Below are 72,089 nucleotides of genomic sequence, written 5' to 3' on the forward strand. Positions count from 1 at the left end.
CCTAAGGAACCTTTGAGTCCTTAAGTACACATCTTTGTGAGAATTCTTCAGGTATATGCTTGATGTGTCATCAATACAAATGGGGCATGCTTTTTTCCCTTTAACCTTGTACCCACACAGGTTGCCATATGCAGGAAAGTCATTCATGGTCCACATAAGGGCTGCACGCAATGTAAACATCTCGTTCTTATGAGCATCAAAACAAGAAACCCCTTCGTCCCACATTTTCCTCAAATCGTCAATTAGTGGCGCAAGGTAAACATCTATGTCATTTCCAGGTTGCCTAGGCCCCGTTATTAGCAATGAAAGCATTATATACTTCCGTTTCATACATAACCAAGGAGGCAAATTGTAGATCACCAAAAGAACAGGCCAAGTGCTGTGCTGGGTACTAAGAGTGCCAAATGGATTCATCCCGTCTGTGCACAACCCAAGTCTTAAATTTCTGACTTCATTACCAAACTCCGAAAACTTCAAATCAATGTTCTTCCATTGCGGGGAGTCAGCCGGATGCTTCAGCATTCTGTTTTTCTGTCTTCCCTCGGCATGCCACCTCAAGTTTGTAGCGTCTTTTGGAGTTGAGAATAGACGCTTAAACCTTGGAATAATAGGAAGATACCACAACACCTTAGCAGGAGGTCCCGTCGTACCAGGATTGCAACTCATGCGCTTGTAGCGCGACTGCTTGCATCGTGGACACTCCTCCAATTGTTCATACTCATTACGATACAAAATACAGTCATTAGGACATGCATGTATCTTCTTATACTCCAAACCAAATGGACACATCAGCTTCTTTGCATAATAGTAAGACTTAGGAATTTCATTCCCATCAGGCAAGATATCACTTAATGCGGTCAAAAAAGAAGTGAAACTGACGTCCGTCCACCCATGCTTCGACTTAATGTTAAAAAGTGTTAGCACGGCAGAAAGTTTGGAGTATTTTTTGCACCCAGGGTACAAAGGCTTTTTGGAAGCCTCCGAAAGTAATTCAAACACATCACCTTCGACATTATGCAACATCTCATCCACATCCTCATCCTCGACCTCATCTACTGGATCATCCTCAGCTCCATCCTCACCATCCTCAAAAACATATTCATCATTCTCACATTCTAACCCCACATGAATCTCATTATTGCTTCTGTCATGCACATCATTCCCATCAAGATCCCCACTATACTCTCCACTTTCACCATGCCAAATCCACACATCGTATTTAAGTCTAAACCCACGACAAAGTACATGATCTCTAATGATCTCTACACTATTGACCACCTTCACATTTTTACAATCAACACAAGGACAGTATAGGTATTCCGCACCCATTTTGCGCTGATAAGATAAAGCCGTCCTGCAAAACTCTTGAACCCCATTCCAAAATTCCAATGTATCACGTCTACCATACATCCAACCACGAGCCTTCTCCATTTAGTAAAGTGTCTCTAAACATATATAGCAACATATTATGAATAATGTACAATTGCTACATATTTTACGTAAATCAACTTCAAGTACACACCGTGAATAAACCATTCATATAGTGAAAAAATGCATGTTTCCAAAGTGTCCTTATCACTCCAACCTAACCCATCCTTGAATGTCTACTCTCACTAGTGAATGTATGTCAACTTTCCAATTTTAAGGAAAATCCGGCAGCACTTCCCCCCAGTTCTCCAAGTACACGATGTAGATAATTACTTACCCACATATGTACCCAGAGAACATGGTGAAGAAATGAAAAGCCAAGATGTTCCTTAAAATCGAAAAAAAGACATACATTCACCACCTAAGTGAGAGTAAACATTCAAGAACAGTCCCAACCGGGGACTATTCAAGACTTTCTCCTAATGAGAAAGCCTTGAACGGGTATCTAGGCATATGATGATGCAAACATTCAACATATTATGGCAATTATTTATAATTAAAATAGACACAATTTGTAATATCATGAACAAACTTTTATCAAATGGATAAACAAATAGAAAGAAATATAGCTCCATAAAGTTTCTAGTTCATACCAATATAGCAATTATAATGGATGTAATGTCTCGAACTTCCCACTTTAATAGCTAACAAACTTGTGCTTCTCTACATATCAATCTACAAAAATAAAAAATAAAACAACAACATATAAAAGTTAGTAATTTTGTCAAGAACTATATATAAAACAACCTAAAATTACACATTAACACATACCAATTAATAATTACAAATTAAAACTTACTACCAAAATTCAACTAATTAAGTAACAAGGTTACTAATAAGCTCTAATTTAATAAAAATTACCATTAAAACTAATGAAAATTCAAATAAGTTTTCTCCTAATCTCTACCTAATAATAATAAAACAACCTAAATTCTTCAAAATATCTTAATAAAATAACCTAAAATTCAGAAAAATTAGGGGCAATTATATTCAAAACTTAATTTTAATTTTGCCTAAGCATTGTTGAAAATGCAAAATAAATTAAAACTAACCCTAGGTGGAGATGAAAGGGAGGAGAGATGCACGGTGGTCGGTGGTGGAGGACCCCACAAGTGGCGGCGGCTGGGCACAGTAATGCGGCGGCGAGGGCCGCGTTGCTGCTGGAGGAGGGCCGCGAACAGGTGGTGGATTTCCTCAGTGAGGGCGACGCGATGGGTCAGTTGCAGCTAGGAGGAACGCCGCGAACAGGTGGTGGAGGGGGTGCTCGACGGTGGTGGAGGGTGCAGCGGCGGCTGGGCGTCAGAGGTGGAGTTCTTGGTGGTAGCTAGGGTTGGAGTGTCGTGAAGAGAGAGTTAGAGCTCGAAATTTTTGGTGGTCGAATGAAACAGGAACTAATTACCTGATGAATAAGGACGCGCGAATTTTTTTTTTTTTTTTTTTTAAAATACTCAGTTATTGCCACCGGTTCAAAACCGGTGGCCTTTAGATTATTGCCACGGGTTTTGAGTGAACCGGTGGCAATGTGTGTTTGGTTTGAACCGCGCATTTTTTAAGCCACCGGTTTTTGAAAACCGGTGGCCTTGAACCGGTGTTTTTTTGAATTTTTCTACTAGTGTAGGTTCCTATCTATTGGTCTTTGGACTATTTGACTAGCCCAAATATCATTGATCACGTCTAGCAACAGATAATGACGACCTAAAAGAACAAACTTAATTATCTCCATAATTTGATCCTTTATATATCCAGTAATTGCACTTGACGAAGATATAAATCCTTCAATCTCCCACTTGTCTGAGACAAGTGTGCACAATATTCAAATTCCTTAAGTAAATGTGTGTCGATTTGATAATATGAATGCATCACATGTCGATATCATATTAATCTACAAATCATTTCTTGAAATCTGAGTTAGAATTACAAAACAAATGATTACTGAGTAATACATTTGAGCGCGGCCACGCATTCTCTAAAGTCTCCCTCTTCAAGATGCCATGACACATTCCTAATTAAATAGGTAGACTCAATCCAATCTTGTGCTCAATTCTTGAAGTAACCAGGAAGCATCCCTTATAATCTCCACTTACGGGCAGACGTTTGAATGTATTAATCATTGAATGGAATCAGTTTTCCACTCATGTCAAAGGAATCCACTAATATATCCGGAAGCTTATGAAACCGCGCTATCCAATCAATCTTGTGGGGTTTATGAAACCGCGCTATCCAATCAATCTTACATGTCAGTCCATTTATTGAAATCATTTATGTCCAATTTAATGATTTCGAACTAGGAACTTAAATAATGTATGAATTTAGTTCACTTGTGGGGTTTCATTCATCAGGTCATCAACCTGATGAATCCATCAATTCATAATTATTTTGGACATTTTATTTAACATCAAAAACCATAATTAAATAAGATTGAAACTTTGTTTCAATTTATAAACGTAATTCTGCAAGTTGATGTATTACTTATGAAATATGTTTTTCTCAAAACATACACAACTTAAATTACATAACTTGCTTCAATCCAAGAACCTTCGTATGACTCTCATACCTTGGTTATGGAAGGGGTTTAGTAAGTATAATTCACGAGACGTTCTCATAAATATGAATTTACGACTTCTAAATTTTAATAATAATATTCATCTCCATACACTAAGAACTTTCCTTCATCCTTCTACTAGGAATTAGAAATTTCTAATTGTATTCCAATGTTACATTGAATTTCGATTGAAATCAATCATCACTTGTTCTTAAAACACGTGAATCAAATAGACGAGTATAGTCCATGACATGTATGATGCAACCTTTGCAAACTGCATAACGAGAATCACTCAAAACCTTGATTACATCAACCTTTCTCAAAGCATTGAATCTTTAAGCAACATGCCATGTTATATGGGATTGAAACTCTTTAATATAATGCTGAATCTCATAAGAATCTTATCAATATAAGCTTCTTAACCAAACTCAAACATCCTTCGAGACCTATCTCAATATATCTTGATTCCCAACTATATTCATCTTCCTCGATCTTCTAGGTTTTTCATACAAAATGCATTAGCCATCACTTGACCCTTCAACCAATGAATAATTTCTCTTTGTACTAGACCAAGAACACTTTATAGCTCCCCCCAAACATTTTGTATACTCAAGACCTTTTCTTTATTTTATGAGAACACCAAACGATTTGATTAACTCACAAAATTAAGAACATTAATTGTAGGGAATATTTCAAGCATCCCACACTTGAGCCCCACTGTGATCATACACTTAAGCATGGTGGCGTCCAAAGGGAAGGAAGCTAGAGTAAAAGAGTCGCCAACAAGTTTTAGGAACTTGTAAACCGTTCACAGGGTGAAGGTTACACCCCTTCATGATCCATGAGATCGCTAACTCCATAGGTCTGGAGCCATGACTGGATATTCGGGGATGAAGTTACAAATCCAACCTAAAAGAGATTGAACCTGCCCTAATAATAGGCCTCTACTTTATTCTTCTCGTATTCATGTGCGCTTTTTGACTAACATACAATTAATAGGTTAACCCTGAACCTGTTTAATCTATGATGGTTGAATATTAATGCACAAACAAAACTATTATTGGCGATCACTTGAATTATAACATATTAACCTAAACAAGATTATTAATTATCTTATTAAGCGTGATTGCAAGTACAAATTCCTTTTAAACCTGCAAGAGAGGGCATGATCAAGCAATAACAATAATATCAAGCAACATATACCAATCATCATCATAATAATATTCTCAATCTCATCAAAGCATGATAATATTATTAGCAAGATCCTAGGTATGATACTAACAAGATTAATAACAAACCCTAAAGATCAAATCTTTATCCCTAGCATGATACTAACATGATATTAGAAAGAATAGGAAGCATCATACATGATATTAGAAATATTAATTATTACCCTAAACATGATACTAGGAAGCAATAAAACATTCTAACATGATACTAGGAATTAAAACAATTAAAGCATAATTTCTATATCAAAATAACAATTAAAATACTTACTTGGATGCCTCGTATCTCTTTCGAATAACAAAATACACGCATTAGTAACTTCAAGGAAAATATAAAACAAACAATTAAATTAAATAATTGAAATAGAGATTTGAGACCAAACCCTCAGAAATTATCAACCTTTCACGTCTAGGGCGAAGGCAACTTCGAACTTGACTAGGTGTGTCTACGACTTGTGAATGTGGAATTTTGTATGAGGGAAGGTTTAGAAAAAGAATAGAGAGAGAAAGCTTCTAGCTTTAGAGAGAGAATAGAGAGAGATGATGGTTGTGAATGAATGAAAACGGGGAGATACGACCCCTATTTATAGAAAAATAGTCCGGAAACGATAGAAAATACTTCAAGTTCTATACGGAATAAAACTGGCATCTGTCGCCAGGCGACAGACATCAGCGCCAGGCGACAGGATTAGCGCCAGGCGACAGACATTAGCGCCCGGCGACAAACATTAGCGCCAGGCGACAGACTCTATCGTCTGGCGACAAACTCTGTCGTTTGGCGCTAATTAAAAGATAAGACGCGCTTTGTACGCGGAATCCACTTCTTAATATGATTAAGCAGCTAATTCCGCATTGATCAGATTAAAATAAGGTTTATGACAAATCACATATTTTATCCAAAATAAAACTCTTTAAAATAATAATTATCAATCCTAATTCCATTAGAATTAAAAAGAACCTTCTAAATATTCCAGAAGATTAAAATCAATCCTAACAACTTTAGAAATAATAAATAATAGGCCCTCCTCTAGATCATTGGGCCGCATATAAAATTCATTTCGAGCCCAATTTAATATTTTGACCATAACTTCCTCATTACTCATCGAAATTGGGCTTATAATATATCGCTGGAAAACTCTTTTCGAGCCCAATCCAACTACACTATTATTGGACCCTTATTATGGACCAAACTAAATTGGACATGCTATTTTCATAAATAGAGTAAGAAAAGAAATGTTTTAAAAAATAGAAAGAAGGATATTTTAATAAAAACAACCACATCACTAGACTTTTCACACTTTCACTTCGTTCGATAATCAAGTGACGTGAAAGGTATTCATCATTGGGTTTGGTTTTGGGGAGACATATTTGGGTGTCTACACTTATTAACTCCATGATGCTAACTTCAATCTATTAAAGGATCTTTTATGCATCCCTAGGATTATTGGCTTTTCAAAATAATTTTGATTGTATCATATACAAAACTTCTTTCATGAACAATTTCAAGAAAGCGTTTTGAAATCCATCTACCAAATCACATAAGGTAGAAATCACTAAAATATCTTTAATAGATCTTTACAACATGACAAATGTAAATGTTTCATCGTAGTCATAGTCATACTATGAATTAGTTGAATCCCTTAACAAGTCTTTGCTTTATTTAGAAAACATTTTTTTTCTTGTCTGTTTTTCTTATAATGGGTCTTACCCAGTTAGGCAAACTAATCAAGTGTCATACACTTTCTTACAAACATAGAATCTATTTAAGACTTTCATGGTTTTTAAACCACTTGGAGTTATAACTTGTCAAATCATCTTTATTACTTGCATAATCATCATGTTCCAAAGTAAATACTTTAGAACTCTTAATCAATATGAAATCATATTTCTTTAGCTAAGTTTTACACATGCTAGTCATCATAGTGGGTTTTGATGCAACAATTGAAACTTATACAACAACTTTGTTTAGTTTTCAATGAGAAACGACAATAAAGGATGTGCACTTGGAATGTACTACCTTCGACACATGGTTATTATTCCCATTACACTTAATGAGACCATGCGCTGTCATTTGTAACATGAGGTGAATCATGCTCATATTGTTGCTTTTATTCAATTATTTCTCGAATTTCTTCAAGATTTTCAAAATTACTTTTCTTAAACTATTTCAAGACTCTCGAACTCTTTCGAGATTCATATACTCCAACTTGCCTTTTGAAGAGGCACATTTAGCATAGGATGAACCAACCATGGTTTGAACCATGTTTGTTTGTTGCTTTCTCAAACTCTTTCGAGATTTACACTACTCCCACTTGACCTTTTGGAATTGTCGTGTTTTCCATAAGGGCACCTATTTAAACAACAAACATTTTGTGCTAAGTATGATTTGTGTAATCGTATCCCGTGCTCTGTATAGGAATCGAACGTGTATCAAACGATTTAATACAACTCTTATTCCTTACTTTGTAGAAAGACTTTATAAGAACTTTTCTTATCCATATAACATATGAAGCCTTTGCTACATTTTGATTTGACGGATTTAGTTTTGTTTATTTTTGTAGCTTATCTTAAAAGTATATCCCCTGAATAAAGGTTGGAAAATAGGGTATTTTCATCCATTATCAAAATATATCTTATATAGATTGATAGCTCCTTTATAAACACTTCATAAGGTTTTATATCGGTGTTTGTTGTAAAACGATTTCACAACTCTTGGATCTATCAAGGTTTTGGCTTAAATTCTCATTGTCACGATCATATCGCAATAAGTGAATATATATTACCAAGTAAATGTCTTGACTCAAAATTTAACAATTACAATCATATTGTAATGTAATCATTATCTTGTCAAGTTGATACTGAACTTCATATTGGACTTTTGAACTTTTCAAAACTTTTCACACTTATGCTGCAACTAAGCCCTGGTGATCATATCACAAATGAAGTTTCATTGTCCGTCTCTAGCCTGTGGACCTTAGGTTTTCTTACATCGATATGTATTAGACCTTGATTTCATATCATCATTTCTCTAAACAATGACTTCGTCAAAATTTTCAAATTAGAATGATGTTTACATATATCAATAATCTAATGATATTGAAAGTCCATCCCTTTGGATCTTTCGCATGCAATGTTCATTTTGCATTCGAATCAATTGACATTTTAGAGACAATTTATATATATACAGAATTGGTTTATCTATATCTACCATATAGAACTTTTAAATCTATTTAGCTATTCAAAATACATCGTGACTCAATAAAGCATAGAATAACATTTACTCCATGATATTGAATCTTCAATGGTTAGTTATTAAAACATTGAATTTTGTATGTTTTGATAATGGCAAGAATAAATAACATTTATTCAATTCCAGCCATAACTATGTAAGGTGAAAAACACGCTTTTACTTGTAAAATTGCAACTTTTGCTTCTAAACTTGTAGAATTTATTTGTGAAGTAGCAACATTTGCTTCTAAACTTGTAGATTTTCTCCCTTATCCAAACTTCTTCATTTAGTCTAACCACATTCTCATTGAAAGAGAACTAAACATGACATCACATATCCAAGAAGTAGTAATATGCTAAATCAATTTCTATAATATACTTCTTTAATTAGAACATTTCCATTCTTTTACTTTCCAACTGTTATGAGGTTGTTTCTAATCAATTGAAATTGGTCCATTTAATTGGAAACATGTGTTGTTCATAACAACTTTTAACATGTAAGTAGTTCTAGGTTTGAGAAGTAGCAACTTGTTTGCATTTCTTGGCCTATAACTTCTTAATGCAATCCTCATATATTCTTAACCCTTCCCATTTGAGCCACTTAGAACAATTCTCTTAGGTTAAAAATGATACTTTGCTTAACTACTTTAAGCACATTTCATGATTTTGCTAAATATATTCAATCATTATTAAATTAGAGTTTAATAAACTATTTAACTCCATATGAAATGGATGAAGAATAATGTCATTTGATCAACTTTTGATCATAGAGATTTCCAATCACTTTCTTACATTCAATCATGTTGAAGATAAGAGATTTTATTGGACTTCTATGCTTGTTCTTTTAGAGGGTTTGTACCTCCCATCCCATTATAACCTTTGAAACAATTTTCAAAATGAAGATAGTGTTGGCATTTTACTCAAACATTTTGAATTAAAGTAAACCAACTTAAGACATATGACATAGGTTTCTCAAACTTTTCTTTTAGAACCATCTTAGCAAAATTGGAATATGGGTTTATGGATTATCTTTTAAACTTTTGAAAACGTTTCTCATATTTTCAATCGATGAGATTATGTATAATAATAAAATTAGAACGAAATATTACTTATAAATAAACGCAAAATTCAATTATGTTTGTCTTTGAAGTACCTAAATTGAAATTGTAGGTTACTTCAACACTTTATTCATAATATGTGTCCCAATTGAATTAAGTGTTTCCAAGATCCTTTATTCGTGTAATAGTTGACCGAACTGAGGCCCTACCATTAAGCATTACATTTTCAAAGTGAGTAAACTCTTTACTGATTACATTTCCTGCAACTCTTGGTTGAATAATTAACCATCTCATGTTTAATTATTACCCTTTGGTTCAAGGTTCTAAACTCTTTAGATAACCTTGTTGAGCACAACCAATTAAATGTGTAGAACGTGATCTATCTCAAATTACCCAAGATAACAAGTGACACTCTGCTGAGGCTGACCCATCACTTACGATCGAAGGATTGTTAGGTATCTAATTGGAAAAGCAATCTCAATATTACCGAGACTTAGATTTATTATGTTATGATTAATTTAGTGAACAAGCGCATCATCATTAACATTAATAAAATCTAACATGCATAAAATATTGAATGCATAAACAAGACATAGCATGGCCCCTAATCCTAAAAAAATTAATAAAGTAAATGCTCCCACTTGAACCTTTAAAAACAAATTTTAAAATTTGAAATTATCTTTAACCCTTTAAAGATATCTAAAATAAAAATAAAATAAATAATTTTAATAAAATATTTTTTTTTTAAATCTGGGAAAAAACCGTGACTTGGCTTGCGAGCCACATCCCAACCACCGCAGCAGCCAAACCGAAGTTCGACCACCGCAGCTCTGCTGCAGCAACTAGGAATAAGCCCAACCACCACAGCGACCAGTTGACGCAGCAGCTAACCACCGCAGCTAGGCCGAAGCCTGACTACAGCAATCAGCAAAGCGACAACCAACATCATCTGACATGCTCTCCCGTGACTGAGCACCCTGCCAGCCACACGCAGCTACTGCCGCAGCCAGGCGGAGTGCCCAGCCACGCCAGCTTGCTTGGGCAGCTGTACAACAATTGTACGCTCCTCCCACTACTCTCCCTTATCGCCCTCCGCTCGTCTGACCACCAGAGTAGCCACCATGGCCCACCAGCAAGTGGTTCTGCCACCCAGTCGTGGCTGCTCCCACTCAACTCTTGATTTATTTATTTTTTTTTGTTTTAGTTAAATCAATTTCACAACTTTTGCAAAATTAATTTAGTGATCTAATTAATTAAATATAAACACTTTTATGCCTGATTTAAAAATTAATCCAAAATCTCTATTTCAATTAATTTGGGGTTTTTTTTATATAAATTAATCCATAATTCACATAAAATCCTTTTACATGAATTAATTAATCACACACAAATATTTTATGCATGAATAATTAAATTAGATCAAATTATATAAATTAAATACTTAAAATTCGAAAATCATTTGCATTCATAATACATCAAATTTTCGAAAATAATTAGGACTTAGGGTTTAATTCAGATTTTGCTAGGAAAAATAGAGCAATTTGAATCACATTTAAAACAATTCCAAACCTTACTTTAAATCTCTATTTAAAATAAAAATTGAACCATAATTAAAATAATCTCCCACTTAATTGAATTAAATTTGTGGACATCAAAGATATAGGATCAATATGAGTAAATGCAAGAGGCTAATTGATGCCCCTGTAGGGTTTTAGGTACTATAGTGCGGAATTTCACGAATCATGTACGTTCGCACCTAAACAGGATCTACAAGCATAACACAAAGAATCACATAATACATACCTTTGATGCGTGATTTCCACAAGTGATTGACTGTCAATTATGGAGATAATAGAGCCCCAAGCGTTGCTCCTCTAGTTTGTCCACGGGATAGGATTGAACCTCCACTACTACTAGGTAGTTGAGCACGAACACTTCGCCACCTTCTACGGAAAAAGAGAGGAGAAATCCAACCACGAACACCACCACACCACCACAATGCACCACCTTGCACCGGGTGGCCGTACGGTTGTATGGATGTGAGGAGAGAAATTGCGTGAGACTAGGGTTTGGTTGCTCACTTGTCAATTCTCAATTGACTGGTTAAGTGTGTTTTTACAAACCCTAGGCAAGGCCTCTATTTGACTAGCCCAAAGATCATTGTTCACGTCTAGTAACAGATAATAACGACCCAAAAGAACAAACTTAATTATCTCCATAATTTGATCTTTTATATATTTAGTAATTGCATTTGACGAAGACATAAATCCTTCATATTTGACTTCTCCCTTTTCTCTAAAAAAATCCTAGCCTCTATTGTTGATTTTGAATGTGCTTTCATCGGTTTTAACCGGTGAAAAGCCCCGACCTTTGTTTTTTTAGACTTTTTTGTTTGTTATATTGTAGTTTATAATTATTTCTCCCTCGTAATAAAGGGTTTCGACCTTATTCAAAAGACAAGGTTTTTTCAATCTTATTTGACAGACAATGTTATCAATCTTCTTTGACAGACAAGGTTTATCAACTTTCGTAGAAAGACCTAGGTTTTCTCTCTTTTTGAGGGGGGAATTTCTTTAGCTTTTAATCCAAGATAATAGATCTGATGGATTGTCGTGAAATTGTTTCGTTTCATTAGTAAAACTTATGTGGGGTCGCAAAGGTTATCAATTTTTCAAATACAATCAGATGAATTCGATGGAAATCATCCTCACGACTACAAGGAATCGTTAAATTGTCTCTCCAACAAGGCTATATTTTTCATCGATATAAGCGGGAGATGTTCCACATTGCAAGATTTACTCAATGATCGTAGTTTTTATGAAGGAACTTTTATTTGATTCAAATTATGTATTTGTTAAATTTGATTATCGTTATGATATCGTATGACTTTTATTAATGAATTGTTTTTACTATTTAAAATAAAATTAAAAAAAAAATTAAATGTGTCGTATAGTATTGATCCATTTATTTAAGCGTGTCATAAACCCTTGAAACTAATTTAATTTTTCGTGCCCAATCAGTATTGTGTCAGCTTTTTTCATCTTGTTGGATAAAAATAAAAGTTATGTCCTACCCCACAAAATTGAGATGGGCTTTTCAAGCTTAAGCAAAATTTTACGAGTCGATTTGCGATTTAAAACCTATTGACAACCTATACCATTTTCAAGTTGGGTCAGCCATTAATGATTAGCTCTAAAATTAAGAATTACTTTGTCTAGTTTATTAAGTGTTACAGTTTGATTAACCACGCTTCAAGACATGATTTTGACTATTGAGTTTTTTAAGTCTCTACTAATAAAAGACAAAATTGACCGCAATAACACCAACAATATGCAAAGGTGCCTAACAACATAAAACTGATGCAGGTGCATCCAACATTACAAACTATAGACAAGGTGCTTATGACATCATAAGTGCCCCCGAAGACCAGGGATTACCCCAGAAGAATAAATTTTAGTCATTTAATGTGTATTTTCCTTTTTTTTTTTTTAAAGAAAGCATCCTCTTTTTAATCTCTCACAAGAGAATATAATAAAAGGAGTAAATTAAAAATGAAAGTAAACCGAATATTTGGAGACAAAGAAATAGTGAAAAAAAGCCAATAACACTTAAAAAATGGAATGTCAACCCTTATCTATAAATAATACTAAAATAATTACCGCTGATATCATTATTATCCACGTGTCAACCACTCATAAAAAATTTTCTCGCCAAAACTATTTTTTTTCATCATAAATAGAAGTTTAAAAATGGTAAATTAATTATACATTTTCCTAACAAATTTTATATTTAATTTGACTAATTAATTACACAATTTTCATTGGATAAAGGAAGGTCAGATTATTTCATTTTCTTATAAACATTATTTTTTTCTCATACTCCGTACATTTTATACAGATTATATGAATTGGGATTTCCACTCTTTATTAATTTACTATAATTTGCTTAAATTATTTATACTACGCACATATAAGCTAAAAAATTATTGTTAAAATCGTGCAACGCACGAGCCTAATCTAGTTATCTACTAGGCATGACACCAACATGGGCACATAGCTATCTTGGACTTTCAAGTCCACTAACTTAATACCCAACCGTTCACCTTCACTGCATTCTTTTTTTTTTTTTTTTAAATTTATTTCTACTATCATACAATAACAAATGTTTCTTGTTTTTGACAACGACAATAACAAATGTTATTACTATAATGAGTATTACCTAATTGTGATTTGGGGAGAATAACCCAACAGTAAGATGGATCCTCCATCCCGTATTTATCATCACAAAAACTACTCGTAATTACGTGCGATGGCTTGCCGCTTGTCCTCCAACAATTGTACAATTAGGAGTGAGCAAGAACATTAGCCCAAGTGTGGATTCGAAAGATATAAGTCAAGTGTCAAGTCTAGTCTAGAATAGATTAAAACCGGACCTGAAATCAGTTACTTACCGGTCTCAAAATCAGATTTAGTTGAAAGAAAGTTAGCATGGTTGGAGTTTCCGATTACGGTTGAATATTCTTTGTGAAACCAATTCTTCTGCTAAATTACCATGGTGTATAACTCATCTCTATGTCCCATATTAGTTTTAGGAGTTGTTAAACATTTAACTTTAAAATACACAACTGAGTTTATGCCCTCCAATTATTCTTAAACCATATTCCCTATGAAACCTGTCAATTAGTGACACTTCCTTTGTATGATTAAACTTAGGGAATGAGGACTGCTCAATTTCATTGACACTTCATTTGTATGATTAGCAGCAAACTCTGGACATTAACAGTTCAAGTGACAGTTAAGCTAACATTAAAAGAAGATTCAAGTACTCAAAAAACTGCAGCTATTTATAAAGTGCAAGAAAGTTTGACAACGCCATAAATAGGCCACAAACTCATGGAGAATAACTCGGGTATACAACCCAATTTGCCAAACCTATAAAAAAAGTTAAAAACTAAACAAAGCTCTGAAAGTTCCCTTTCACAAAATTCCGCTTTATTCTCTAAATCAACCATCACTTGACAATATCAAGGTAAACACTGCATCAATGCATGCCATGCCAGAGCAACTCAACCAGCTTACTGGGTCTTTGACATGTGGCGGATCAAGTCAACAACACGGGAACTGCAAAACAATTGAAGGAAGCAGTTAATAAAACAGAACCAATCATACGTTTGAAAGGGTAATCAATCTAAAACAAATACCAGTACTTAGTTAAAAAGTTCACAGTACCTGTAACCCCATTCGTTGTCGTACCAGGAAACCAACTTCACGAAGTTTCCATTCAAAGCAATTCCGGCCTTGGCATCGAAGATGCTGGACCTGTGGACAGATGCACAACCGATTATTAGATCATGGTAAACTTAAGCTATATTGGGGAAAAAGAAGGATAGACATTGTATATGGAATTGACATCCTACCTGTTGTCACCAACAAAGTCGGTTGAAACAACATCATCCTCAGTGTATCCGAGGATTCCCTTCATCTTGCCTTCAGATTCCTCCCTGGTAACCAAAAAAACACATGTGAGATTGCATTCAAACAAGACACGGAAAGACATACCGGTCAACTTTCCGTTCAAAGCTAATAGTTTAACAGAACATGATATCATTTAACGTTAATAGTAGCGTACTTGATGGCAGCCTTGATTTGCTCATAGGTAGCTTCCTTCTCAAGTCTGACAGTAAGATCAACAACTGAGACATCAACAGTGGGGACACGGAAAGACATACCGGTCAACTTTCCGTTCAAAGCTGGCAAAACCTTTCCAACAGCCTAAAGGAAAACACATCAATTTTCAGGTTCATTACAAATGTATTGCCGTGCATATACAAGCATAAAGCAACATTCAAAGAAACAATACGCTCTACAATAATATATAAAAGATGCAGTGCAAAGTGTTTGGACAAAAAATACCTTAGCTGCTCCGGTGCTGCTGGGAATGATGTTGAAGGAGGCAGCCCTTCCACCTCTCCAGTCCTTAGCTGATGGACCGTCAACGGTCTTTTGGGTGGCTGAACACAAAATACAAAAATGATTAATCAATTAGATTAAGAAAAATATGCAAAATATTCAAATGAAACCATTACTCATCAGTCATCACAGGACTCACCAGTGATGGAGTGAACAGTTGTCATAAGACCCTCAACAATGCCGAACTTGTCGTTGATCACCTGAAACATATAACAAGTCAGGTAAGACCTCTACACAATACAATCTTGAATACTATGACTAGAGTGATGCACCAAAATAAGACTATGACAAACCTTAGCCAAGGGAGCAAGACAGTTAGTGGTACAACTGGCGTTGGAAACAATGTTGAGATCTGACTTGTATTCATGCTCATTAACACCAACAACAAACATGGGTGCATCCTTGCTAGGAGCAGAGATAACGACCTTCTTGGCTCCACCCTATAAAAATAAAATCAGAAATCACTTGTTAGCAGCAGAAATTAACAGCAGTTTGATCACAATGATTCATATTATTTAAAAAAAAAAAAAAAAAAAAAAAAAGAGAGAAAACCAAGTAAAAAAAAGAAACAACAAGGCATCTTCGTAAAAAAGAAACAACCTACAAACTTTTTATGATCACAGCTTGACGATTGCTATCTCTGGAAAAATACACAAATCTAAATTCATTAAAAAATTTCACAAAAGTCTCTTCACATCATTGCTTGAGAAATTAATGACAAAATACAAGGGTCCTAGGTGACATTGGATTACAAAAGAATCAAAACACCCTTTCAACTATAAAACACAAGAAAAAAAGGCATTTGGATCATGGAAAAAAACAACTTCCAAGTACCAATACAACAAATTGACAGCAAAATTTCATTATTACAACCAATTTTGACTGGTTCACAAATAACAACTTAAAAAAGGGCCACATTACATAATTTTTTAATGCGATGATTGCAATATTACTGGATTGACTAAGCAAATCAGCAAGTATCACAAAAAACGCAGCAAGTTACACACAAAAATCAAGTATTCCCATAGTGCAAGTCAAACAAATAACTTCGACACAATTCCCTAAAATACAAACAATTCAATCAAGTGCTTAAGTTCTACCAACAAACTACAGAAAATATTTGTAACAAGACATAAAACAATGTAACAAAATACAGACTCCAAAGGAGGTATAATATACACACCTTCAAGTGAGCAGCAGCCTTGTCCTTGTCAGTGAAGACACCGGTGGACTCGACAACGTAGTCAGCTCCGGTCTGGCCCCATGGGATCTCCTCTGGGTTTCTAATTATCGAAAACAACACACATACTAAGTTTAATTACACAAGTCAACACAAGTCATGTCAAACCAAGAAAAAACTTAAAATATTTATCATTATACTTCGTCATGCTATATTAATTCATAAATTGCTTACTTCACTAAGCTAACATCAAACTATCAAACAAGAAAAACATCAAACATAGATCTCTTTAATAAATACCAAAAAACATTCAATTTCTAGTTTATGAAGTAACATTCATGTCTTTTCCTTCAAAAAAAAAAAAAAATAACATTCATGTCTTACTATATACTTCAAGTCTTCAACAACTATGTTTCAAACATTAAAAGAACATAAAAATAAATGAAATATTCCGTACTAAATAATTTCTAAAGCTGCAACGAATCATTTTCAAGTTCCATAAATATTATTGCAATTATTGACTACTTTCCACTCAAATAATACTAAAATATAAATCGCATAATTAATTCTCTATACTTCAGACTAGAATTTTAAAAATAGTGACAAAATTATAGATCAGAATATTATACCTGTGACCGAAAACGGTGACAGCCCTCTCACCGAAGAGAAGAGTTTTCTCATCTTTAACCTTAAGCTCATGGTGCTTCCATTGACCGTGAACACTGTCGTACTTAAACATGTAGGTCTACAAACACAAAAACCAAATCAAATCAACAAAATTAATCACAAATCTAAATAACTAAATAAAAAAAAATAAAAATAAAAAAAGCAGATCAATCGAATATAAATCTATATATATGAAAAATGAATATTATACCATGTAATCGGTGGTGATGAAGGGATCGTTGATGGCAACAAGCTCACAGTCATCGCTTTGAAGAACAACTCTAGCGACCAAACGTCCGATTCTTCCGAATCCTGCATAGATTCATAAAAAACATCATATTATACTCAAAACTTGCAGATTTTTCCAGATCAAATCATAAACACAACCACTTAAAAAAAATATAAATAAATAAAAAAATAAAAAAATACTAGATCTAGATGAAGAAGAATTATTACCGTTAATTCCGATCTTAACCTTGGCTGCAGATCAAAACAAAAAAAAACACAGAAAAAAAAATGAAAAATTAGATTACAAATTACTTCAAAAATTACAGGAAAATTAAGAAAAATGAGAGAAATTGTAGATCGGAGGAGAGAGAAAATAGAGGAACGAAGTCTGAAGAGCATACCCATGGTGGAAAGAAGAGAAATATTGATTGGAGGTTGAGAGTGAGTTTGATGAAGAAGATGAGAGTAGAGAGAGAGAGAGAGAGAGAGAGAGTGTGAGATAAAAGGGGGTTTAGGGTTTTATTTAAAGGAGAAGAGAAGGGTGACCGGAAATGTCGGTTAATTATTCAACAAGAAATGATTTTTAAAAAAAATAAAAGAAAATGTTAAGGTGGGGCGGAATTCTCGAAGGTTGTAGGAGTATGATTGAGTGTGGTGAGAGTGCATGGTAATTTGTGTAGCCATTTGATTTTGAAAAGGGGGGTGATGATGTGGAAGGGCTTGGGAGGTGCCGGTTGAAATGGGGTCACGTGTATGACGTGTGAGCATTTGTCATGAGAAAGGAGAAAAGTTGGCGTGGTATTTCACGGTGGTTGTAAAGACCAAGTTGAAATTAAAAGGAGTGATACTTCTTGTCATGCCACCACCTCAATAAATGAATTCCAAGACGATTTTTTTTTTTTTAAAATTAATTAATGTCTATTCTTACTCGTATTATATACGAAGTGTTGTTTTAATTAATGTACGGAGTATTTTTGTTCTAATTAAAGAGAGTGATAATGTGACAAATAGCTTAGTTGATTAGAGTTTTTCGCCTATTTTTAGTGATCTTGAGATTGATTTTCAACAAAAAATTTAAACAGAAAATAGTTTAACATTCTAAAAAAAAGAAAAATATTTTAAACTCTCATCTTTTTGTTTGATAGTGCATTCATTTCATTTGCATTATACTTCATGTTGATTATATTTCATACAAGTATGTACTAGGTAGAATAAGTTATACTCATTTTAGATAAATTCATATTTATTATAATAAACTCAAATTAAGATAACAAGCATTTAGATAAGTAAAAATCAACTAAATAAACAAATCCTCAATTGGAAAATCAAAAAATAAAAATAAGATCATGCTCTTTACCTGATTATTTTATAAAAAATAATAACAAAGATTACGAAATACTTCATAGTGCTTGTTGGCTAACTTAGATAATCAGCGTGACCCTTTTATATTTAAACTCAAACCAATTACACAAACTTGTACTTCTTAAATACAATTATCTTATAATTCACACTTCTCATTGGCTACCTCTTAAGAGTCTTTTAACATATTTCCAAAACCAAAAATGTACTTGTAAAAATTCAAAAGGTTCACGGAAAATGAAAGAAAGGAAGATAGAAGTATACAAATAAAAATCTTAGTTGGTAGATTAACCTTTAGGAAGTGTGTGGTGGATATATTAGAGCGGACATATACTGGCATTATTTGGATGGTGAAGGGTAAAGTAGAGATTGGTGGTTAGTATGCATCTTCTGACCAACTATAATATTGAAGTGTCATTTTTTGTACACCAACGGTAGTTGCATGGCTCATGACATTCTTCCATTTGAGAAAGAAAAGTTGTATTTAAGCTTATTTTGACTATTTGTAAAGCCGAATAGCCAATTTTTCAAGCATCTTTTTTTGATTCTTTTTATTTGTTTTTATAGATTCGTTATGCTAAATTTGAATATATATTTCAATTTATATCCTTGTGTAACAAAAACTAAATTTTTCTGAAGTGTAGTAGTAGCTAGGTCTAGTATTTTTTTTTTTTTTTTTTACTCATATTTCAGTTTTTCATTAGTCTAGTCAATTAACTTTCTTTCTAGGATGAAGTTATTGGTAATCAAATTTTTGTTATCACTGGTTGTTGGTGCGCACGCCCCCAACACTAAGATTTCGTTTTAAAAAATGATAATTTAGTCTAGAAAATTGTAATAATGTGCTTAAACTTGCTGTTAGTATTTACTATTGCTAAATATAGATACAGTATGTTTATAGTGCTAAGGTATGTTTCTATATAAGACTTATTTTATTTATTAGGAAATTTTGCATAAAACCACCTTTTAACCCTTGTTTTTTTTTTTGCATATAACTACCTTTTAAAAAAAATGTTGCAAAAGACCACCAATTTTAAAATTTTTGTTGCAACTTACCACCAATTCAGTGTAGAACAGTTGATGAATTTGGCTAAAAAAGTGGTAAATTGCAACAAAAATTTTGAAATTGGTGGTCTTTTACAACTTTTTTTCTTAAAAGGTGGTTATATGCAAAAAAAACAAGATTTAAAAGGTGGTTTTATGCAAAATTTCCTATTTATTATTATTTAAATAAAAGTCTAAAAATAGCTAGAATTGCTATAGTGAGAAAAACAATTATGCTCAACCTACCTCCTAAAGCTTATGAATGTGTTTGACTTTTATTTGATTCAAAAAGCTTTGTTTGAATGTGTTTGACTTTCATTTGATTTGATTAGATTTGTTGAATGCATTTGACTTTCATGTGATTCAAAAAGATTTGTTTGAATGTGTTTGACTTTCATTTGATTTAATTAGCTTTATTTGAATATGTTTGACTTTTATTTGATTCAATTAGCTTTGTTTGAATGTGTTTGACTTTCATTTGATTCAAAAATCTTTGTTTGAATGTGTTTAACTTTCATTTGATTCAAAAACATTTGTTTGAATGTGTTTAACTTTCATCTGATTCAATTAGCTTTGTTAAATGCATTTGACTTACATGTTATTCAAAAAAAAAAAATTGTTTAAATGTGTTTGACTTTCATTTGATTCAATTGGCTTTGTTTGAATATGTTTGCCTTTCATTTGATTCAATTAGATTTATTGAATGCATTTGACTTTCATTTGATTCAAAAAGCTTTGTTTGAATGGGTTTAACTTTCATTTGATTATTTGTTTGAATGTGTTTGACTTTCATGTGATTTAATTAGCTTTGTTGAATGCATTTTGACTTTCATGTAATTCAAAAAGGTTTTTTTGAATATGTTTGTCTTTCATTTGATTCAATTAGTTTTGTTTGAATTTGTTTGATTTTCCTTTGATTCAAAAAGCTTTGTTTGAATGTGTTTGATTTTCATTTGATTAAATCAACTTTGTTGAATGCATTTGACTTTCATGTGATACAAAAAAATTTGTTTGAATGTGTTTGACATTCATTTGATTCAATTAGTTTTATTTGAATGTGTTTGACTTACATTTAGTTCAAAAAGCTTTGTTTGAATGAGTTTATAAGGAACTAAAAAAACTTTAAAATATTTCCACAAGGAAAAGACAATAAATTAATAATTGCACATGAGAGTTATCTCCATATTTTAAAACTTCTAGTTGCCTGGTCTTCTCAAATGAATGTGTGTCAAAATTAATTTTAGGTGTGCCTAAATCATCTATCCTAATTGCATCATCCCTCTTTTTTCTTACTATATACTTCCTCCGTTTTTTTTAGTTGACACCGTTTGACTTTTACACTATTCACATAACACGCTTTGACTCGTTTTTGTGGTTTATAGATACGATCAAACATATTAACGTAGGATCTTGTTGAATCGTTTCAATGTATATTTTATTAATATCTACTTTTTATAATTTTAAAATGTTGATAATTAGAGATATTAATCGTTAAAAACATGTGTTGGCAAGCGTGATAATAGAATGGTGTCAACTAAAAAAAAAGAGGAAGTACAAGTAAAAACTAAAAATAAAATGATAATATATATATATAATATACTTCATAATAGTACTCCGTATTATAATATACAGAGTAGTTTTTAGATTTAAAAAGATAAACTAATTATTGGTTCAGCCGTCCAATTACTGTCTCAATTATTGTATGTATTTTGAATATACTAAGATCATTAAAAATTGTGTTCTTATAACGAGAGTGCCAAAGTTATTTATTAGTGTGTTTACATTAGTTTCGTGCAGGGAAGCACTACATTTACACTCAATGTACAAAAGAATCTTACACACTCCTTTGTGATTGGTTAATAAGGCATCTTTTTTTTTTTTTTTTTTTTTTTTTTTTTTGTGGACCCTTAATATTTTCATTCAAAATTGAAATGAAAGTTCTGAAAATTTTGAATTCAAAATTGAAATTAAGTATAACTTTTCAACCACTTAATTTATTATTGTACAATTTCCAAAATTCATCTCCCCTTATAATTTTATTTTCACTACAAGAAAATAACCTTTTCGTAGCGATTATTTTAACCTTTAGCATTGATTGTAATTGCAACAAAAAGCTTTTCCAACGAATGGTCATTCGATACAATATCCGTGCCTTAGCCTTTATGATATGTCCATTTTATATAATGTTTTACCCCCGTCACTTGGTCATAATTGGTAGTGTTTTTGGCTCTTTAGAGCCACTTTTATTACTAATATGTGTTTTCTAGTGTTTCGTAGTTTTGGTTGAGTTTTATAGGGAATTGCACTCTTGGAGCATTTTCCCGGGATTTTATGAAGCGACTACGAGTATTGGAGGAGCACAACCATCTTTCGTAGCCCAAGATCGGTTAGAGTCATCGAACCGGTGATTAAGGGCTCGACTTATGAGAAGATGAGGCATTGGACCGAATGATTAAAGCCCCAAGGAGGATATTTGGTTTGGGCCGAGTTACAAGCCTAAACAAGGAGTCCAAGTAGCCCGAAGTGTCACCGCCTGGTGCAAGGTCTCCGCCCGAAGGCGCGCCCGATCGGGCGGATGCCCAGAACGAGTGGGCGAAGAAAAAGGCGGGCCCGATCGGGCGCGTGTTTCTGAGGAGAAGTTTAAGCGTCGTTTAAGTTGTTTTAACTTAGGATTTTCGAGCTTAGTTTGTATACGCTTTTGTTAAGCGAGTTTAGTATTCTTTTCTCCATTCCCTTACTCTCTCTCTCTTTCTCTTTCTAACTTTTCTCTCTCTCCTTTTAAACTCTAGTATTTTTTTTCTCTCTCTACAACTCTTTGTTTAATTCCATCTCTTATTTCCTTCAATTTTGGTAACGATTTCTTCTCCTTTAATCTCAGTTATTTACTCTCTCTCTTACATTATGACTTGTTTAATTGCTTCGTTTAGTTTATATTTAATTATGTGTGAGTAGTTTTCTTTCTAGGGTTGTGGGGATCCATAAATAATATGAAGGGGTAATTTATTATTGTTAATTGTCAATGCTTGATTAATTTCCTATTGATTGATTTAATGCTATGCGGTTAGATTTGGCCAGATTTAATTCGTATGAGTTTAGCAATATTGATTCGAGATTCGAGAGATGAGAATTGATGTTTAGGCTTAGTTTCAATAGGCAGACTAATTTATAAATGGTTAGGTCGAGATTCGAGAGATGAGATTTGATACCGGTAAATTAACTCTGTGATTGTAATACGTAGCGAAAGCCCTTTATGATCTGATTAATTGATGCATTGATGATTAATTGTTATGTTTTACCCTGAAATATTATTTATTGGTGAACCTATACCCTAGGTATTTTATCATTTGATTTCTCCCTACTCATATTTTTCGTAATATAGTTCCTTTAAATAACAACTTTTGGTTACTTAATAATTTAGATTATAATAATTAATTAGGAATCGAAAGACTCGTTTCCCTGTGGATTCGACCCTACTTCCCTATCTATTATTAGTTAGTGGTTTTAGGAATTACTTTTGGTTAGGTGATACGACTTTAACCTATCACTTTAGTAGTGGTTTTCAATATCGCTGGGGTTGGCCTCAATAATCGATACGAAAAACTACATCCAATCGTGGTGATTATTGTAGCGATTATAATTGCTATAAATGTTGAACTCATTTTCTTAAAAAAAAAAAATCATACATATTATCTTTACAAGATTCGAACATGCAACCTCAAACTCTTATATTAAATGTTTCACCAATAAGGTATGACATATTTTATGTATTCTTTGTCAAACAATATTTATATATCTAGTATAGAAAAGGCTTTTTGTATCGATTTTTGGAATTTAATGGTGATTGTAAATGATACGATTTCTCATAATTTTATAAATGTGCAAAAATAGTGTGGATATGTATTATTATGTTTTCCGTATCGATTTTATATGGGAAAACCATGGCGATTGTAAAATGATACGATTTCTTTAATTATTTCACAAACATACTTGCATAATGTAGCGAATGTACAATCACTACAAAATAATCGCTACGAAAAGACAATTTTCTAGTAGTGTTTTGCCTTATTGTAAATTTGTAACTAATCATCTTCCCTTCCCCTTAAAAAAAAAAAAAAAAACTAATTGTCTTCCCTGCACATGAAGGAGTCATTCTTTCCTTTTTCGCTCCGATTTTATGGCCCAAAATAGATTTGTGATTGTAATTTGTAAGGCATAACGTAGAAACTAGGAACTTAGGAAGTATATTGTTATTCTACCTTTTCCAAATTCTCCAATCTCTCTGTTTTTTTTTTTTTTTATTTTTCAAAAAAAAAAAATTTCAAATTCTCCAATCTTACAATACAGTTAATATTTATACTCAAAAGTCCATATGCTTTTGATTGAAATAATTGTATGTTACCATTGACTTCCATTGAATTAATTTAATTTTATATATACTGTTAATCAATTTTATGAATTGTTAGGAGTCGAATCTCAATTTCTTTTGTTAATTGCGAAATCCCAAGACATTCCAACTTTCTTAATCTGGGTCTCTTTTTATTTATGTTATAAATTAAATTTTAATTTTGGGTATTTTGTTGTAAATTATTTATATCTGCATGAATTTGTCTACGCTATCAATTGATTATTCATGGGTATTTTGCTTCCCTGGGAGGTGGTTGGGCATGGTGAGTGATTTGGTGGGTGGCAAGCTGTGGTGTTGGGCTGTTGTTGATGGCCGTTTGTTGGTAAGGATGGGTGGTGGAATTGGATTAGCAAATGGTGTTTTGCGGTGATGGGATTGAGTGGTTGTGTGCGTGAGATTGGAGATTGATTTGTTATGACTTATGAGTATTCAACTTTTCACCATGGACAATATAATTGGATTTATTTTTATTTTTTTTTACAATAAATTTACATGGAAACTGGAAAAATGGAATAATACCATTCACTAGGGACTTCTCCGATCCATTATTCACTAGCAAATGGGTTATTTTGTGAAAATGATAGTAACTCATCATCAACTAAAAGTACTTCTCCGATCCATTGTTCCAATTTAAAAACAGCAAATTTTAGATTTAACCGCTAGTGCTTTGACCTTATAAAGTGAATAATGATCCTTTATAGGGCAAAATGATACAAGCTAATAAGGGTAAGATAAGTGTAAATACCTAAATGATCTTATAAAGTGTATGATGATCCTTTAAAATGATACAAGCTAATGATCCATAGTTATAATATACTTCTTATTTAAATCATACTCCGTAACATACAAAATATTAAATATGGCTTTGCTAATACAAATATTTTTACAAATATGAACTTTTCAAGATGATTATCAAAACATTAAGAAAAAAAATACTTGAACATGATTATCAAGAACATGATTATCAAACTAAACAAATACAAATTAGCAACTTGAGACATCGCTCGAGCCACACATTAGTTACTCTTTATATATATATGTTGTTGAAATAATGTTAATTCACTTCAGATTTTTTGTAGAGTTAATGATTGAAATTACAAATTTTACTTTGTTATCGCACTATATATTGGTATAAATATTTTAATATAAAGCTCAAGATCACGATATGACAATTGAATAATTATATTGATCTATCAATACAAATTTAAAGTGTTACTAACAATTCATCAAATGTATTAAAAAAAATAATGGAGGGTTCAAATAAATTCAAAAAGATACTAATTAAAAAGGGGAGTTAAGTCTAACACCAACCACATCTCTATAGCAAATAAATATATATGATCCTATAAGTGTTTAATGATCCATTAAAATCTATCGCAACTATAGAATAGTCCACTTCATTATTGTTCATCTCTTAGAAAACCCTTGAACTCTATCCTCTCTGATTTAGAAAAAGTTATGGCATACGAATTTTATGATAAATGTTATGTGTTTTATTCTTTTCATCATACAAGAAATATTCACCAAAAATAATTTCAATTATTTAAATAATTTCAATTTAGTAAAAATAAGTCCAATTCTTAAAAATATTTTTTTATTAATAAAATAATAGGGATGTAGTAAAGTTTATTTCAGTTTAGTTAAATTAATTTCAGTTCAGAAAAAATAAGATGAAGAGAACTAAGTCTATTAATGGACGAAACCTTAAGCTAGGCGCATTCGTAATCTATCTATCAACCGGAAAGCCACGTAGTAGTTTTTTATTTTTCTTCTTTGTTTATTTTTTTTTTGTCTGGGGCTAGTACCCTCTTGTTCACCAATAAAAAAAAATCATACAATAATTATTAATAATAAACAAAAAGTTAAGAAAAAAATAGTGTGATAAAAATTAACTCAACAATGCTAATTTTTAATAAAAATAGTTAAAAAAAATGAAATAAAAGTATTTCCTTTAACTTACACCTTTTAATAATAAACAATGCTAATTTTTTTTAAAAAATTACTATTTTCTTTTGAAAATACTAAGAGTCGTGAAATATACACAAATTGCCTTTAAAAGATCAATGCAATTAGGTTATAGCATTTGAAGTTTATGATAAAAGTTATGCCCTCCTTATATAATTCCCACACATGTTGTTTCAAAAAAAAAAAAAAAAAGGTTGTATGTGTAGCTCACTAGGTAATTTTTGTATGTGGTTACTTGATTTTCATCCATTTAATGAACAAAAACATAAACTAGACACATTCATATAGGTGTAAGAGATATAACAACTAGTCCATCAATACGAAGGGTTACTCATAATAAATTAAACCAATGGTTATGATATATATATATATATATATATATATATATATATATATATATATATATATATATATATATATATATATATATATATATATTTTATGGAAATGGTTATGAAAAATTAGTGAATGTTTAAAATTAACTCAAAATGATACTTCGTACTACGCAAAATGGAAGGCTAAGTCCACTATCAATTACATGCATCGCTACTGATAATACAAAAGTGCTCCTTAAAAGTGTCAACTGATCCTTTAAACCTAGCCGCAATTGTAGATCAATTGACAAAGTGGAGGATTTTAAAATGTTAAATTTCAAAATTATAGGCGGTAATGTCATGAACTAACATTGATACAACCACCTCATTGTATAGAGAAAATATATATGTTTATATATTCCCATCAATGTGGGACAAGTTTGGGTAAGAAATAATCTCTTTTTTCTCCTTATATAACGAATACAAATTTTTTAATTTTGGTTTTTCTTCAATGTGGGACGAGCTCAAGCAGTGTCAGGGCTACAATGGCGCAATGTGTTAGGGCCCCTGTGCAACTTCTCAAAAATGAGGCCCTTGTAATACTCGTAAAACAAACTAAATATTTTTCTATTAGAAATAAAAATTAATAAGAGTGAAATGAATTTGGAAGATAAAGGATTTTTGTAGATTAATTGATAATAATTGAAAAATTAAAGATAAAAACTATTAATACTACGTATTAATCTTGGTAATCAAAAGATATTTTAGAAATTAGAAAAGGAAAATTGAATAATTGAAGGAGGGAAATTAAATTGGAATTGAATATGAAAGGTTTAAGAATGGAAAAGGTAATTATGATGTAGCTGATTACCGAAATTGTGGGCGGAGAGTTTGCGGTGAATGAATTTATGAAGGTTTTTTTAAAAAAAAAAAAAAAAAAAAAAAAAAAAAAAAAAAAAAAAAGTGATGAGGTAGAGAATCGAACTTGTGATGTCAAGAAACCATAAGTTGTACTCACCACTACTCCAACCATTCATATACATAACTCTATAGAACAAAAAATCTATATATCCAGATTTTGGGGCCCCTTAAATTTGGGGCCCTGTTCCGTCGACCACCTCGCACAGGCCAAAACCGCCCCGAGCTCAAGCAAGTAATTTATAAATTTTGTTAACAGTAAGTGATACTAATAATCCATAAAGGGTAACAAAAAATTATTGTAAGTTTAAAATTAATCCAAAATGATACTAAATTAAAAGGGTGAGAGGTTAAGTCAAACATTAATCGTGTCTCTTGAAAATACAAAATTAATCCTATAAAGTGTGTAATGATTCTTTGAACCTTGCCGTAATTGTTGATCGATTGAGAATGTGAGATTTAAAAAATGGTGTCAAAATATTTAATTGCATAGTTGTTGTCATAATTAAAGTGTTTTACTTATTAAAAATGAAATAAAATTATTTAACTATATTCAAGTTTTTTCATTATTGAATTCTCTTTAAATAGAAATTGTAAATTTTTTTCTCCTTATTCTCTTTCAATGTGGGACAAGTTCAACCAAGTAATTTATGAATTTTGTTAACAAAATGTGTTACTAATAATTCATATAGGATTACAAAAAACAAAAAAAAAAAAAAGGAAGGTTAAACTTAATTCAAAATGATACTAGTTAAAAAGGTATGTAATATGACTATTCGTTGGCTATTATGGCAAACTTGATATCAATCTACCTTTGTTATGGCATACATGTTATCTACTCGTTGGCTATTATGGAAATAGCATACCTAAAAATTTTACAAGACTTAGGGCCTGTTCTCTTTAAGTTAATTTCAATTCAGTTCAGTTCAATTCAGTTCAGTTTAGTTCCTAATTTCCTTCTCTCATAAACAATTCATTTCAATTCAGTTCAGCTTTAATTAGTTCAATTCAGTTTAGCTTTGTTCAGTAAATCAAAACAGACCCTTAAACAAAATACCTTCACAAGAGACAAGACCAATCCACATTTGTTATGGCATACCTAATATCAATATTAATTCGTGTTATTCCAACATTATCCCCAAACACCGGTCGTTGTACGATGATCACTGACATGTAACTTAATTCTCTACTTACTACACATCAATGCATGATCCTCAGCTCTACCGATAATTGATATAAAAATAATTTTTTTTTTTTTTTTTTTGCATGACGTAATGCTACTAAATTATTTTTATTTTTAAAGCGTAAGTGATATGACGACTAATCCATTAATACAAAAGGGCTACTAATAAAGTAATAATATACAAAGGGTTATAAAAAAGTAGTAGAGGGTTAAAATTAATTTAAAATGATACTAGTTAAAAGCAAAGTCTATATCCAACATCAATTACTTATGTATTATAAAATCGAAAATGATCCTATCTTGTTGCATTTGTGGATGGATGGAAAACACGGGTTTTAGAAAGTTGATTACAAAATATGAAATTTCAAATTCATTGATCATTGGTAGATCAAGTTATTTTAAATGTAATATGTGACATTTATTCTTGCAAATTTTCTTATTATACCCATCCTTAATTGTTTTAACATACGTGTTCATGTATGCTATTTCAAAATAATCTCTACGGACCGATCGTTGTTTAAAGTAAATGTGATTTGTGGTGTGAATGAGTTTGTCATTCCTCGATGTGTTTAGTTGCTTTATAATTTAAATCTTGTGTTGTTAATTATTCACAATTGCATAAAATAATAACATATATATATATATATTGGAATATTTTGCTTTACAGTCTCCTAATCCAAAAATGAGATGATTCCCTTTCTTAATTTTTTTTTCTTAATAAATTTTATTTTATATATAGGAAGAATAGCCTATTACTCCTGATATGTAATTAAAGTAGTGTTAATTCATTATACATTCGTAGAATGATAGAATTATGCATGTCTAATAAAATATTGAATTATATTCTTTATAACAATGATATACTTTTCATTTTCCCTGATCATCTAACATTTTTTTTTATGAAAAGCAATCAATTTAAACATATTATTAAGAGACAGAAGGCCTCAAATCAGCCAAAACCAGTTCATACGAAACACTAGGCAAATCCTCTAACCAAATACTAAGACCTTCATAGTTGTTGCTCAGTTTTGCCAGGCTATGTGCCACTTTATTGCCGTCTCGTTTGACGAAGGAGAAAGAGCAATAGTCACACACCAGGGATAGCTGCTGAATATCACTAACAATTGAGCCAAAACCATTTGGGCATGCTTTACCTTTCACTAAAGAATTATAGAGCTTCAAACAATCTGCCTCAATAGCAATATATTCTACAATAAAAGAAATGAGCTTCGTATGTAAAAAATATTCTCTTTTATTAATTATATTTTTATTGCATCACAAAAATATTAATAGTAACAAGTTACATATTTAGGTATCAAATGAGAAATATTATTGATAAAAGTCATTGAGGCAGTTCGTCGAACACCTTGTAAGTGGCAATCATGTGAATAATATTGTAAGAATAACAACGGTTTCCTGAGTTATTGTAGACATCTTTGTCTTTGGATTTGAGCCAATTCATTCATTATGTTATGCAATTATAAAATCTCCATTGTTATGTAATTATTATAATATAAAATCTCTTTTGTTACGAAACTTGCGGTTCGACCATCCTATTAATTCTCACCATCGTCCGATCCCAACTTGCCAATAACAAGCGCACCACCTGCATTTGCCCACCACACACCATCACCACCCACGTTAACAACCAGCCCACATAAAAGGAGAGAGGACAATAATAAGTTTAAGTTGATTAAAATGAAAAAAAAAATTTGAGAAGAACATAGTTGAGATGAAATTATGGATTGATTCTTCAAAAAAAAAAAAAAAAAAAAAAAAAAAAAGAAATAAGAAATTATGGATTGAAGAAGAAGCTAAGTGAAATACTCTCTCTCTTCTAATTAAAATTCACAAAGCTATATTGGCACCATCTAAATTTCTCCTGCTGCAAAGACTATATATGCGGGAAAATGCCAAAAATTTTCCCTCTTAATTCTCCCTCCTAAAATTTCAGCTTCCCTCTTCTTTTCGGTGGGACCTGTTGAGTTGTCCAAATTCTATTTGTAGTGTGTAAAATTGATTTGTACACTGAGGGGGCGTTTGGTATAAATTCCGTAAATGGAATGAAAAGGATTTATATAAGTAAGGGAAAGGGTAATGATATACGTTACCTTTGATATATGTTTGGTATCTTTATGGAATGGAAACAAATTGAGGAGTTTATGATTGAGGAGGGAAACAAATTTTGTTTCCACTAGTTGGATAAGGGTTATAATTTGGGGGATTTTGTTACCCTTTGAAAACGGTATTTGTTACTTGTAGCTCAAACCAAACCAATAGAAATGAAAACACTTATTTATTTATGTTTCCTATATTACAAATTTTCATACCAAACACCCCCTGAGTGTAAATGTAGTGTTTTCGTTTCGTGCAACCAGGCTTGTTATCTAACTCTTTAACTCTCAAGTCTCAGCAACGGAGTACTCATTATTGTTTTCAATAGAGTACGAAAAAGTACATCTACACTTTCCTTCTTTGAATCTGGCCGACGAGTTGTTCGGGATCAGGTCTTAATCAGAATTCAGGTAGCTAAGCAGTGAACACATGCTATATCTCGCTTTGTTCTCATTATTACAACAGAATATTCCTTTTGTAAATCTTGTGATTTAAAATAGGAGTATTTTATTCAAACCATTACTACTTTCTTCTTTGTGTCCAATTATTAGTAAGATTTAAGAATATGTAGCCCTATGAGTTATTATTATTATTATTATTATTATTATTATTATTATTATTATTATTATTATTATTTATTTATTTTTTATTTTTATTTTTATTATTTTTTTTTGACAGGGTGAGTAGTTTATTAGCCAAAGCACAAATTTTAGTGTTAGAAGAATAAACTTCCATATGATGGAGCAAGGGATGTCAAATTAGGTAATCGGATGGAGTAAGGGTTGACCCACGACATGTCGAGTCTATTCGAGTTGGTCATGTTTAGGCTAAGGTTACCCAGCCTAGGTTCGAGATCGATTTATATTCGATTCGGATAAATTTGTATCGGGTTTAAAACAAGTTTGAATTGGTTAATTTAAGGTTGGATGATTTTGGGTCGAATTGATTCTGGTTCGGTTGAGTTCGTTTCAATTGGAATAGGATAACATTGATTCCGTACGTATTTGGTCAATTCTAATTTAGATTATTTTTCATGTTGGTTGAATTTGGGTCGAACTAACCATATATTTTTTATATTTAAGAAATAAGGTCATTTTTAAACTAGAGTAATTATTGAGCTATTAACTTATTATTGGGTCAATACCAAATCATTCGTTCATGTGTCATTTTTCATATAACGTCATTAACACTAACCGAATGTTAGTTTTCTAATAAGACTAGTTCTTGTTTATTTTTAATCTTTAAGCCAAATAAATTCGATTCATCAATGACTTATCATACCTACAAAAGTGAGATGAAAAGGAATGAACAAATGACATATATTGATATATAATACTCCGTAGTCATTAGTTCATTACTTATATGGATGAAAACCCAAATTTAAGCGGGTGATAGATGGATGAGCCAGGTAACGGGATGGGTCGGAGTCGGGTGATGAGACATCCAACCCATCACCCGACCCACCCATCCACCCATTAAATTTACACATATAAACATATCTTTTTAATAATTTAATGTCTACTTGTAATGTTAGGAATTGATATGTTTTAGTAATAAGGAAAAAGTATTAGAACAGTGTATGATTTTAATTAATTAATCACCTTTTTTTTTTTTGTCAAATCTTTATTTTATTTGTGAAAGTGCAAAATTGTATTTAAATTTTCTTATTTCACCCGACTTATCATCCGATCCACTTGATTCATCCATGTACGATGGATGGATCGATTGTGAATGTAGGTAAATTAGGTGATGCATGGATTGGGTGACAGATGGATCGTTGGTGGATGGAGGCGGGTGAAGCATCATCCGACCCATCTCCGATCCATTGCCATCCCTAAAGAGAATGCCTGATTTTCTCTATTGCATTTGTTTTTCATTTCATACGCAATTTTGTCCTTTTTGTGTTTTGTTTTTGGTACTTTTGGCTTTTGGTTTTTTTGAGATAGGAAAACACTAGCTATTTTTGAAACATTCCCTTATGAGAGCAAGACCATTAAAAGAAAAATAACTTTGAACTATTGTCATAAAAGTGATAAAACATATCCCATTTCAAAAAGAACGAAAATAAATTGAACAAATACACGTAGTTGGAAGTACTGTGTGATAGTAACAATGTATGTAGTATAAAACTATTTCAGCCGAGTGAATTCACCTGAGATGTTAACGGTCTTTCTGCTTACACTACATCTTCAATTAGCAACCCTTCCACGATTTGTTTGACATCAAAAACATGAACAAAAAAGCATACACTATACTTTTTATGTACAGAGTACATAGTCAATGGAAAAGAAAATCTGGTACATCATTTTAGGAAAAGAAAAAATTCAACTTTTTACATGTAACTTATCAAAAAAAGGATGTTCAGTCTCAGCACCGGAACTGGAGGTTGCAGATTTCTTCAACTGAACCAAAATAATGGTCATATTATCACAACCTTCACCACCAACAGAAGGCGCCAAGCATTTGTCCAATACCCGTTCACTTATGACAGAAAGTTTAGTTTGCTGCAGTGTTACAAGCGCTTGCAGTTAAATACTAGAACAAGACAGACATTATTGTAAGAGAGTAAATTAAGAGTTACCGATTTCAATTGTTGATGTACAAAGTCTACTACTTCTTGGCTTGACATGCAGTCCCTGAGCAATAAAATAAGACAATAAATCAACAAAAAAAAGAGAGAAACAGCAGCAAAACCATGAAATAATAGACTAGGTAAAATAAAAATAAAATTTATCTATGATATCATTCAAAGTCATCATAGATGCTATTTTAAAGAGAAATTTTGCTACGAACCAGTATATCCAGACATTTGACAAAATATACACCATTTGCATGTGCATCCAAGAAGATACAAATAAAGAAGATTGTAAGCTACCCTAATTGTTGGCTACTTAAGGTTAAAAAAAAAAAATCTATTAACTGAGCACTAAACAGAAAATCAAGTTTCAGAATTTCATTTGCATGGGTAATTTTTCGAAGTTATCAAAACGAGAATATATAAAGTTAAATCAACTAATAGAAGAGCCAATTATTCCAACTTTTGCAAAGAGTAATAGTTGAGGCCTGCAAGAAATCATGCACAAGGAAAGCCAAATTCCAACATGTGAGCAGTTGAGCACAATAAACTCTATAATTGTAAGCTACTCACAATTGTTGGTTACTTTAGGATCAGAATTATTCAAAAAAAAAATCCTATCAACTGAGCACTGAACAGAATATCACATTTAAGAATTTCATGTGCATGGATAACCCTTCAAATTTATCAAAACAAGAATATATCAAGTTCAATTAACTAATAGAAGAACCAACAAAGCTAACTTCTGCAAAAAGTGACTGTTAAGTTCCGCAACAGATCAAGCAAAAGGCATACCAAATTCCATCACATGCGATCACAATGAACTCTATATCTTCTGAAAGATCAACCTGAAGAGGGATAATAATGATTACATAAGTGTGACAATTGATAAATTGTCATTTTACAGTAGGTGAAACATAACAGGTCACAAGAAGTGAGCCACAAACCCACTATTGCAATAAAAAATTGTCCATGGCAACAGTTCTTGACAGAAGAACTCTAGATTCCTCTGCTGCAAAACTACATGCAACATTTATATTATATACAATCTAATAGATGTGTCCATGCAACATTGTACATACAGTGTTTAAGTCAGGATTTGCAGTAATTATTTGCTCTTCAGCTGGCAATACATTGTTACGCTTGAATTCCATGTCTCCTGCACACAATAGGTTTTATTTTGAATGCCCCAACAGGCGAGGAAAGCAACAAAAACACTGACAGCTTTCTAATGGACAAATAGCTCCAACAGGTATATCACCAATGGCTCTTGTCAAGTTTAAGGATCCATTTATCCGTCCACCATGGATAAAACCACCAGCTTTCAGGATCCTATCTTGCTCAGCCTCAAGTTCAGGTTTGTGATCCTTGGATAATTCATAAGCCTGTACAAAAAGATCAGCATCGTAGATGCAGAAAAAACTAGTTACTGGGATGATTATCTTACATTCTTAGCGGAGCATATAAGTAATGATGGACATTCCTATTAAAAAAACAGGAACAACAAGACGTGCCATTCATCTCAAATATGCATGACATTTTATGCAATGAACCTAGTATACCTTGTCATTTCCCCAATCTTTTCCCAGGGAAAAATATTGCTTAGAAGAGGTTATAGGACAGGGTTGTCAATAGAAAAAAAGGGTTGGGCGCAGGCAACATTAATGGTTTTCACCCTTCTACTCTTCATGAAACAGAGGCATAATAGGGTCATTATAGGGTTTTAGTGACCACCAAATAATATTAAATATTGTAGCGGACATATCAACAGACTCAAATAGGGTCGAATATTCTCTTTTCTTCTCTCTCTTTTGTGGTAGCATACATTTGTGCCTCTTCAGCGTACTCTCTCTCTCTCTCTCCTCTGTGCTTAAAATTTTCCTTAGGTGATTTACTTAAGACAATTATAAGGTAATATTGGATTCCATCCACTTTGATTATTGGATGATATAAGTTTAAGCTCACCATAATTTGGAAGCAGCTCCTTAGTCGCCCTTTAGTTTCTCTCTGCCTCTTTAATAACCTTCCTCGAGAGTAACAACTGGGTTTAACCATCTTCTTTTTTATAAAAATGGAACCTAAAGTAGTCACTCGAATTTACTAAATAATACTCAAATTCAGATTGCTCGTATTAATCATATTGAAGTAAATTTAATTGATACTTCATATATTCTATACATACATAGATTTTTTAACCATTACTATACTATAATTTTCTTATCAAAATAAACAATTCTTCATCGTTTAACGTGACCCGCTAATGACCTTTTACAACTGGCAAAAACCATTACACCCTGACCCTCGACTCACTAACAATTTTGAATGGTGATCTCTCTTTTTTTTTTGGGAAAGGCATGCAAATATCACAAATACAGCAAGCATGGCAAAGAAACATATTTACTCTTTTAATTGCTAAACTAGGTGTGGGGTAAAGAGGGGAAGGGCATAGAAAGAGGAAGAGGAGGGGAAGAGAGAGGATTACTTGACCACACTTAGACATCACACAACGAGAGTCACCAGCATTAGCAACGACTAACTTGTCATCTTGGATTATTAAAGCACATGCCGTGCAACCAGATGTTGGTTCCTCCAAATCAGAATCAGACTCCTGGTCGTATATCAAAGAAAATGGGAGTCAAAGAACCAAAATCATGTTCATAAAAATAAACAAATAGATGAGGGGACATCAAATGACTACATAAAGTAATAAGCATAAAAGATATAACTAATTAAAACAAATAATTGTTGATCATCATAGAAAAGCAAGCTTTACCTTTATAAGAAACATCGATGGCATTTAAAGTTTTACTAGCCGCAGAAAAGAAGCTATCAATCCACCAATAAGCAACAGTTGACAAGCAAAAATACGTGCCAACTCATAGCATCATATATTGGTCAAGTTGAATCTGATAGAAAAAAGGCCATGTTCTAGTTTGTCCAAAACAATGTACTTACCTCATTTGATACCGCATCAGTTTCAGCCTCATTTTCACCACTCATGAGAAACAATTCATCATCAATCCCATCATTTTTCTCTCTACCCTCCCAAATTAATTCTCTCCATTTTTTGTTTGTACGCATCATTTCATCCATTCTGCAAAGTGAGCAAAAAATGAGCCAGATTTGTTCGTGTCTTAACATCCTCGGTTGTTCTTTAATGTTCTACACAATATGCAATTTAAGGAAATATTGAACACAAGGGTGTGATCTACATGGAATAATCACTTTTGGTTCATGTAGCTGACCTCGCTTATGGGATTAAGGCTTTGATTGATTGAACACGAGGGTGTGATAAAGTAGGGTAAAGTAAGAGAGAGAAGGTAAAAAAAAAAGGGTTTGTGTAAGAAAATGGTAAATAAAGTAAGAGAGAGAATGAGGATGTATGCAACAATTATGGAATAAAAAATAACAAACTAAAATGGAATGAACCGAACAAAAAAAAAAGGAGTAACTCCCTCCTTTTATTTAATATCTCAACATGGAGAGAAATATGCTTCCCAAAGCACAATCTTAAACTCAATTATAAACATAAAATGTTGACATTGTGAAAGTATATACCAAGATGAATCTAATCGACCCTACATACTCTTTCCTTACATTTCAATCACATTGTAAAACATTGCAAAATTTAAAGAACATAGAAAGTCTCCCTTTGTGTTTTAATAAGTGTTACAGTTTGACTTTTTTTACTAATCACATAATGGTTTTGACTTGATTAATTTACCAATATATAAAAAACAAATGTTATTATATAATATATTGTTGGATTCGTTATAATAATATAATGTATACTTTCATATTATAAAATTTCCTATGATTTTATTAACATATAATTAAACAAATTGATGGTCAAAGTAGTATCTTGGCATGCGTGTTTGGTCAAACTGTTACACTTATTAAAACACGGAGGGAGTATATTATATAGAATAGTCTTTCAAAGTACAGAGTAAAAGAGCTAATAAACAGTCCTAAATACACACATGATGGGCATAATCATCGAAGAGAAAACAAGGTGCTTCACTTGTTAAGATCAACATCATTGAATGTCGTGAAAGATGACCATGGACACTATCTGTCAAACCTATCTCTGGCAAGCTTGCACCTAATAACAAATAGCAATTAATGTTGCCTAATCAACAAAATTTGGGAGGGGAAATTTAATTAATCATAAAATATATGGGTTCAATTCATACAATAGAAATGTTTTAGAAGCACATCTTTTTCAAACGAATCACTAATCCATTAAATCTGCAGATCCAAAGTAGAAGTGACTACATCAAATATGTCCTTTGTAACAATGTAATGAAAATAAGAGCCCAAAATATCTGTATGTCCAACTCTCCATTGGATCAATCTTGACTTACCAATTAGGTAGCATAAAGCAAAGACGGAGATGGAAAAAGGCAATTCTAGAAACTATGAAGCAGGTTGGCATTGATATAAACCAACTTTTAGAGTTGGCAAAGAATTTCATACATTATCACAAGTCCAAAATCAATATAAAGACAGATAGAAAGGCAATTATAAGGAACATGCCTATTGGGGGAAAAAAGAAAAAGAAAAAGGATAAGTACTTTAGCACAACCCACAAGTGAAACTCATAAACTAGCTCAACAATTCCACCGAGGGTATGGGGTTGAAATTAGGAACGAAATCAAGATGATATGGGTTTGGTTTTGGTATTTGAATCTTAATAGCATATGTTTGGTATTGGAATGAAGTTATTTATACTGAAAGTATTGATATGAACCAACCTTACCTCCGCCCTAGGTTTCTCAATCCCATATCTTAGGGGTCGTTTGGTTCAACAAATTGGAATGGAATGGATTGGGAACCCATACCACGGTGATATGGATTGAGAACCCTATACCTTGCTATACTTGTTTGGTGTGAAATTGAAATGGATTTGTAACTAGTTAGAGTTGGTATTTAGAATGGAATACCTTTAGAATCTTTGGGGTGGAGATGGGTATGAGATTGTAGGGTTTTAAAATGGAGTTAGATACCATTAGTATGAGACTCCATGGCAAAAAATGCATAAACAAACATTGGAATGGATTCTACTTCATTCCATTTAATTCCAAAAGGCCCAACCAAACACCCCCTTAAGGATTTGAGGTAAAGGTTTAAAAATGCTCAAAATTATCAACTAAACACACGGTGTAGGATTTGAGGTATAGTTTAAAATTCTTAAATTTATCAACCAAACACGGTATGGATTTAGACTGTCTAAACTCATACCTCATTCCTAAAATTTGAGAACCAAACACTCCTCCTAAAAGGAAGAGAGTATTGATGAGGATCTGGATTCACTTGACAACCACGAGAACAGAGAAAATGAATATGAGAAGGTTGGCCCACTTCAACACCTTTTTGGGCAAGAGGAAGCAAACGATATTTAGGGATTTGATGAGTGACTGAGCAGATTCCATACAACCAAACTTTAATCAGGTTTGTCAACTATAACATAATATAGGATAGGTGGTTTCACTGCCAAGATAAAATATTCCTTTGAGATGATTTCGACACAGATTACTCTAGATGTAATAGACACAGTTTTCAAGTAAAAGGCCTTATCTACAACCATGATATGTTCCAGTCAACTTTCAAGTTCCAAACTGACACATAAAAATCTAAAACCATCTTTATAGTACATGAACTTTCTAATGAATTGAATACAATGCAGCCCTGTTTGAAAAAGAAAATAACCTGAGAAAAGCTCTACGCAGTGCTTTTGCCAAATCACCTTCCATGTACGCTTCATCATTAAGTAACTCCTTGTGAAGAAGCTTTGCACAAAACTTAGCAACTGCTTTCCCTGTCAAATGAGAAACCCAGGCTTTAGAATTAAATTGCAACGCATTGTGAAAAAAGTTATCTATCAGTGGTGACAGTGGTTCAAGCACAAGCTGAAAGAATACAAGTAAAGCAAAAGTTTTAAAATAAAAACAAATGGGGAAAAAAAAAAGAGAAAGCATAGGAAAATGCGTTGATTGTCATTGGCATTTTCAATAGATTGGAAAATCAGGGAATAAAATGAAGAAATTGAGTAGATGAGAAATTGAGAATTTAGGAAATTATTGATATATGGTTGTTTAAGCAATGCAATTAAATTATCACCAAGGAGAACAGGAACCCCAGAGCTTCGAGTTGCTAAACAGTGGACATTACCATAAGCAAACTCTAAAATAAAACTTCATTTTTCTTTTGTTGTTCCTTCCCCTCCACATTTTTTTTAAGTACAGCAGTTCCCTACTGTCCCTCTAACTTACTCACTTGCCTTCTTTTCAAGCTAATCCTAACAAATAACTTATTATGCACCTACCAATAATACCGCTTTCCCTAAACCCAATGCATTGCAGCATCTAAGTCTTTCACTTGTCATATTCTTGTATGTCTTGGGCTAACTTTAATGTTGATTTTCACTATCTATAAATTTCATCCATCTTCAGCAAAGGCTGTCCTTTTTTCTAGGGAGAGAAGAGGTCAGAAGAAAAAAATCCATAGAAACAAATTCCAGATGCCTTCAAAAAATTCCTCCACCCCATCACACCCCACCCCCCCACCCTCCTCTCTCACGCTCTCACACTTTGCACTCTTTGCAACAAACGCCTACGGGAAAGCAGAACCTCCATGATTATTTAGAAGTATTGTTTATCTAGTTCCCCTAGTTCCTACAGAGCGGCTACTGTACTATGAGAATACAGAAACACCAACAAATCTTTAAATTAACAGCTGAACCAGCAAGTCACTTGTAAAGAATCAGAGCAAGCCACCTATGGGTTATACAAACAACAGCCAGCAGAGAAAAGGACAGGGTCTGAGACCTCTGAGCACTATCTCAATCAAGGTGGTGAGGCACAACCACACCTAGCAACAGCAACTTAAGGCTGCAGCCACTAGTTGGCATATTAGGATAGTGACAAAGGGGTAGTAAAGTTAGTAATTAAAGCTGTACAATTTAGCTAAGTAGTATAAATAGGTAGAGAGTGGCTGAACGAAGATAGGCAGAAATTTGGTGTGAACCCTCTCGAGAGTTATGGCCTAAAGCCATTGTTGGAGAGTTGTGAGCTAAACTCACAGTTGGAGATTAATAGCCTCAGGCTATTAAACCTATCTTTTGTAATCCTTGCCATTTTCAATCAATATCCAAGCTTTAATCCTAATTTGTTGCATGATTAAATCAGAAATATAAACCCAGAAAATCAGTTCATTCATCACTCTTCCAAATTGAAGTTCCATTTATAAGACAAACTTCAAAAGCTTTCAACCAATAAAAAGAAGAGAGAGAGAGAGAGAGAGAGAGAGAGAGAGAGAGAGAGAGAGAGAGAGAGAACAAAAGTGAAGAAAGTAAAACTCTGCCACGCATAATGAGTTGTCACTGCATATATGAGGAGAAAGCAGGCCTACAAGCTCCTCAGTATATGAAGCAGACCATATAGCTTATGAAAGAAGAAAGATAGGGAAGCAAAGAAGAAGTAGAGCACCACAATTTATTATGAAAGGAATAATAACATCAGCCATATTTTCCTTCAGGTTTTAGAGAGGAATTTTTTTCTTGAAGATAAAAGATAAGTAAAGTTAGAGGACAAGACATCCTCACAATTCATAACAGAAATGAAAAGCAAACAAACTGAGAAAACCTTCTTTAGACCACTTCCATCTTAATTATTAGTCAGCTTCAAACTTTCTAATCTCTACTCTAATTTCTTACCCAGAATATACATGTGACAAAGGTTTGACTTATTCCTCATCACAAACCAAAGTTCACAATCAACTTCTAAAGAATGGCCAGCTCATGGTCAACAACCTATTCTATAAAAAGTCACACCACCCACCCTATCCATTGGAGGAACTAAGATGTCATGCTGTGCAATTATCGGTAGGAACAGAATTTTCCAATCCATTACTCTAGCTCTAATCTTTATTAATAACAAAACTCATATTTGATACATGAACAGAGGTACTAACCAATTCGGTATTGTGCAAGACCAGTGACTCTCTAGATACTCTGGAACATAGGACATACAAATATTACAAAGTTTCTCCTTAAGCTGGACATCAATAAAAAAAACTCATGACTCATGGAAAGAGTAGTCATGTATCTCTCTACTAGTATCTGACCCTTGAACCTCCACCCACACACAAGGTGGGGCCTTCTTCACTAAACACATTTTCCCAATTTCCCATACACTCCTCAAGTTCACAGTAGACAGAACAGAACAAGCTCATAGGTAGGGATTTTCTTCACAAAATCAAATACAAATTCTAGCACTTCAATTGACAGAAAATATGAATTTGTTGACCATCAAAAAGATATTCTCACTTCCCAATCCACGTATTTCCTCCAATCCTGAGCTGTCGCTGTCTCTTAAGAATTAGACAACTTAATTAGTTCACATTCTCAAGCATAAGCATCGACTGCTAACTTGTGAAGTGGAATCAGAATAATCAAATAAATAAGTAAAATTGTCAGCACCTCAGTTCCAAAATCCTTAGGAAGCAACAATAACTAGCCTAAATTACTATTCCTTTTTTCAATATAATTGATCATTAAAAATCTAGAATATAGCGTATATTAAAAAAAAAAAAAAAAAAAAAAAAAAAATTAAAAAGGAAAGCAAAAAAAAATTAACCCATATATAAGGCATACACAATATGCATAAATCACTATGAAGCACAGAAATTTTCTCCTTTCAAATATCCCTGCTCCAGAAACGCAAGAAACATTACGTAGCATCTGGAAACAGATAGGAAACACCCCAAGAAGATTAAGCTGGCAATCAAATGTCTCAGACTGTCAGAATATCTAAGTATACTATAGTCGAAACTATGTAAAACTTAAGTAAGTTTTGCAAGCCATAAAACATAAAATAAAAATTCAATCACCTGCCATAAAAAATCTGGTAAATATGTCATAATCAACTCAGTTATATACCAGTTAAACTAGTTTTCTTATTTCATTTACTCTTAATTGTGTGTGAAAAACTGATAAGCAGAACAGTGCTTTTGCCATAATTTGTAGTCTCCAGCAAAGCACTTTGTAAATTGCAAGCTCAAAATGAAAGAGCCTGAAGAGAGAGAGAGAGAGAGAGAGAGAGAGAGAGTGCATAGAGTAAATGGAATATCAACCAGTCAAACGAAGAACATATGGTATAACCTCCCCATTTCTTCCAGACTCGTCACACAAGGAGACACCCCATAACCCCTTCTATTAGTCAAACAGAAAGAAATTTGTTCAGCAATGCTAAGACATAGAATGGAAAAACAAAGAAGAGCATTCAGGGGAGATTAAAAATCATGACGAAAGAATTTTATAATACCAAAATACACTACTCACATCTCTGTTTCAGCGTACATGAAAATTTCAAAAGAATCCCAGAAACAGCAACTCATAAATGTGAAGAAAGGTGTGAAATGCTTGAAGCAGAAAATTGGTTGAAAATTTTCAGAAATTTGTGTATCTAAAAACAATTCATGCCTTTCAATAATCATCCAAGTCAGTTTAGGCGTTTAATGTGTCGTACAGCTAATATGAACCACCATCACCCTACGAACAAGTATGACTATCAATGCAAAATAAATATTTCTACAGCCTGATTAAACCAAGACCATTATCAAACCAGATCTTTTCAGCCATCTGGTCCAAAACATTCCAGGCCCCCATTTTGTAGAAATCCAATAATTTACTTCCCCACAACAAAGAGTGATTAAAATGGAAACTAGCAACCAAATACTAATTAAAAGGCAAGATATATGTGAAGGCTCAGCTGTAATGCCAGGTATTTAGTCATCAGATCAGTAGAATTGAGAAAGAAGAAGAGAGCTTAGAGGAAAAATGAAAGCAAATTGCTATCTGATGTGATTAAATAATCAAGTGGGTTTATAATCACAGAGCTTCAAGTGGTTGGACACTCCAACTACAGAATAACATAAAGTAAAATAAACCCAAACAGTTATCTGCTTAATCTCTCTCCTAGTCCTAGACTGAGCACCTCGGTATATATCGGTCATCACCCTTTCCCTCTCTCACCTCTAGAAACTCACTCACTGCCTTCCTCTCCAAGCTAATTTACATGACCGAAAGTGCCCTTCCCCTAGTCTGGTCTACTACATTATTCACTGATGTGTGTATGTAATGGGAAAAATACATATATGTTTACCTCCATGGCCATCATATACAGCAAAGAAAGATGTAGAACTGTCCAAATCTGGAAGAGCTGCATGCTGTAGACAAGTAAAACATATTACTCATACGCTGGATTTAAAAAAAAAAAAAAAAAAAAAAAAAAAAGAAGAAGAAGAAGAATAGGTAGTAGCGGTAATTCTTCAGAGCAATTTTTTCATTTTTTGAGTTGATGGTGAGAAGTTAACTACATAACTTTCTCAGCACTTTAAAAAATTTAGAGACAGCAAGTTCTTAAATATCTTGCAGAATGAACAATGCCATTTACAGTTCCAACTCTCCCAGCCATATATACTCGATCCAGGGTGCACCAATTTAGAATTAGACCAAAGGTGATACGTGCCAAAGTAAAGTTTAGCAAGGCTTAGCACAAACCAACTCAATAAGTCATTAGCCTCCTTTAACCTTTACAAGCTCACAGACTTTGTCCTTGGTAAACCAATCATTGGATAGTAGAAAGACAGTGAAAGATAAACAACACCCACCAACATCTACATGTGCCTATGCACCTGCTAGATGATTTCAATACATATCAGATATCATCCGCCCTAAATAAGATGAAATAAATTTTCAAGCTAATTGCTGCGAAATTGAGCTTCTTATATTAAAAAGTATATATATTTAGTCAAATTGGAGCCTTTCTCAGAAAGGATCCTCATCTTCAGCAGCTTATATCCATTAGGAATCCTACCAGCTATTCTCAACAAATATCTCTTCTTAATGCAACTTAGCCCAATTTTTAGAACTATACTTTTATTGTGGACAAATGAAATAGAACAAAGTGCATTCCGGTCTTAAGAGAGGATCCAAGTCATTATTAAACCTAGCTTTTTGATGAAAGCAGAGAATACAGCCAGCATTCAACTTGTTCCCTAATGCTCTCCACCCCAACTACAGGCATCCATAAACTTGCTCGGCGAAAAAATTCTATTCAATTTTTTTTCCAATCAAATTAAGGTAAAAGGTTTCACTTTCATGTTCACTTTCTCATTCTAGTTCATATACCAAAACTATGTATTATCCCTATACCAAACCATGATAAAAAATAAACAAAGAACCAAATGTACTCATATAAATATACAATCCATAAAAAACAACCTCCTTCAAATTATTTGCAACAATTAGACATTTTCTAATCACACTTTATGTCAAATCGTTGCAAATAATTAAGTGTTTTCATATAAATATACAGTCCATAAAAAGCAGCCTCCGTTTCAAATTATTTGCAACAATTAAACATTTTCTACTCACACTTTACGCCAAATGAAACCCGTTGCAAATAATTTTGATTGTTTAAAGGCCATAATTTGAACATACCGCATCTTCCATAGATGAGCGCCACCCTTGCATGGATGACAACCCATATTTGACTCTATGATTTTCACCATCTTCAGACAACTTCTCAGTTTTAGGTTTACTAAGATATGTTCCCATTGTCAAGCTGCAAAATCAAGAAGTAATTTTAGTTGAATAATCCAACTATGAACCCTAATAATTGAATTGATTAAATAGACTATACTAACAATTGATTTGATATTAATAGCTAAGATTTTCAAACTGATAATCGATGATTAAAAGAAACTTACTTCAATAGCTGCTTCGATAATGGATATAAAACTCAGTAACCGCTTCAGTAGAGGAATTGGAGTTTACTTCAATGGAGGAGAGAGAGAAGTGCAGCTTTAAAAGTTAATTTTTCAAAGCTCCTTAAGTAAGAAGATATAATTGATAACATTAAGGAAAATTAATAACACGATTTTAAAACCAGGGGCGTTTTAAATAAAAAATAACCATTGGATCTAAATAATATCAACCGTTAATATTCATTCTCATTTAAGTTTTGGCCGTTTGTTAAGTTTTACTTCAAATTTTCGTAGGGCAAACACCTTAGGCTTATCATTTCTGAGGTGGTCTTAAAAGATTTTCGTGTTATTTTATTGGAGGATTTGCATGAATTAGCAACATCAAGGAGGGTGCCAGTTAAAGACTAAAATAAACCCGATCCACATTAATATTGCTGTAGATCGAGTAAAATCACGTGACTTATCACATTTTTTTTTTTTTGGAAGCTTCCTTCTAAGTTTCTCTCTCCTTAAGACTGATTATTTTCTCTCTTTTTTTTTTTCTCTCTCTCTTTTTTTTCTCTCTCCTCTTTTGATGTTCTCTGTATTACACTTCAACAATGGTAAAGGCGAGAGAAGGAAATTCGTCAAATCAACAATGGTGAAGGTGAGACATGGAATTTCATCATCAAATAGGAGTAAATGAAGAGGATTACGATCATTAGTTGGGCGGCCTTGCAAAAGTATTTAATTAGGTTTTCGATTACTAAGTTCAATTTTTTGTGTAAATCGTTCGATTCAGTTTAATTTAACTTTAGATTTTCAATTTTAGTGTTTAAATTTCTTTTTCAAGAGGTATTTTAGTATTTGATTTGAATTTTAGGGTTTAGTTTTTATTAGCTTAATTCTACTAGTTTTTTTTTATTTTTTATTATTATTATTATTATTCTTATTTTTTTTTTTTTAGTTTTGGTTCTTTCTCCTAAATTGTTCGTAGTCTTAGTGTAGGATTCTGATTTCATTGTTTGTCTTGTGTATTGATTTTAGTCGAAAAACTTTAGAAATTGTAGAATGTGTGCTTATGCATGCAAAATAAGAAAACAATTACAGGAGTTTTTGATTGATGATTTTATAAGCTTGGCATTCTTACTCCTCATTATAGCTTGATTTGCGTTAAAAAATTATAAAGATACTTACAATGTTTTAGATGATTAAAAAAAATAAAAACTGATTATAAAGCTACTTACAAATTTTTAGATGGTTAAAAATGTCAAGCAAATGAATATGATTATATAAAATAAAAACTGATTATATCATATCAAATGATTAACTTCTTATGATTTATGTGATGCATTGGTTAATTTATCAAATCAAAATAAAAAGTGACTATATCAAATTAAATATGATTATAAGATATAAAAAGTGATTATATCATATTTAACTGATTATGATTTATGTGATGCATTGGTTAATTTGCTTGTGTTCTTATTATGTGGCCTTGAGGTAAAGGATTGGTTACAGCTATGGAGGTCTCTAACTCCATGGTTTAATCTGAAGTGTCAAATTGGTAATAATGATCTACTTGAGGTTTCCAAGTGGGTGCTCTTGATTGAGTGATGTATGGAGTAATTTGTTACATCTATCTTTCATTTTAGGAGCATATTATGGTTAATATTAGTATTAGATTAAGTGTTATCTTTCTTGCATTTAGAAGGATAATTCATGTAAATTATAAATCGGGATATTACCTAATTTTGGCATGAGAATCTCTGTGGAGTGTAGTGATTCAGTTTAACATGCTCTAGCTTTACTTAAAAAGCCTGAGTAGCTTGCCAGTTTCTAGCAGTTAGCCCAAGTTCTCAAAGTATAGTTGCATTTGAAATGTTATTTTCTGTGCAAAGGAGAATGCTCTTGGTTATTTCTAAAATGAGTAAACACGCAGGTTACAGTCTCCTTGCTGCATGCTACAGCCATGTAGCCATTAGCCATATAGCTGATGATGTTGTGACAAAACTGGCTGCTATTTTAGAAAGTGATAACATTATTTATAGCCGGTGTCAAATTTTAGGTTTAACTAATAGAAGTGACTATATCAATATAAATATGATTATATGATTATGGTCATGTTTTTTCTAATATAATGATATTTCTTGTGATATAATAATGTTTTACCATTATTAACATGATTTTTGTGATATAATCATGTTTTATTTAATATAATGATATTTTTTGTGATATAGTCATGTTTTACACCTTTTGTGTTATACTCATGTTTTATCTAACTAGGTGTGGGAGTGCCCGCGCCCCAATTTCGTAAAATTGAACTTCGAGTATAGAACGTGCAACGTTTGAATATTAAAGGGGTGTTGGGGGTTTTTATGTATTCTTCATTAGTTTAAGGTTAGTTAGGCGGCAAAAGTGTTGTAATGACAATATGTAACACCTAAAGTGACTTTAGAGAAAAGGAATGCATGGATTGTTCATTAGTAAGTAGTTGACTAAAAGAAAACTATGTATGAATTTAATAAAGGACCATCGAAAACTTGTTAATTGTAATTAGTAACCGATATTTGATGACCTATAAATATAGGTGTTAGTTTTTCCTCAAAGTATTTGTTGTAAACTGATTTGGCACTTATTTAACCCCCCCCTTTTTTTCCAATTTAGCATCACCTTAGTTATTATCATGTTGCAGAAAACTATAGAAAACTATAGTATAAAGCTATATTGAAGATGTTAATTGAAGTTGCTCTGTGTTGAATTAATTTTGCACTTCCTGTTGATAATCTGAAGTCTATATCATGCTGTTCCTATCACCAAGTCTGCTGAAACTGCTGCTGAGCCTGTTATGAGCACTCCTAAGAAAGTAAAAGCTGAGGAGGGCTCTTCCAATCAGGCATAAGGAGTCATGTACAGAGAAACCAAGAAGTAATTCTAGAAGTAGTAAACTAATATTCTTATTAAATATTTCAATTAAATATGCACATCACAAGAACTTTTTTATTTTCACAATATAAGATCAGTACCATGTTTTGCCGTTAATTTGGTTTAACAACAAAATATGCAAATGATAGCATATGACCATTATCGGTTTGCAAAGAAAGATAAAAGGAGGGCAAAAGAGAATGCAAAATAGTTAGGAAAACATAAAGTTGGGATTTAAAAGAGTTTAGATGGGAAGGGGATTTCAAAGATAAAAAGGCTTCAAGAAACCTTAACATGCACCTATACAGTTTGTTTCATATATATAACTGCACACATGTTTTGTGTTTAATGCCCAAAAAAACATTACAGTGAGAGCAAACTCGAATACATCAGGAAATTGAATATGAGTGAGGCCAACTTTCAATTCTTCTAGGAAGTACCAAAAAAAGACCTGGTTTACAAAAGTGCAAATACTATATCAAAGATGACAAAAGCCATTACCCAAAATCTCTAGTAGTCACTGTGGCCATGATTTATACCAGCAAGTCGTAGAACATCATAAGAAACCACATTCTTTGTAGAATTGGCTGGATACTGAACTGGAGGTTTACTGGTGTGCACAATTACTTTGTTGGCCTTCTTTGCTCCTGAGAGAGCAACATATAGCTGTCCATGCGAGAAGCATGGATGTGGAAGATGAACACATACTTGGTCAAGCGTCTGTCCTTGAAATTTATTTATGGTCATTGCAAAACTCAGTTTTATAGGGAATTGCTTTCTTTGGAACTGGAAAGGATACTTGACAGAATCAAGTGGCCTCAGACAAATTCTTGGTATGAAAACATGTTTTCCTTCATGATAACCAACAGCTATCACACACTCAATGATATTTGGAAAGAAATTTTTGCATAAGAGGCGCGTACCATACAAAGACCATAAGAAGGAAGTAAATTACGTAACAAAATCACTAGACAATCCTTCTTTAGAACCAGTTCATGAGGACTTATTCCCCCAGGGCACAATGTGTTTAGAAATTCTGTTGGGTAAACTGTACACATGTCATTGAGAATACTGTCAAAACTCTTGTAAGTAACAGCTGCACCAGGAAACTTATCAATCATAACCGAAATCAACATCATCATTCATTGGCGTAAGAACAACCCTCTTTGTAAAAACATCATTGGTGAAGACACCTGTACTGAATTCAGGAAATGTGGCTGCCATGATTTCTGTAACAGGATCTGTATCATCCATAAGAGGATGAACAATTTCTACAGGCAACGGAACATAACTGTTCTCTGTCTGTTGTAGCTCTCCGTTCCCCAATGCCAACAAAAATGAAGAATACTGCGGATCATCTCTGGCTCTTATATTTTCAGTAAGCTTAAATTGTTGAAGCTTTGGCCATAAGTATGAAGTCACAATGCTAGCTTTAACTGCTTCCCGTTGTGTTTTTTGAGGAACAATTGGAAGCACTTGTCGAAAATCTCCTCCAAGAACAACAAGCTTGCCACCAAATAAAGTAGTATTCCCACACAAATCCTGCAGTAGTAAGTCCAAAGCCTCAAGGTTTTTTTTATGAGCCATCGATGCCTCATCCCATATTATTAACGTAGTTTCTCTTAGTAGAGCTGCAAGGTTGCTTTGCTTAAGGATAGCGCATACTAATGTACTTGCAGAATCAACAGGGATTTAAACTTAGAATGCGCAGTCCGCCTAGAAGGACTGTTTGCTGCAGCTATTCTAGAGGTGGCTGTTGGTAACACAATCTTATTCAACAACCTTATTTTAGCACAGAGAGCATTGTATAAGAATGTTTTACCCGTGTCACCCGGTCCATTAATGAAAAAGGTACCTGGCCTGTTATCTGTAAAATGCTGCATGATACAAGAAAAAGCAGCTTTTTGGGCTGGATTTAAGCACTCCCGGCAATCAATGCATTGTTGAGGAATAGGTGCATCTAAAAGCATCGATGATGTCTTTCGTTCGCCTTAACTCATCATCAGTTTCATCATCTATTTCATCAAGGCCAAAATCAGCAAATGATTTACCCATAGCTTCTAAATGTTGTTCTACAAATTTAACAGTAAGCTTTCGAACTTTTGCTGAATCACCAGGAAATTGGTGATTGAAGTCATCACACATAAAAGGATAGAACTTTGTCCATAATGCAGAAGGATTAGCAGGCTGACAAAAAATAAGAACTGTTGCAAATAGGAGGAGTAGTGCAGGTGGCATGTGTGTTTCACAGGCCTTATCAAGACAAAGAGTAACTAGATCTTCTTCTTCTAACAATCCTAGGCTGAGAGCTGCTTCTTGAAAGGTAGAACAAACATAACCATTTACAGTTCTAAGATGTTGAAATGATTGGGGATTCCTAACATGGAGCAGCTGCAACCTTAAATAAAAGCGTTCTCCCTCAGCTGGAAAAACAAAAGCTAGACGCCCAACTTGGATTCTTTTGCAAACTCTCTCAATCCATTCTCTACTTGATGCTTCCCACCTATAGTGCTCACAAAATTCACGTTACAAATAGCCTAGTCCACCAGGTACAGCAGCGTTCATAGCAAAAAATTCAGTGAGCTGTGTTCGATAAGGCTGGCCATTTCTGATACCCGATCCGAAATATCGGGTATCCGAAAATTTCGGATCAGTAAAAATTTGATCCAAATCCGATCCGAAAAATCCGGATATCCGATTTTTCGGATATCCGAAATTATCGGATTGAATCATCGGATATCTGAAATTATCGGATCGGATCATCGGATATCCGATCCGAAACACTATGCACTTTTTTTACTTTTCACAAAAAAATTGAAATGTAAATGAAATGTAAATGTACTGCATTATAAACAAAAAAATTGAAATGTAAATGATAAGAATGATAAGAATAAATAACTTAAGGTTCTGCATGTTTTTAATTACACTAAAGTAGTATTAGTTTTTGGAAAACACTTTAAAATTAGTAAGATTTGTATTAGCAAACCAAATAAACTTGCACATTATCATGAGCACACCCAGATAAAATAATGGAAAAATGTCAACTATTTTGGGAATCAATTGCTGCCCATATAATCATTACATAAAAAACAAATTGAAATGTGATTGGCTTTGAGAATTACATTAACGAACTCAGAGAATATTTTTTGTGTCATGTTAGTTGAATTTTAACAAAATCGAAACAGATCTAAAGCTAAATCCATCTTAACATCTTCTAATAATTGAAATTCTAGTATTAATTTTGTGAACAATATAAAATTTCCCAAGAAAACAGAGAAGAAAGAACAATACATATTAAATAACTTAATCAATTTTTTTTAAAAAAATAAAAAAATCATATTACGTCATTGTGGATTTGTGGCTGAGTGAGGACTGAGGACTGACGAGTGTCGAGTGGTCGAGTGATGAGTGACGGTAGCTCGATGAGGACAGTGGCTCGATGAGGACGGTTGGAGACGGTGGCTCCGATGAGGAGTTTTGTGTCTTTGTGGCTGCGTGAGAGACTGAGAGGAAGTCTGATAGAGTTTAAGGGTTTGAAGTTTGAACAAATGAGTATTGGTCTTTTGGGTTTTTGTCTTTTTGAGTATTTTGACAGTAATTTTTTTTAATATTAAAATATTAAAAATCGGATCGGATTGGATATCCGATTTTTCAAAAATTGTGATCCGAATCCGATCCGAAAATTTTCGGATATCCAAATTTTAAAAATCGGATCGGATATCCGAATTTTCGGATCGGATCAGTCGGATCAATTGGATCGGATTTTTTGCCCAGCCCTAGTGTTCGAGACCGCTTTGAATTACCAACAATAGCATCAAGGCGTTCATGAGAATTTAAATGGACCGTTTGTTGGTTCGGCAGATGAACCTGTAATAGCATACTGGAGGGTGCATTTCAAACAGATCAAATGAGAACAACCTCCATGCAGCTTCACATGGGGATACCCATCTTCCTGATTGGAATTGTTCTATTTCTCTACAGGTTCACCATTGGCTGGAATCACATTATAAGATATCTTGTCATGTCCCTTGTAAACATACTTGTACAAATATTTGACTGCTTTTATTGTTGAACAAACTTCTACATTCAAATGGCAATCGAACAACATAGATAGATAAGGATTATAAGGAATGACCCAGCAATTATCAAGCTTTTCACTAGTGTTACGCCTACGATACATTGGAAACCCGTCATCGTTAGTTGTTGTCTCGTCTGAGTACTGTTTAGGGAAGTTATATTTACATGCTGCTTTGTCTCCTTTTTTTACACATACATGAGCATTGTGGATTCAATCGACCACGAGGGCCATGCATCATATGTCGCAAGACAATTTTGCGTAACACTGGATCAGAAACAGATGGTATCTCAGCACAGACAAATTTGTCATAGTCTGCAGGGCACTTCAGCTTAGAGTGACTCATTAGAATAATTAAAAAGTGGGCATGAGGAAGCCCTCTTTTCTGGAATTCAATAACATAGATCATTGCAGCAACTTCTCCAAATATCTCATTGTCCATGATTTCTCGTTTCAGGGCTAAAAGCTTAGCTTGGAAGATTCTTACAACAAGATTTGGACGGTCCCGAGCAGATCCCCCTGGGGCTAGCTCAGCTTTAATCTCTGGCCAATTTGCATTGCACGTAATTGTTATAAAAAGATCTGGCTTACCAAATCTTTGAACCAAAGCCATAGCATTTAGATAACGCTTTTTCATATCCCTAGGTCCACTAATAAAAGTAGGTGGCAAAATAACTCATCGACCTACATTACAGGCCAACCTACATTACAGGCCAAGTTTTCTCCACTCTGCAAAGAATCCAAGATACCTTGATAAAGGTCTGCTCTGATGGTATCCTGGTTGTTGTGAAAATAATCCAACTGAGTGTTTTCCATCTTCACATACATGTCAATGATATACCGTTGCAAGCACCTCCCAGCACGCAACAACATATTACCACGCCGAAATTGTAACATATAAGCATAGTCTTCTCTAGGAGAAATGAATCTATCTACTCTTGTACATTTGCCAACTGCCCCTGCAATGCCCAAAAAAACGATTTAAGAACAAACCAATTCAGACTTTATTGGATGTCAGCTATACATGTTAGGAGAAAGAATTGTCATTTTGGAAACTTACGTGATGCCTCTGCATCCAACAACTCTTCAGCAGTATGAACAACACATGAGAGCACCAGATCCACATGTGTGGCTAGCTGTCGATGTCCCCCCCCTCCCCCAAGAATTTTATTTCAGACCTTGATTCCAGCCACACTCACCATGAGGAAATAGAAGTGGGTACTTCAAGGGGTCATACACCCGTAATGATGGTAGATACGATGTGATTCACTGGATTTTCCTGAAATAACAATATGAGGGCTGCAACTCTGGCTAGATGATGCACTGTCAGGCCATATACCAGCAACTTCATCAGTCGATGGAGCATTAAACACACGCTGATCAAGAATTGAGTTTTGGTTGAGAACAATATGTGTGTCTTCTGTAACATCTACTTCTCTTAATAACCGAAAGAAACGAGCATTTGTGTTATTCTGTGATATCTGCATCAGAATCTCAATTACATCTTCACGCAGCACAGGGAAGCAGCTAAGACGATTTGTAGCTTCATGCTGACCATCGTAAAAATACAACTGTAGATACTTTGGGCCTTCATTTCCTGGTAGAAGATCAGGGACAAAATGATACATTTGCCCATGCAACTTGAAAACATAAATTCCTTTATATGTGCTAGCATCAAAGTTGCCTCTCAATGAGCTAAAGGCAAATAGATTGTTATAGAGGCGTTCATATTTTCTAAAATGTAATGCATCCTCATCCTGTGATGTGAAAAGGTGAACAAGCTCTAGAAGGTATTCATTCATAGCAATTTCAATATCTCCATCACCATAGCAAAAGTGCAAGGTCTTTGATTCGAATTTTTTTACATAACAGTGTTAGCAATAATGAGGGAGCCGTAGCTTCTATGGAGATTTAGGCAAGGGCAAACCAATTGTGGCAGCAGGGACTCTTGCATCTGCATTGCAAATTATTGGAAATGTAAACATAAACGCATCTGCTTTTAGGCTTTCTAAAACATTTTTAAAAAAAACCAAAAAAAAAAAAAAACCAAAACAAAACAGGTTTAAAAAAAAAATTCTAACCTGTGCGTGGCTTCTTAGGTGGTCGACAGTTCCCTAGATCACTACAGAAGCATTGGGATTAGTCAGCTCTAAACCGAGACAACTATTTAAGTAGCATAGAAGATACTGATATACCTAACTAAAACAGGCTGAGGCCCCCCTCCAAGATCACGGCTTTTCTTGGTGTTTCGGGTTTTAGAAGCCCGAGGTCCATGGCCTGTGGCAGATTAACCACATAACATAATAAGACAATAATAGGTAACATGTTAGCTTTGTTAGTTGATTGAGCCATAGCAAAAAACACTGCAAAAAATCAATAGACAAGGGCAAACCAATTGTGGCAACAGGGACTCTTGCATCTGCATTGCAAATTATTGGAAACGTAAACATAACCGCATCTGCATTAAGGCTTTCTAAAACATTTTGAAAAAAAAAAGTTTTGAAAAACTGTATCTAACCTGCGCGTTGCTTCTTAGATGGTCGACAGTTCCCTAGATCACTACAGAAGCATTGGGATTTAGTTAGTTCTAATCCGAGACAACTATTTAAGCAGCATAGAAGATACCAATATACCTAACTAAAACAGGCTGAGCCCCCCTCTCCAAGATCACGACTTCTCTTCGTGTTTCGGGTTTTAGGAGCTCGAGATCCATGACCTGTGGTAGATTAACCACATAACATAGTAAGACATTAATGGGTAACATGTTAGCTTTTTTAGTTGATTGAGCCATAGCAAAAAACACTGCGAAAAATCAATAGACCCTAAAAAAACAACCAACTTATGTGTATAAGAACAACTACCCATTCCAAATCCATAATATTAGTGGCAACAGAGTTCCATTGTTTTCACATATAGCAACTGCAACAAAAACAAATAGAGATTTCAGCTAAACCTTTTAAATAAACAGCAATAAATGTTTGCAAGACTTAGTGTTAGTCCACGATGCAACAATAGCCTAGTCAATATACTCACTCTATAAAACACAAGTTAAGCACCCAAATACACCTGCTATATGTAGCCTTTTTTTTAAAAAATACACAGCTACAAGGATAGAGTATTCTAGGAAAGAGCAAGCTCACAGCGTGAATAGATTGAAAGTTAAAAGTAAACCCATGAAAATTTCATTATATAACCAAGTTAATCATAAGTACAAAATAAGATTCAAAGTGTAAACCCATGAAATCTTCAAATGCTTTAATAAGCAACTACAAAATGTGCTAAGCTTAATACAACCGAGACAAGATAATCAGCTCCTCTAGGAACAGCAAAACGCAGTAAGCAAAACTACAAAAGGACTGCAGGAATCTGCTTAGCACCTAGACAAATACATTAATCGAACATGGAATGTATGTTAAAGCACCAAACGAAAGGTAAACGCCGTACGCATGCTTTGCACATTTGACAACAGTCTTTAACTCTGGAAGACCAGTAACTAAAGGCCGTGAGGCTCGTGTACCAGAAGATAGAATGTACCAAAAACTATCATGCAATTCCTATGTGGCTGCAAATATATTTTTTTTTTTAATCCAGACACGTAAGAAAGGGTATAAAAGGAAACCGTGACAAAGCATCACACAGGTACAAAAGTACATCGTGTATGTAACCAAAACAAAGGTAAGAAATTGAGACAACAAGCAAATAAAAATAAATAAGCAATGCATCCAATATGCAGGACCACGATAAAAGAAGTATATCAAGTAAACAACATCATACAAAAAGAACCTTAACTACGCAACAAAAATAGAAAGGAGTAAAAAAAGAAAACATAAAACTGATAGCAGCAGTTACAAAAGCCATTAGAACAGAAACACAACTAGGTAGACATGAGAAGAAAGAATGAATACCTCACAGCCTCTGCGTAACAACACCACCAAGACAATAAGGCAAAATAGCAACAGCAAAACAAATATCTACCCGTAAATCTCCATACAACAAATAGTGCAACACGGACTAAATTTCCAAACAATCATCAGCACCGAAGAAGAACATGTGACAAACACAAACCAACTTAAAGGTCACAATGCAATAAGAATTAAGAAACTATGTAAATGCATTTTTGTATAATGTTAGGTTTCCTGAGTTCATATCAAAGTAGAAATCTAGTAAACACCCAGCCATCATTGTTCAAGTATTTTTGGCATACTGAATTTAAGCAATCTTTTGTTCACATCATGTCTAGTAAAAGAGAAAGCACGCGCCACAATTAACACTAAGTTTAAACAAATAAAACATAAGCAAATTTTGTAATTACCTAGACCAAATTAAACTTCCCAAAGAAACCAACAACTAACGGAAGACACAAATTATGCACAGTCCTTACATATATAGCACAAGTATTTAGATACACCCCACTAGAAAAAGACAAACTGTACTTATCAAGACCAAAGTGAATTCTTTTCTTATTGCATTAAATCAGGAACACAACTTGGTGAGCAGTTGAGCACCCACACAGTATAATCAAAAGCCATAAAAGAAGAAATACTCACCAGCCATTCACCACAAACAAGGTATTGGAACTTTAAACACACCTTACTCAATACACCAGCATAAATCAATATCTCCATCCTCCACAATTTGTGGGCAGGCATTATTTTTCGGCCTTAAAAAATCAAAATAAACCAAATTTAAAGTAAGCACTTCATCTAAATTTAATTAAATCAACTTAAAATAAACAAATTTGAAATAAACACTTCATCAAAATTTAATTAAATCAAGTTTAAATAAACAAATATGAAGTAAGCACTTCATCTAAATTTAATTAAATCAACTTAAATTAAACAAATTTGAAGTAAGCACTTCATCTAAATTTAATAAAATTCTTAACATCTAAACAAATGCACAGTGTAACTAATTTTGATGCACAACTAAACTCAATTAACAGTATTAAAAAATCAAAGCAAAAGCCACTACTAACCGAAAGAAATCAAAGGCAAATCTTACCAACAATGAAGTGGCGCAAATTTTGAACATCCATAATTCGACCAGCCCACCGACAAAATGCCTTGAATTCCAGATTAAAATTAATAAGATCAAATTTCTAACAAAGTGGCGGTCATTGATAACATGACAAAAGACTTGAACGTGTGGCGAAAGAAGGAAAAGCACGTGCCAGGGGCAGTTGAGGAATACTACTGTAGATAAGCTACACTACTGTAGATAAGCTACAGTAGTTCACTACTCATTTTTTAGATGTTAGGGATATAATTATATTTCTTGTGATATAGTCATGCTTTGCAACTTATATGTTACTTTTTTTTCAGGAATTTTATGCTCAATGGTTGATCATGAAGAGGGATGTAGAAGTTGTTGTTGAATATTACCTTGAGGAATTAAAAAGATTGAAAAAAATGATTGAAAATTTTGTAGATAAAAGGTCAAAGACTTTGCAGACAATTGAAGAGAACAGAAGAAAAAAGCCCGAAAAGAAGAAAAGATGAAGAAATCCGAAGCCAAAAAACAAAAAATTGTAGCAGCTAAGAAGAAGGAATAGTTGTAGAGTTCTAAAAGTAGATAATATGGATTAATATTTTTGGTATGTAATGACATTTACACGTGTAATGTCTAACAATGTTATGACATCTATATAAATCAATGAATCAAGTGCATGATATTATTTTAGTGTTTAACAACTTATATATGATTATATTAAATATGATTATGAGTATACCAAATATGAGTTTATAAGATGAAAAGCTAACAGATACACAACTTCCTCCTCTTTTGGGTTATATAATTAAGTACATGGCTGACAGGTATAGTTAATTTACTTTTGCATGAGAAGATCTGTTCTATGGTCAAGTTTGTATGAAATATTGACTCCTATTTTGGTCACTATATCAATTGAAATTTGATTATAAGGAAAAAAAAAGAGAGGAGTTTACAAAGTAAAATTAAATAAGATAATATGAAATTAAAGATGATTATGCCCAATCAAAATGGACTATACCCAATAAAAATGGATTAGCAAGTCAAAACTAATTATACCAATACAAAATTTATTATGCCAAGTACAAACTGATTATGCCCAATCAAAACTGATTATGTTGTATATGACATAGAAAAGTTAATAAACCAAATATACTAAAACAAATGAACTTTTGGAGTTGTAGAACCAAATTCTTTATGTCTTTTTTTTCCTTTTTTGTTGGCTTTTTGTATAAATCATAATGCCCCTTGATTCTCTTGTTATCTTTCCCTTTGGTAGTTGCTCTATCGGGATCCAATATAGTTATTCCTGATGATGATAATGCTTGATGACTTCCATCAGTTGTTGTTGTTTTTGTTTGTTGTGTTGCTGCTTTTGCCTTTTCAGCTGCTTTTGCTTCTTCGGCTGCTCTTCTTTGTTCATCTTCCTTGATTATTTTGTCAACAATAATGTTTGTCTTTTTGAAATTTTCTTGCTTTTGCTATTTTATGGCTCTTTAGAACTAAATTGTATTTCCTGCAAGTGAAAATATAATAGTCAAGATAAAATTGATTATATCATTATATATATAAATCAGATTATATTATGATAAATCAGATTATATTATTATAAATCAGACTATATCATTAAAAATTAGATTATATCTATGTGAACATGTTGACAATATAGCTCATATATTTCCTTCAAAGTTTCTCTAGTTTCACCAAATAAACAACCACCAATGTCTTCATTGATTGCTGGTGATGTATGAGATTCTGATTGTACATAAAAAAATATCACTCTTACGATTTATTATGATAATACTGCATAAAAATAGATAAGCTCATAAAAGGTTATTATAATTACCATAATATGATTATGATTCATAAAAAATGATTATATCACATACACATAAAGGACAAACTAAGTCTGCACTATCTCAACTGATTTTTGACAATATGATGCTATTTGTGGGTTGCGCCTGATTAATGAATAAATTGCTAGCTGATAATTAATGAGTGAATGTTGTATGTCTCTAAATGGTGTATAAACCTATTCATTCTAATGAGACTATTGTCAGCTATATCTCCCCCCTCCAAGCACCCCCAGCCCTTTGTTCAAGTTGAACTGAAGAGTACCATCTATTTTAATATTCACCAAAAACAAGAGGCCACTGAAAATGTTACAGCACCATAAGATAATTCCCAGTGCAGCAGTGCAAGTAAGAGAATCATATCATTTTAGTACAGAATACACTAAATCACCACATATGAATCAATCAAACTCTCACAACCGTACCCTTCCCCTGCCTACATGCATCACACAACCCCCTCCCCTTCCTTGCATTACACATGATTGTAATGTGAAAAAGAAGATTACAGAGTATAAGATAGGATTATATCACATAAATGCTTATTGAAATGATTATTATACCGTACACCAAATATAAGATTATTATGTTGCAGAAATTTTATAAAATTGATTATATTACATTTAACGTGACTATATCATAAGTGATTATACTTATCATTTTATAAAACGTCTAACTTACATTTAAAGTGCCAAACAAGTGTTGCATGAATAATTCACATATAAATCCTATTAAATATTATGAAATTGCAATTGCATAATCGCTTAATTCACATTATCAAATTCTAAAAACAATTACATAATTTGCATATATATCACATAATTCTAATACCTTGAACTTGTATTACATGTTGATCGTTCTCATCCTCAGCTTCAATAATAGCTTGTTCTACATCTTTTACAGCTTCATCTTCTTGTTCAGGTCCGAATTGAATAGGATGATGATACAAGTTTTCTATATTTGACAAATCAAACAATGATTAATAAATTAAGTTTGCACAATTTGATCAAAATCAAATAGATGATCAGTAATTTTTATAATTCTTACCTTCGTAGTAGCTTTCGATTTGAGCTTCATCGTTCAGATCGAAATTGATTGCGTTGATATCAAAAGTTTCTATAGTGTCACGTATATTTCGATTTAAATCAATTTCAATTGAATGTATAGAAGAATTTGCCATGATTTTTGGAGAAATTAATTGATTATGGAGAAATTATAAACCTTTGAATTGATTAAAAGGAGAAAGAAAAAAATTCGAGCTCTGATGATGAATTGTTCGTTAATGGCGTCGATGCTTGAGGAAGGAGGTAATAGTTGTTTTGGGTTTTACGAGTTTAAGATTTTCAGCGTCTTCTACTTGGTAGTTTGAGCACGTGAGACTTTGGGTCCACAATAAGTTTATTGTGGACCGGGTCCACCCAAGATGGATTGCATTTTTTAAGTCGGGCTTGCCCTAGTCAATCAAAATCAGTGCTTTTCTTGCCTTTTTATAATAATAATAAAAAACAAAAAAAAAAAAAATAATAGAAACTCAGATCTAAAACGGCTTCCACCAGACCACCACCATCACAACCATCACACTTCCCTCCGATCAACACGAAGTCCTTGCCACCACCACCATCTCCGTCTTCGTCTTCGCATCTGCAATCCTTAACAACCGTCTTCATCTTCCCGTCTTCATCTCAGCCATCACCACTGTCTTCGAGGTCAAAACGTCGCTTTGCGGCGAAAAAAAAGACACCCTAATAGCAAATAGTGTCAAGTAGGGCCATATCAACCCCTTTAGGGAAGCATCTCCTTCACAACAACAATTTTAACCACCACTTGTGGTGTTTGGTGTGGTGTGAATTTTGCTTGTGTAGAGGAAGAAAGCCAAGCTGTCATGGTAGTTATGGTACTGTCGGAGGAGGGAGAAGAGAGGAAGAAAGCTAAGTACAAAATTGTCCCTAATTTAAGAGTAAAATGACATAAATACCCCTTGGTATATCAGGCTGATTAACAAGTATTTACTCTTTTAAGTCTTAGTTTCTTTGGTTTGTCTTAGTTATAGATAGTTTTTCATCTTTTTGTTTCTTTCCTCTTAGGGTGTTTTCTTTAAGTTTTTGTTTGTTTTTCTTTTAGTTTTGTCCGAGGTGCTTTCCTTTCTCCTTTGGGGCATGCCCTCGACCTTACCAAAAAAATTAATCCTATGCTTTATCAAATTTCATTATTTGGATACTTCAAGTTTCTTTTTAACCATATCAGGGTATTTGATGGGAGAGATAAGAAGAGATGATAAGGATGATGGGAATTCTTTAAAAGTTATCCTTGTCCCTTATTTGGCATGGAAGTAAGACTTCATTAGTTTTATCCTTGTCTCATGACTAGTAGGGTGGACTGAAATATGGGAATAAATAACATTTTTACTCTTTCCCTACCTTATAAAAAGTAGAAGATAACTCTTAGGAATAGTGTGCTTCCAAATATACCCTCAAAAATATGTACAAAAATGTGTACAAAAATGTGTAATTACTTTTTTACCCTCATTAATATGTTTGCTCTCATTAATATATTTAATGTTTTTTTTTCATTAAAAATATCATCAATTAATTCAAAGTTTTTTTTAACAAAAAACTTATAATGCCTTTTTTTAATATAAAAATTATACTTCATATGTTATTATTACTATTTAAAAATAAAAAAAATGTATTTATGATGCCTTTTTTTAATATAAAAATTATCTTCATATGTTATTATTATTATTAAAAAAGAAAAAAAATTTGTATTTACGAAGAGATTGTTTATTACCAAGAGACTATTTATTTTTACTCCTTCGTGGTTGCTGTTCTTATTTACAATCTTGTCATCCTTTAATTGCAACAATATTGTTAAGGTTTATTAGCTTTTGAATTGTACATTATTTGATGGCACATAAATAACGTTGTGGAATTTGAATGGGATTTATATTAAATAGTGATATTTAAGAAGCTGTTATCAAGAGGTGTAAAGAACTTAAAAATCCTAAAATGAAGGGAAATCGATGGAAAAAAAAACTGGTACGGAGTATTAATTATGGAGAGAATTTACGAGAAAAAATATAACTAAGTAGTTATTGATTTAGTATTAGATATAGATATAGATATTAGATGGTCGTAGAACAATAAAGAACTTAGGGCCTCACTAGTAGAAAAACAGCAAAGGGCACCGGTTTAAACCCGGCCTAAGGCACCGGTTTGAACCGGTTACAATGTGGGGGGTGCCAATTACCCCCCTTTTTTCCAGAGGTTTAAAACCGATGCCATAAACCGGTTTTGGCACCGGTTAACCGGTGCCTTTATTTATTTTGGCCACCGGTTAACCGGTGCCTTAAATATAGTCCCGCGCAATTTTTTTTTGGTAGCAGCAGTTTTTGGCACCGGTTAACCGGTGCCTTTTCAATTATATATATATATATATATTTTTTTTTTCTCCCTTTTTTCTTACAATAATATTAAAAAAAAACATCCTGTTATTCCAGCAATAATATTAAATAAAATAATTAATAATATTATTATTATAATTACTAATAATAATATTATTATTAAATATTATAATAAGATACAAATAATATTAAAAACAAGAATTCATATATGTATAGATATAAATATTCCCAAATGCAATACAATAAAAAAAAAGGTGTTATATATATATACAAATGATAGTAAGTAAATAATGAATAATAATTTATAGTTAAAAAGTTAACATAAATTTATAATTAAAATGACATTTACATGTTGAAGGTGATAAAAGACGCCAACATGTCACGAACTTCATTAAGTTCCTCGATTGTCAACGGACCATCCTTTTGTATCTTGCAAAACTTGAAATACAAAAAAATTATGTTAGAATTAATTAATTAGGCTAAACAATATGTATTTTATCAAATATGACCTATATGATTTCTATTTAGCCCATTTCCTACATTTCTTATCAAATGAACTATTTCTTTCTCAAAACATGTCAATGTCACCTAGTTTTATGTGTCTAAGCCCTAAAATTGAATCAAAAGAGCATTTTATTAAGGTTTAAGACGCTTTTGACTCAAAATGGCCCAAATATAGCCTATATGACTTTACTTTGCCCATTTCCTACATTTCTTATCAAATGAACTTTATTTATCTCATAACATGTCAATATTATCTAGTTATAGGTGTATAAGGAAAGAAATCACATCAAAAGAGCATATTAACACAAAATGGCCCAAATATGGCCCATATGACTTCTATTCAGCCCATTTTCTACCTTTCTTATCAAATGACCCACTTAATTCTCATAACATGTCAATGTTGGGTAATATTAGGTGTCCAAGGCTAGAAATCACATCAAAATAGCATTTCATTAAGTTTTAGGACTTACCTCATCAAGCTGTTGACTGTCCGTACAATGAGTCACTATGTCAAGCATGAATCTCATCACATACAAAGCACAATCAAGTCCATTTTCTTGTTTTGCGCACTATCATATGACGAACAAATCACATCAGTGAAACATGTAAAGGAAATTAGCAAATATTTACTAACATAGATTTTGAAGATAATCACAATATCATGTAAATTACCAACGGTGACTTCCATGTTGGACCCTGAGGAGCACGACAATGTAGCTTCTTCATAACACTGTAGTAAATAAAGTACATTCAACTTTGATTAGTCGTTTGACTACTAAATTAGTTATTATTAGCAATAATCATCACTAGGTAGCTATATATATTTACTTTTGCAATATAGACTTCACTAGCCACTTTTCCGATGATCGAGTTGAATCAAGGTGATAAATTGTGTTATTGGAATTACAAATAACCATGAGGCTCCAATGCTCCCTACATAAGTTCACAATAGACAAGCAAATTAATATTTAGGAGTCAACATATAATGAGGCCAAATCGATTGAATTTGACATGGTTAGACTTACTCTCTATAACATGGGGCGAATATGAACTTGTCTCCCGCATGCACTGATTCCCTGATACTCTATTCAACATAGTACAGCATGTCACGGGGGTTGCCTATGATTCTAGTAGTGGATAACTACTCGGGGCATAACCACCCAACTTTACAAGGAGAATCAGTTTCAGTTAAGTGCTCCTGTAGTGCTCTGCGTGCATGAACATTGAATAATTAATCAAATGAATGATAATCACCACAAATTTGAATACCTTGAAAAAAGTGTAGATTATGTGGGCATTGAAGTACCTCATGAATGTTTGAATGAGGGAAATGTTAAGCTTTGCACCACGTAGAAATTCCTTCACATCTTCTTTGCTGATCCATGCAACTGCATCCTCATCATAGTGGAACATTGCCTTAGGAAGTGCAACTTCCATGGGATCGACCAAATGACAAGCACAATTGTGAAGAAAGGTCATGTCAGCAGAGAGCGATTGAAGAACAATGTCTTCAACAAGTGGAGTAGGTTGCATGGGTGAACCTTTCGAAGAGTGCAACTTCGACGCTTGTTCACTGTTGGACCGTTGTTCACTTAGCTTCTTGTTAGGTTGATCAATGCTTTTAGGCTTCTCCACCCTCTTTCTCTTGAAGTTTTGCTTCCATGCAAAATCTGATATAGTTTGAGAAAGAATAAGGTTAGAAGTTGAGAAATGAAGAAAATAGGCATATTATAAGTTATTTTGGCTTAAAATGGTTTTGTTTTGATGAAATGGACCCATAAACTTAGAAATGATCTTATTTTATGTAATTTCAACTAAAAATCACTTATAAATATGTAATTATGAGATGGTTTGAGAAAGAATAAGTTTATAAGTTGAGAAATGAAGAAAATAGGCAAGTGAGAAGCCATTTTGCCCAAAATGGCTTTATTTTGATGAAATGGAGCCAAAAACATAGAAATTAGCTTCTTTTATGTCATTTCAACTCACATTAACTTATAAATATGTAATTATGAGAAGGTTTGAGAAAGAATAAGTTCATAAGTTGAGAAATGAAGAAAATAGGCATGTGAGAAACCATTTCGGCTCAAAATGGCTTTATTTTGATGAAATGGACCCAAAAACTTAGAATTTAGTTTCTTTTATGTCATTTCAAGTCACAATCACTTATAAATATATAATTATGAGATGGTTTTAGAAATAATAAGTTTATAAGTTGAGAAATGAAGAAAATAGGCAAGTGAGAAGCCATTTTGCCTCAAAATGGCTTTATTTTGATGTAATGGAGCAAAAAACTTAGAAATTAGCTTCTTTTATGTCATTTCAAGTCACATTCACTTATAAATATGTAATTATGATATGGATTGAGAATGAATAAGTTCATAAGTTGAGAAATGAAGAAAATAGGCATGTGAGAAGCCATTTCGGCTCAAAATGGCGTTATTTTGATGAAATGGACCCAAAAACTTAGAACTTAGCTTCTTTTATGTTATTGCAAGTCACAATCACTTATAAAAATGTAATCATGATATAATTCAACGACCGAGTGAGTTAAGAAAAAAAAATAATGGCTCAAAATATTTTTTAAAAAAAAGTGCACCTTCCGCCGAGGTTGAAACAGCCCAGGGAGCCGCCGCCGCTGCCAGAACAGCCCAGGCAGCCGCCGTCGAGGCTGAGGCCGCCTTGGCAGCCCCCGCCGAGGCCACAGCAGCCCAGGCAGGCGGTGCCGAGGCTGCTGCAACCTCGGCAGGCGGCTGCCGGGGCTGCTGTGGCCTTGGCGGGGGCTGCCAGGGCGGCCTGCTGACTTGGCTGCAGCAGCCAAGGCAGCTGCTATCGGGGCCGGAGCAGCCCGGGTAGCCGCTTCGGAGGCCGGAGCAGCGCAGGGAGCACCAGCCGAGGCCGCCGCTGCCTCGACATCGGAGATGGGGGCCGGGGAATCGTGCTATTTCGGCGGTTTTATTTTCAGAGGTGCAGTGAGAGAGTGCCTAACGGTTATTTAACACTAAAAAAAATGAAAATAAATAAATTACCTCGTTAATCAACCTCACCCACGCACGTGGCCAATCAACGAAGCTGCCTATAGCTTACCAAAGCTTTGTTATCTCAACCTCCTCTATCGGTACGGGTAGTGGGATGTCTTCGAGCCCCTCAACCACCGAAGCGATCCCAACCGAGTAATGATGTGGCCCCGCCGTAGCACCGGTCGTCGCTTGTGCACTACCATACGCCACGAAACTCAATTGCACACTATTTACATGCCCTGGGGCTAGAAGTGCACACCGGGTGTCTTCTTACACTTGTAAAAAAAGAAGTTATCTAAATAGGTCTTTTACTACACCATTGATAATATAATAAAATTCATTAAGGTAGAGGGTTACATATCACCTGTAAATCTGGATATTCATGCTGTGTTGGATTATCAATCTCCTTCGAGTCCGCATGTGTAGGAGTAGGAACCTGTAACAGTTCATCAATCATGCCACCTCAGATCTCAATTAACTCAATATTTTAAAACTTTTAGTAATCCAATTGAAATTACCTCAGGTAGCACATCTTCTCCTTGTATCTCATCTCCTCCATGTCTATCACCTTCTCCTTGTCCTTTTGGTTGAGAACATGAGTCGACCGGTGTAGTCGCGAGGAACAACAAAGTCGGTAAGTTCATCTGCTTCGCCCAAGCATTGAATTCACCTATTAACTCGTTGCGTACTTGTTCCTTAATTGATGCCACCTTGGCATCCAACTCCCCCGGTGAGTTAACACTGGCTTGAGATCTACCCGATTTCGTGTATTCTGGACCCATCACCTTTTGCCATCCTAGCAATGACCCTCCCGAACCTACTACTCGTCCTGGATGGTATGGCCTTCCCAAAGCCGTGGTGAAAGAGTCTTTTTCCACACTTGGGACCAATTTGCCCTCCACCAGTTCTTGAGTGTGCTCAAGCTGTAGCAAAAGGAAAAAGGATGTCAGTAATACAGTTAATGGTTTGTATAGTGATTTTAATGTAAAAGCGACTTAAAATTCAACATTTCATAGGTAACTTAAAAGTTTATCTGCCATTTTTTTGGTTTCCGGACCCTTGATGACCCATTTTCCGGTTTCCTTATCAAATGTATGGAGAGAACAAAAGAAATCACCAGCAAGACTCACTAAAGTAGTGACCGTGGAACTAGAGGGTTCCTTCGATGCCACTAGAAGCGATGTAGGGTATAAACCCTTTTTGATCCACTCAGGTCTCTTTTCAGCAAATGTCTTAGCCCCCATACGATGGGTGTACTCCTTCTTCAATGCATTTTTTTTATTTTGCTCTCGAAGTTCCTACATAAAAACAAATGTTAGTATCAGTACTACAAAAAGAGTAAAGCTATTATTCAATTGAGATCAGATTTACACAAACTTACAATGGCTTTCTTTTGAGTCTTCTGAATAACGAACTCTTCCCAGTCTTCTTTTGACACGATCGGCCATTTTTGCCACGGGAGAAGGTCATCCTCAACAGTTTTCTTCTTCTTTGATTTCTTCTTCTTGTAGATCCATCCATTAGTCAAGGTGGTCTTAAAGCCTCTGAATCTTTCCGCTAATAAAGATTCAAGCACCCTTCTCTTCTCGGCATCATTAGGAATAGAAAACAGCCTCTGCAAGCACAAATACAAACCAATTATTAGTTTCTATTTACTAACAACCATAAGGTGAAGGTTTCTTAAATTGTCTTAGTGTGCCAAAAACACACTTACCCTTGTATCATGCCAAAAGGTTTGAATCAAACCCGGAGGTACTTACCGCATTACAAGTGTAATGGGGATTTTCCGCGCACACATGCCAACATGATTAGCATATTATCGACGCCATTCGCCCCTGGGTTGGCCGTTGTTGTCATACTCCAAAACCATGGGACCGTCCGGTTTCTTAAAACTTCTCGTCGGACCCCTTCCCTTTCTTTGAGCTAGTGCCTTTACCCCCCCTCCACCACCTGTGTTGTTTTGATCTTGTCCTTGGCCATGAGTTTCAGGAGTCGGGTTCTCACCAACAATCTGACATGCTATATTTACAATAGGCGGTGCACGTTCAGCTGAAATTTTAAATTCTTCAAGCCTACGCTCAAACTCATCTTGAGCCTGATCCTTTGGCTCACCCAAGTCAAGCTCCTTGTTCACATCATAAGGCTCATCCTCGTACTCGTCATCATAGTCATCATCCTCAATGTCCTCTACACAATCAGGGTCATGATCGTCCTCCATGAGATATAAGCACCCGTCAAAACAAACATAAAACAATATTAGTGTATAGTAAAGTATTAGTGCAAATGAGTACACTTAGGCAATTTCAAACTACAAACATGTTAAATATAATGAATATGAGTTTTTAGAATGATTAAATGTTAGTTCATACACAAAACAAAGGACTTGGGTTAAGTAGAAGGTCATTTAAGCCATTTTCACCTACTTATGGTCCTATAACCTTGTATATGCATGATAATGAGTACACTTAGGTAATTTCAAACTACAAACATGTTAAATATAATGAATATGAGTTGTTAGAATGATTAAATGTTAGTTCATACACAAAACAAAGGACTTGGGTAAAGTAGAAGGTCATTTAAGCCATTTTCACCTACTTATGGTCCTATAACCTTGTATATGCATGATAATGAGTACACTTAGGCAATTTCAAACTAAAAACATGTTAAATATAATGAATATGAGGTGTTAGAATGATTAAATGTTAGTTCATACACAAAACAAAGGACTTGGGTTAAGTAGAAGGTCATTTAAGCCATTTTCACCTACTTATGGTCCTATAACCTTGTATATGCATGATAATGAGTACACTTAGGCAATTTCAAACTACAAACATGTTAAATATAATGAATATGAGGTGTTAGAATGATTAAATGTTAGTTCATACACAAAACAAAGGACTTGGGTTAACTAGAAGCTCATTTAAGCCATTTTCACCTACTTATGGTCCTATAACCTTGTATATGCATGATAATGAGTACACTTAGGCAATTTCAAACTACAAACATGTTGTGGTCATTACTAACTTTTAATCATATACTACCTCAATCTGAAATTCCTTCGTTGTGGTTTGATCGCATATAACCTGCTTCGTTGTCTATGTCATTTAGTACAACAGGTCTAGGAATAGTGAAAGGTGCAGAATCATCAAACGCATCATATTCTTCCTCATCCTCAACATCTCCAATGCCTAGGATTCTTCTTTTGCCAGCTAGCACTGTAGACCATTTTGAATCGACTGGGTCAGTTACGTAGAACACTTGCTTAGCTTGAGATGCAAGGATAAATGGTTCCGCACTATCATTCAAGTGGCCAAGATCTACAAGAGTAAAGTCCTTATATTTGACGTTACGCCTGATATTATCAACCCACTTACACTTGAAAAGAGCAACTGTGAAGTTACAATAATCAAGCTCCCATATTTCTTGAATTCGACCATAGTATGACAACTCTGCATCGACAGGTGATTTATCCTTAGCACTTGCAAACTCCCTTGATGATGCCACAAGCGTTACACCACTGTTTTGGGTGGAGGAAGATTTCAAATCACGACCCTCGGTCTAAAAAGTGTACCCATTGATGTTATATCCCTCAAATGAACGAACATCATCCCTAGGACCGTACGCAAGCCACCGTATCGTATCGGTCACATTAGTATCATCCAATCGACTCATTACTCGATCACGAAACTAATTAACAAACCTCTTATTATGCAACTGCATAAGTGCCCTTTCACCTTTTGATGGAAATTCGTCACGCAAACTAGCCATGTGCTCGTCTAAATATGGGTGCACATCTGAAACATGGTGCAACACATAAAGGTGTGCTTGTAAGAACTGATCTCAGTCAGGTGACATTCGTTTCGACCCAATTGTGCCATGACCATCAAGTCTACCTTCATGTCGAGAAGTAGGAAGACCAATAGGTTGAGCAAGGGCTATGTAGTCCGCCACAAAGTTACCTATCTCCTCACCCACGGTCCCTTGCATCATACTTCCTTCAGGGTGAGCCCGATTCCGTACTTTATCTTGTAATATACCCATGTGTCTTTCAAAAGGGTAGCACCACCTCATGAACACTGGACCGCACAACTTAATCTCACGCACCAAATGAAGAATCAGATGAACCATTATGTCAAAAAATGAGGGTGGGAAATACATCTCAAATTTGCACAAAGTCACAACCACATCTTCTTGCAAAGCATCTAGTGTACAAGGATCAAGCACTTTGCTACAAATTGTATTTAAAAATGAACAAAGGCTTGTAATCGCTTCCCTCACGTGCTTCGGTAGAATACCACAGATTGCAATCGGTAGGAATACTTGCATCATAATGTGACAATCATGGGATTTCATACTTGTCAGCTTCAATTCTCCATTCAAGGTTACAAATATTTTCATGTTAGATGAGTACCCTGATGGAACCTTAATGCCGTATAGACATGCACAAAACATATGTTTCTCTACCCTTGACAATGTATAGCAAGCCGGGGGTAAATAAGTCTTTTCATCCTTCCATTTACCCTCAACTTTCTTCTTTGACGCATATGTGGCCTTTCCCTTTCCCTTTCCCTTGCTCTTCTCCTTCCCTTTTTTCGAAACATTTTCATCTTCTTTTCTCGGTTCCTTCCCCTTTCTAACCTTTTCCTGAGGCCACAATTCTGGACGAATCCCCATATCTTTCAAATCTAACCGTGCACCCTTTCTGTCCTTTGTTTTGCCTTAGATATTCATAAGCGTTCCCAAAAGAGCATCACACACATTCTTCTCTATATGCATCACATCAAGACAGTGCCTAATGTCATGTTCTCTCCAGTACGGAAGCTTCCAAAAGATTGATTCTTTCTTAAACAGAGCAGCTGAGACCACAATTTTTTCTGATTTTCCAAACACTGTTCGTATCCCTTTCACCCGAGCACAAATCTCAGCACCAGTCAATGGTCTAGGCGTAGTATCCTCTTCCACTGTTCCATCGAAAGCCTTTTTCTGCCTACGGTACGGGTGATCACGCCTAAGGAACCTTCGAGTCCGCAAGTAGACATCTTTGCGAGAATGAGTAAGGTATACGCTTGATGTGTCATCAATACATATAGGGCATGCTTTTTTCCCTTTGACCTTGTACCCACACAAGTTGCCATATGCAGGGAAGTCATTCATAGTCCACATAAGGGCTGCACGCAATGTGAACATCTCGTTCTGATGAGCATCGAAAACGAAAACCCCTTCATCCCACATCTTTCTCAAGTCGTCAATAAGCGGCGCAAGGTAAACATCTATGTCGTTTCCAGGTTGCCTAGGCCCCGTTATTAGCAATGAAAGCATTACATACTTACGTTTCATGCACAGCCAAGGAGGCAAATTATAAATCACTAAAAGTACCGGCCATGTGCTGTGTTGGGTACTAAGAGTGCCAAATGGATTCATCCCATCCGTGCACAACCCAAGCCTTAAATTTCTGACTTCATCACCAAATTTCTCAAACTTCAAATCAATGTTCTTCCACTGTGGAGAGTCAGCTGGATGCTTCAGCATTCTGTTTTTCTTTCTTCCCTCTGCATGCCACCTTAAGTTTTTAGCGTCTTTTGGTATTGAGAATAGACACTTAAACCTTGGAATAATGGGAAGATACCACAACACCTTAGCAAGAGGTCCCTCCGTACCAGGATTGCAACTCATGCGCTTGTAGCGCGATAGCTTGCATCGTGGACACTCCTGCAATTGTTCATACTCATTTCGATACAGAATACAATCATTAGGAGCATGTATCTTCTTATACTCCAAACCAAAGGGACACATGAGCTTCTTTGCGTAATAGTAGGACTTAGGAATTTCATTCCCATCAGGCAACATATCACTTAATGCGGTCAACAAAGAAGTAAAAATAATGTCCGCCCACCCATGCTTCGACTTAATGTTGAAAAGTGTTAGCACGGCCGATAGTTTGGAGTATTTTTTGCACTCAGGATACAAAGGCTTTTTGGAAGCCTCCGATAATAACTCAAACACTCCACCTTCAACACCATGCAACATCTCATCCACGTGTTCATCCTTGACCTCATCCGCCTTATCATCATCGGCTCCATCCTCACCATTATCAACAATATAGTCATCATTCTCGTATTTCTTGTCCACATGAATCTCACTGCTTCTAACACGCACATCAATCCGATCAAGATCCCAC

The 72,089-nt window shown here is 33.9% G+C and overlaps 3 protein-coding genes and 1 pseudogene across 5 annotated transcripts; all 4 read right to left on the reverse strand.

Annotated features, from left to right (window-relative positions):
- Window positions 1–14,304: 14,304 nt before the first annotated feature.
- Window positions 14,305–18,066, reverse strand: LOC145567466 (glyceraldehyde-3-phosphate dehydrogenase-like; annotated as a pseudogene). The gene is made up of 12 exons (XR_014095631.1): window positions 17,927–18,066; window positions 17,754–17,777; window positions 17,509–17,609; window positions 17,261–17,376; window positions 16,635–16,734; window positions 15,745–15,891; window positions 15,591–15,651; window positions 15,395–15,492; window positions 15,111–15,253; window positions 14,899–14,982; window positions 14,711–14,800; window positions 14,305–14,602 (listed from the first exon to the last, which is right to left on the reverse strand). The product of XR_014095631.1 is annotated as a glyceraldehyde-3-phosphate dehydrogenase-like (transcript).
- Window positions 18,067–33,059: 14,993 nt separating this feature from the next.
- LOC145568687 (putative protein phosphatase 2C 21) lies at window positions 33,060–45,311 on the reverse strand. The gene is made up of 11 exons (XM_081628110.1): window positions 45,176–45,311; window positions 44,907–45,030; window positions 43,567–43,630; window positions 39,113–39,221; window positions 36,359–36,497; window positions 35,886–36,011; window positions 34,665–34,788; window positions 34,486–34,562; window positions 34,199–34,251; window positions 33,410–33,464; window positions 33,060–33,332 (listed from the first exon to the last, which is right to left on the reverse strand). Exons 2-11 carry the CDS (start codon window positions 45,021–45,023, stop codon window positions 33,153–33,155), a joined length of 1,044 nt encoding a protein of 347 aa, XP_081484236.1. The 5' UTR covers window positions 45,024–45,030; window positions 45,176–45,311; the 3' UTR covers window positions 33,060–33,152.
- A 3,275-nt stretch (window positions 45,312–48,586) lies between these two features.
- On the reverse strand, window positions 48,587–49,663 carry LOC145566402 (uncharacterized). The gene is made up of 3 exons (XM_081625833.1): window positions 49,270–49,663; window positions 49,000–49,172; window positions 48,587–48,742 (listed from the first exon to the last, which is right to left on the reverse strand). Exons 1-3 carry the CDS (start codon window positions 49,661–49,663, stop codon window positions 48,587–48,589), a joined length of 723 nt encoding a protein of 240 aa, XP_081481959.1.
- A 2,453-nt stretch (window positions 49,664–52,116) lies between these two features.
- Window positions 52,117–57,333, reverse strand: LOC145568688 (uncharacterized). Of its 2 annotated transcripts, XM_081628112.1 has the most exons (11): window positions 57,153–57,333; window positions 56,741–56,811; window positions 55,013–55,070; window positions 54,785–54,867; window positions 54,670–54,710; window positions 54,544–54,570; window positions 54,347–54,428; window positions 54,233–54,273; window positions 54,079–54,105; window positions 53,212–53,748; window positions 52,117–53,110 (listed from the first exon to the last, which is right to left on the reverse strand). In XM_081628112.1, the coding sequence occupies exons 3-10, from the start codon at window positions 55,025–55,027 to the stop codon at window positions 53,375–53,377; spliced, it is 690 nt and encodes a 229-aa protein (XP_081484238.1). In that variant the 5' UTR covers window positions 55,028–55,070; window positions 56,741–56,811; window positions 57,153–57,333; the 3' UTR covers window positions 52,117–53,110; window positions 53,212–53,374. The 2 variants fall into 2 exon arrangements, with proteins under 2 accessions (XP_081484238.1, XP_081484237.1); XM_081628111.1 differs by having other exon boundaries at window positions 55,013–56,811.
- Between the last annotated feature and the right edge of the window lie 14,756 nt (window positions 57,334–72,089).

The sequence above is a fragment of the Chenopodium album genome, chromosome 11 (genome assembly GCF_948465745.1).
Source record: "Chenopodium album chromosome 11, dcCheAlbu1.1, whole genome shotgun sequence".
Classification (NCBI taxonomy): domain Eukaryota; kingdom Viridiplantae; phylum Streptophyta; class Magnoliopsida; order Caryophyllales; family Amaranthaceae; genus Chenopodium; species Chenopodium album.

Bases quoted from the DNA above. Each gene is read 5' to 3' on its own strand.
- LOC145568687 (XM_081628110.1), bottom strand. From the start codon at position 45,023: ATGGGAACATATCTTAGTAAACCTAAAACTGAGAAGTTGTCTGAAGAT. The intron at 34,252-34,485 runs GTATGTACAATG...ATCCCTCTTCAG, and splicing joins CAAATCCTGACTTAAACACT to GTTGATCTTTCAGAAGATAT. The intron at 33,465-34,198 runs GTATGCCTTTTG...TTTATTGCTCAG, and splicing joins ATCGCATGTGATGGAATTTG to GGACTGCATGTCAAGCCAAG.
- LOC145566402 (XM_081625833.1), bottom strand. From the start codon at position 49,663: ATGGCTCATAAAAAAAACCTTGAGGCTTTGGACTTACTACTGCAGGAT. The intron at 49,173-49,269 runs GTGTCTTCACCA...TTCCTGGTGCAG, and splicing joins ATTTCCTGAATTCAGTACAG to CTGTTACTTACAAGAGTTTT. The intron at 48,743-48,999 runs GTACGCGCCTCT...TCGCATGGACAG, and splicing joins CTTCTTATGGTCTTTGTATG to CTATATGTTGCTCTCTCAGG.
- LOC145568688 (XM_081628112.1), bottom strand. The intron at 54,429-54,543 runs GTTTGCCCTTGT...AATCTGCCACAG, and splicing joins AGTCCCTGTTGCCACAATTG to GCCATGGACCTCGGGCTTCT. The intron at 53,749-54,078 runs GTTTGCCCTTGC...ATCTTCTACCAG, and splicing joins AGTCCCTGCTGCCACAATTG to GAAATGAAGGCCCAAAGTAT.